The sequence below is a fragment of the Hordeum vulgare genome, chromosome 5H, assembly GCF_904849725.1.
Source record: "Hordeum vulgare subsp. vulgare chromosome 5H, MorexV3_pseudomolecules_assembly, whole genome shotgun sequence".
NCBI lineage: Eukaryota > Viridiplantae > Streptophyta > Magnoliopsida > Poales > Poaceae > Hordeum > Hordeum vulgare.
In genome coordinates this window covers 453545707-453617627 of record NC_058522.1, presented here as the reverse complement: position 1 = coordinate 453617627, position 71921 = coordinate 453545707, and the positions used below count along the sequence as shown (strand labels likewise).

General features: G+C 47.1%; 4 protein-coding genes across 4 annotated transcripts; 3 read left to right on the top strand and 1 right to left on the bottom strand.

Moving 5' to 3' along the window:
* Positions 1-28230: 28230 nt before the first annotated feature.
* On the bottom strand, positions 28231-28879 carry LOC123397868. The gene has a single exon (XM_045092390.1). The coding sequence runs from the start codon at positions 28840-28842 to the stop codon at positions 28567-28569; it is 276 nt and encodes a 91-aa protein (XP_044948325.1). The 5' UTR covers positions 28843-28879; the 3' UTR covers positions 28231-28566.
* Positions 28880-33420: 4541 nt separating this feature from the next.
* On the top strand, positions 33421-34282 carry LOC123395626 (superoxide dismutase [Cu-Zn] 4A-like). Its single transcript, XM_045090655.1, has 5 exons — positions 33421-33505; positions 33589-33690; positions 33771-33866; positions 34000-34031; positions 34139-34282. Exons 1-5 carry the CDS (start codon positions 33430-33432, stop codon positions 34265-34267), a joined length of 435 nt encoding a protein of 144 aa, XP_044946590.1. The 5' UTR covers positions 33421-33429; the 3' UTR covers positions 34268-34282.
* A 6451-nt stretch (positions 34283-40733) lies between these two features.
* Positions 40734-41392, top strand: LOC123397794. The gene has a single exon (XM_045092325.1). The coding sequence runs from the start codon at positions 40981-40983 to the stop codon at positions 41251-41253; it is 273 nt and encodes a 90-aa protein (XP_044948260.1). The 5' UTR covers positions 40734-40980; the 3' UTR covers positions 41254-41392.
* A 27152-nt stretch (positions 41393-68544) lies between these two features.
* LOC123400192 lies at positions 68545-68917 on the top strand. Its single transcript, XM_045094617.1, has one exon. The coding sequence runs from the start codon at positions 68644-68646 to the stop codon at positions 68914-68916; it is 273 nt and encodes a 90-aa protein (XP_044950552.1). The 5' UTR covers positions 68545-68643; the 3' UTR covers position 68917.
* The last annotated feature ends 3004 nt before the right edge of the window (positions 68918-71921 follow it).

Below are 71921 nucleotides of genomic sequence, written 5' to 3'. Positions count from 1 at the left end.
GATAAGAATCCCGAAGATCTTAAAGTGCTTGGTGTGACTCCCATTGAATCTTTGTTTTCTTGTGTCAAACCTAATCATGATGGAGCTGGATATGAATCCACTTTGGTTGAAAAACGCCCCAATGATTCGGAGTCCATCTATCTTGATGTTAAAAGCATTGAAAGTGGAGTAGAAGACATTAAAACTTTGAGTATTAATGAAATTACTACTTTGGATTTCAAGGAGTTCAATTATTATAGTTTCTCCTTGATTGAATGCATTTCCTTGATGCAATCCATGCTAAACTCTCCACACGCTTATAGCCAAAACAAGGCCTTTACCGATCATATCGTCGAAGCTATGATAAAATATCTTGAAGAGAAACTTGAATTGGAAGCTCTATCCCTAGAAATCTTCATGATGAGTGGGAACCTACTATCAAAATCAAAATCAAAAACTATGAATGCAATGCTTTGAGTGATTTGGGTGCTAGTGTTTCCGCGATTCCAAAGTCTTTATGTGATGTTCTGGGTTTTAATGAGATTGAAGAGTGTTCTCTTAATTTGCATCTTGCAGATTCTACTGTGAAGAAACCCATGGGAAGGATCAATGATGTTCTTATTATTGCAAATAGGAACCATGTACCCGTGGATTTCTTTGTGCTTCACATTGGTTGCAATCCGACATGCCCTATTATTCTTGGTAAACCTTTCCTCGGGACTATCGGTGCTATCATCGATATGAAGGAAGAGAATATTAGATTTCAATTTCCTTTAAAGAAGGGCATGGATCACTTTCCTAAAAAGAAAATAAGATTGCCTTATGAATCCATGATGAGGGCTACTTATGGTTTGAGCACCAAAGACGGCGATACGTGATTCTAGCGCATTATGCCTAGCTAAGGGCGTTAAACAATAGCGCTTGTTGGGAGGCAACCCAATGAATTTATTTCTTTTTCTTCCTGTTTTGTTGCATCCACACTATCATAATTCTATTATGATTGTGTCTTTTGTGTTTCTTTTTGTGTTTGAGCCAAGCAAAACCTTTATGACTAGTGTTGGTGATGGTTATTTGATCCTGCTGGAAAAAGACAGAAACTTTTCGCTCACGAGATGATTTTTCATTTTTATTCAGAAAGAGCTTTTGCGTTTATTATTTTTGATGCTGGTTTATATGCCTTTTTCCCAGGCATTCGTAATTTTTCAGAATTTTTGAGGTACCAGAAGTATACGAAGTATACAGATTGCTACATACTTGTCTGCTTTTGACATATTCTGTTTTTGTTGAATTGGTTGCTTGTTTTGATGAAACTATGGATAGTATCAGGGGGTACTAGCCATGGAAAAGTGATAATGCAGTATCCTAACACCAATATAAATAGAAATCAAGATTGCTACAGTACCTAAAGAGGTGGTAGTTTGTTTTCTTGTGCTAATGATATCACGAGTTTCTGTTTAAGTTTTGTGTTGTGAAGTTCTCAAGTTTTGGGTGATGTTCTCATGGACAAAGAGATAAGGAGTGGAAAGATCTCAAGCTTGGGGATGCCCAAGGCATCCCAAGCCAAATTCAAGGACACCAAAAAGCATAAGCTTGGGGATGCCCCGGGAAGGCATCCCCTCTTTCGTCTTCAATCCATCGGTAACATTACTTGGAGCTATATTTTTAGTCAGCACATGATATGTGTTTTGCTTGGAACGTCTTGTATCGTAGAAGTATTTTCTTTTTGTTGTGTGACAATCATCCTTGCTGCACACCTTTAGAGAGAGACATGCACTCATCTTGATTTTGCTAGAATGCTCATGATGCTTCACTTATATATTTTGAGCTAGATAATTTTGCTCTATGTGCTTCACTTAGATCTTTTAGAGCACGGCGGTGCGTGACTTGGTAGTTGTCTTATGCTATGAACGTAGTCCGAAAGGTGATAGGTACCCAAAGAGGATACAAAAACCTCCATCTTCATGTGCATTGAGTAGAAAGAGAAGTCTTGATTCCTCTGAATTAGTTTTGAGGCGTAGATTTGGTAATATTAAGAGTTATGTTAGTAGGGTGTTGTGAATCTTGAAATACTTGTGTTGAAGTTAGTGATTCTTGTAGCATGCACATAGGGTGAACCGGTATGTTAGGAAGTCGGAGCATAATTGATCTATTGATTGTCATCCTTTGTGTTGAGGTCGGGATCGCGCGATGGTTAACACCTACCAACCCTTCCCCTAGGAGTATGCGTTTAGCACTTTCTGTCGATTACTAATAAAAACTTTCGCAACAATTATGTGAGTTCTTCATGACTAATGTGAGTCCATGGTATAGATGCACTTTCACCTTCCACCATTGCTAGCCTCTCTAGTGTCGCGCAATTTTCGCCGGTACACAAACCCACCATATGCCTTCCTCAAAACAGCCACCATACCTACCTACTATGGCACTTTCATAGCCATTCCGAAATATATTGCCATGCAACTCACACCGTTTCGTATCATGACTTGTGCCGTCACTCTCATATTTCCATTGCATGATCGTAAGATAGTTAGCGAGATGTTTCAACGTCATACGCCAAGCTAGATCGTTGCACATCCTGGTACACTGCCGGAGGCATTTCCCATAGAGTCATCATCATTCTAAGCTTTGAGCTGTGAGTAAATAAAAGTGTGATGATCATCATTATTAGAGCATTGACCCATGTGAGAAAAAAATAGGCCAAAGAGCCCAAAAAAAGAGGCCCAAGTGCCCAAAAAAAGAGAAGAGAGAAAAAGAGAGAGGGGACAATGCTACTATCTTTTTCCACACTTGTGCTTCATAATAGCACCATGTTCTTCATGATTGAGAGCCTCTCGTTTTGTCACCACCATATGCTAGTGGGAATCTTTATTATATAACTTGGCTTGTATATTCCAATGATGGGCTTCCTCCAAATTGCCCTAGGTCTTCGTGAGCAAGCAAGTTGGATGCACACCCACTAGTTCTCCTTTTGAGCTTTCACATACTTATAGCTCTAGTGCATCCTTTGTATGACAATCCCTACTCATTCACATTGATATCTATTAATGGGCATCTCCATAGCCCTTTGATACGCCGAGTCAATGTGACCATCTCCTCCTTTTTGTCTCACAACCACCACCACACTCTATTGCACCTATAGTGCTATATCCATGGCTCACGCTCATGTATTGCGTGATAGTTATAAAAGGTTTGAGAAAGTAAGAGTGTGAAAACAATTACTTGGCCAATACCGGGGTTGTGCATGATTTACATTAGTATTTGAGGATGATGGAGCATAGCCAAACTATACGATTTTGTAGGGATAACTTTCCTTGGCCTTGTTATTTTGAAAGTTCATGATTGCCTTGCTAGTTTGCTTGAAGTATTATTGTTTTCATGTCAATAGCAAACTATTGTTTTGAATCTTACGGATCTGAACATTCATGTCACATGAAAAAAGTTACAAAGGACAACTATGCTAGGTAGCATTCCACATCAAAAATTCAGTCTTTATCACTTCCCTACTCGAGGACGAGCAGGAGTTAAGCTTGGGCATGCTTGATACGTCTCCAACGTATCTATAATTTTTGATGGTTTCATGCTACTATCTTGTCAAACTTTGGATGTTTTGTATGCCTTTTATATCTTTTTTGGGACTAACTTATTAACTCAGTGCCAAGTGGCAGTTCCTGTTTTTTCCGTGTTTTTGACCCTTTTCAGAGGAGGATTTTAAAGGGAGTCCAAACGGTATGAAACTTCCAAAAATATTTTTTCCAAAATAGAAGAAGATCGGGGAACCTGAGAACCAGGGCAGGGGGGCACAAGGGACCCCACAAGCCCCCTAGCCGTGGCCAGGGGGCCGCGCCTCCCAAGCTTGTGGGCTCCCTGGGACACCTCTGCCCTACGTCTTTCGCCTATATATTCCCAAAAATTCCAGAAAAAATCAGGAGATCATCGAAAGTACTTTTCTGCCGCTGCAAGCTTCTGTCTCCGCAAGATCCCGTCTCGGGCACGTTCTGGTGCCCTGTCGGAGGGGGATTCGGATACGGAGGGCTTCTTCATCAACACCATGACCTCTCTGATGATGCGTGAGTAGTTCACCATAGACCTACGGGTCCATAGCTAGTAGCTAGATGGCTTCTTCTCTCTCTTGGATCTTCAATACAAAGTTCTCCATGATCTTCATGGAGATATATCCGATGTAATCTTCTTTTGCGGTGTGTTTGTCGAGATCCGATGAATTGTGCATTTATGATCAGATTATCTATGAATCTTATTTGAGTTTCTTCTGATCTCTTATATGCATGATTTCATATCCTTGTAATTCTCTTCGAGTTGTGGGTTTTGTTTGGCCAGCTTGATCTATGATTCTTGCAATGGGAGAAGTGCTTGGCTTTGGGTTCATATCGTGCGGTCACCTCACCCAGTGACAGAAGGGGTAGCGAGGCACGCATCGTGTTGTTGCCATCAAGGGTAAAAAGATGGGGTTTTCATCATTGGTTTGAGTTTATCCCTCTACATCATGTCATCTTGCTTAAGGCGTTACTCTGTTCGTCATGAACTCAATATACTAGATGCATGCTGGATAGCGGTCGATGTGTGGAGTAATAGTAGTAGATGCAGAAAGTATCGGTCTACTTGTCTCGGACGTGATGCCTATATGTATGATCATTGCCTTAGATATTGTCATGACTTTGCGCGGTTATATTAATTGCTCGACAATAATTTGTTCACCCACCGTAATATTTGCTATTTTGAGAGAAGCCTCTAGTGAACACTATGGCCCCCGGGTCTACTTCACACCATATTTTCAGTCTTGCTCTTTTACTTCGTTGCACTTTCCGCCTTCAGATCTCACTTTGCAATCAATCTTGAAGGGATTGACAACCCCTTTATAGCGTTGGGTGCAAGCTCTTTGTGTTTGTGTAGTTACTGTGGACTTTACGAGATTCTCCTACTGGATTGATACCTTGGTTCTCAAACTAAGGGAAATACTTACTGCTCCTCTACTGCATCACCCTTTCCTCTTCAAGGGAAAAACCAACGCAAGCTCAAGAGACGACAGAAGGTTTCTGTCGACGTAGCAGAAGGATTTCTGGCGCCGTTGCGAGGGAAGGATTTTTGTTGCCGTAGCACACAATGCCGTGGAGGCCCCTCAAAGCAGCCTGTAGATTGCGGTCGGGCGGATTCATCATCCCCGCACGGGACACCTCTTCCTCACCGACCGCCGCCGCTACCTCCGCCGCAACCCTGATCTTCTTGGCGTCGAAGGAACCCAAACTCTTGGTTCTCGTTGTCGGTGCGATACATGGCGAGCATCCTAATTATATGCACAAAACCGCGGACAAAACATGTCAGCAAAGCACACGACAACGCGAAGAATTAGGAGCGGCGAACTTTTGACCATACCTGACCCTCGACGTTGGCGTCGTTTTTCGGGCGAGCAGCAACCTCCTCGACAATGGCATGCCACTTGTTGCATGCCGTTTGGATCGTCGACCAGCGGTTTGCCATGGCCTTCTCGCCGCGGTCCATGTGGATGTTGGCGAAGTTGGGGTCAACCAGCTTGTGTTCGTTGAGCACCGTTTTGATTCTCCCCGAGTATGTGTCGGTGTTTTGATTCGTGTCGGTGTACTGATTCGTGCCGGTGATCGGGTCGATGCTGACAGTCTTCCACGCTTCGACATGGTACTCGTCTTCCTTGGACATTCACTTGATGCGGGGTTCGGCTGGCTTGGCGTTCGTCGCCCGCTTTCTCTTCCTTCCCTTCTTATGTGGCACTAGCTCCGGTTCCACCTCTGTCGCCTCTTCCTCCCCATCCTCCTCCTCGCGTCATTGAGCTCGTCGTCAATGTCGCTGGTGGTGTCCATTGTTTCATCGTGCACGCCGAACTCCGGGTGTGACGCGGCAACGACGAAGCCGCTCGTCATGATCTCGTGCATGTCAGCATCGGCGTAATTAAATTGCAGCGACGGAGTGGGCGCGAGTGGAAGGACAACACGATGCAGTGACGGTGCAGGTGAGGCTGCTGACGAGTACACCGACGACAAGTAGTTGTACTGGGTATTGAGGCCGACGCTAAACGTGGGCGAGGGAGTACGCGGGTCGTGGCTGAAACCGATGGGGGAGGAACATTCCTGCGCGCCATGCGGGAAGGTGGTGTTGGGGTTGAAGCCGCCTTGTGCGTCGCCGTCATAGTAGCCACGCGAGGGCACATACCCCTTGGGCGGCATCGTCGGCGAGAGGGTGGCCGGCGCAACACCCTGGAGGCCCGTCAATGCGGCCTGCGGCCTGCGGCCACGCGGATTCATCATCCCCGCGCGGGACACCTCTTCCTCATTGACCGCCGCCGCATCCTTGATCTTCTTGGCGTTGAGCCTTCTCCGCCGGTCTGTTGTGACCGACTCTCGACGTTGGACCTCTGCCTTCCACTCGGCGTCCGAAATGCCCGCGGGCCTAGGCATCGGCTTCCTCTGCTTCGCCTGGCTGGAATCGACAGCGCTGGCGGGGCGAGGGAAGGTGTACTCCTTCTTCGGCAGCATGGCGACCGGAAGGGGGGAGGGGCGGGAAAATGAAGGGGAAGGAAGGAGAGAGGGGGAGAAAACGGCGGGAGGGGCGGGAAAATGGAGGGAAAGGAAGGAGAAAGGGGGATAAACAGCGGTGATGGGGTTATAGTCCCAGGATAGGGTCATAGGCCTGCCCCATAGGTCCTAGCAAAGGACTACCCTTCATAGAGGACGAGGCCCTTGGACAGTTCCGACTGAACTAAGGACTCCCCCATCATCGAGTCGGTGACGAGCACTCGGAGCATATTTAACGTACCGACTGGATTCCACTCTGTACATCGTAACCTCCTAGGAGGGCAACGGTTATACGTTTTCATACACCATTATTAACATTTAAGGCTTACGTTACCTGTAACGTAGGCATTTGTTCGCCACTATTCCACCCCTCTCCACCGGGCCATTATGAAGGGCAGGGCACTCTATATAAGCGGCCCTTCCCCACTTGTGCGGGGGTTGGCTTTTACTGTAATCCTATATTCCACTCGACACTAAGCTCCCAAGAGCACTGAGACGTAGGGCTTTTACCTCCACCGTAGAGGGGCCTGAACTCATACATCCTCGCCGTAGCTAAGGCTCTGCCCATCCTTTCGTACCCTACACTTCTATTGTCAGACTTATACCCACGACAGTTGGCTCCCACCGTGGGGCGGGCGTCTAAGCGACTTCCGGCGAGTTTGCAATTTCAACTTTTCATCATGTCGTCCGGCGGAGATCTGTGCATGGGTCACGAGATCCTCTTTGCCGCACTCTCCTTCATCGTCGACGATTCGGCATGGCTTCGGGATGCGCCCCTCGACGTCGAGGCGCTCCCCAGTCGCGGGGCTACGCACTTTCGTGCCGGTTCCCGCGGCATCCTTCTTCTCCAGCCATCGGCCCCGGTATCGATCCTCGCCCCCGTCACGCGTCGCAACAAGCGATCCCGTCGCCCCTAGCTCCAGCGTTGGGTGCGACACGCCCAGGCGCGACAGAGCGCGTCCTCTCAAGTGGCGGTGCTCGAATCGGTTGTGGTCGCGCCACCATCCCAGTGCTTGGACTCAGTTCCGACTGAGCTACCTTCCGAGTACCTGGGTCGCGGGCCTGCAGCCGAAGTTCTCATGGTCGATTCCCATGAAAGTCCCCACCGGACTGGTCGGAACGAGCATGAGGTCGGAGAATCATCCGGCGCTCGTCGTCAACACCGTCGTTCTGTCAGTCGACGCACTCGCCAGAGCGACGTCGAGGTGTTCCGCACACCCGTCCTCAACCTGGCTGCGACTGCCAGGATAGCCGATTCTCTCCAGCCGACTGATTTGGAGGCTGGCAAAGGGATCGAGCAGATCCGTGCCCTATTGCATACGGCGCAGCAGCAAAATTCGGCGGTCTCCCAGTCGCACAACAGGATCCACAACAGTTCTGTTCATGCGAACACACATCGGTCGGTTTTCAGCCCCGACTCTCATCAGCGATGCAGAGGGGGCAGCCTTTCCAGGAATCCCGAAGATCGTCGCCGTTCACACACCCCTCCACAAGGTGGGCCCTACGGACCTCGGCATCACGATGATCGTCGTTCAGTCGGCGACGCGCATGATCCAAGGCCCGACGCAAGAGGGTACATCGCCCAGAAGAAGGTCGGCAGGAGTCGAGCCCATCGTGATGGTCATGATAGAGACCGTCCGAGTGGAAGCAAGACCGTCGTCTCGGGCCCCGAGTGCTTCAATCGGGCCATCCGTTCAGCTGACATCCCTCCCAACTTCCGATTGGCGACGGGAATCAGCAAGTTCACGGGAGAGTCCAAGCCAGAAACGTGGTTGGACGACTACAGAGTGGCGGTCCAGATCGGTGGCGGAGATGACCAGGTCGCCATGAAACGCCCTGCTGGTCTCGTGGAGCTCCAGCACTGTGTCCAAAAGCAGAACGAGCCCTTGCGCGATTTCATCCAGCGCTGGACGACCCTCTACCACAAGGTGGAGAACGTCACAGAGCATCAAGCAGTCTGCGCCTTCAAGGCAGGCGTGCAGTACAGGGATCTGTACCTGAAATTCGGTCGGACAGGCGACATCTCCATGAGATAGATGATGGAGATAGCCGCACGCTATGCAAATGGCGAAGAGGAGGACCGCATACGTAGCGGCAAGGATAAGTCAGTCGCCGATGGAGATGGGAACAACAGTTGGAAGCAGAAGCAGAAGGCTCAATCCACTCCGCAGGCAGAGGCAGCGGCCGTTACAAATGCCAAGTTCAAAGGCAAGGGGAAGGCTCAGTACACCCCCAAGAAGAGGCAGTCAGGAAATTCCATCCTGGATCAGCCGTGTCCAATCCACACAAAGATGGACGAGGAAGGCAACGCCATATTCCCGAAGCATACCACTCGGCAGTGTCGTCTCCTGATCCAACGATTCGGTGAAGGGCAACCGAGTGAAAAGGACACCGAGCAGGATGATGAGGACAAGGAGGATCCGTTCCCCCAAGTCCATGCAACATTGATGATTTTTGCTCATGTGGAAAGCAAAAGTCGACTGAAGCTGGTGAATAGGGAGGTGAACATGGCAACCCCAGCCACCCCCACGTTCCTCAAATGGTCACAGACTGCGATCACCTTTGATCAGTCGGACCATCCAGCACACGTGCCCACCCCAGGGAGGCAAGCTCTGGTCATCGACCCGGTGGTGGAAGGAGTCCGACTGCGCAAGGTCCTCATGGACGGTGGCAGCGGTTTGAACATCATGTACGCCGACACTCTGAAGGGAATGGGCATTCCGATGTCCAAGCTTAGCGAGAGCAGTATGCAGTTCCACGGAGTCGTCCCAGGACGAAAGGCCAAGTCACTCGGCCAGATCACGTTGGATGTCGTCTTCGGTTCTGACAAGAACTTCTGCAAGGAGAAGCTGACATTCCAGGTGGTGGATTTCCAGAGTGCATACCATGCGATTCTGGGCCGTCCGGCGTATGCGTGTTTCATGGTCCGTCCATGTTACGTGTATTTGAAGCTGAAGATGCGAGGCCCCAAAGGTGTGATCACGGTTACACGCAATCGGCAGCGAGCCGAGGAGTGTTTGCAGCAGGGGTCGAGGATTGCCGATCAGCAGATGGCTATTCTCGAGCTGGATGAGTACAAGAAGACCGCCGACCCCGCTGACCTGATGTGGTCAAAGAAGCCAGCTTCCGAGTCCGCGTTCCAGTCGGCGGGCGACACGAAGAAAGTCAGCATCCACCCGACAGACAACACCACCGCCCCGACGAACATCTCCACCACCCTTGATCCAAAATAGGAAGCCGAGCTCATCCAATTCCTCCGTGAGAACTAGGACATTTTCGCATGGACGCCCGCTGACATGCCAAGTGTACCCAGGGAGTTGGCTGAGCACCGACTGCATGTGGATCCTGCTGCTCGGCCCGTCCGAGAACGCCTGCGTCAGTCCTCCGCGCACAAGAGGAAGGCAATCGGAGAGGAGGTGGCTAAACTTTTGGCAGCCAACTTCATTCGCGAGGTGCACCACTCCGAGTGGCTCGCTAATGTGGTCATGGTGCCCAAGAAGGACAAGTCTCTCCCTATGTGCATCGATTTCAAGCATCTCAATAAGGTATGTCCGAAAGATCACTTCCCGCTCCCCCGCATCGATCAAATTGTCGATTCGACTGCGGGTTGCGAGCGTTTATCCTTCCTTGATGCCTATTTGGGCGATCATCAGATCCGTCTGTATGGTCCGGATGAATTAAAAACAGCCTTCATCACCCCATTCGGGTGTTTCTGCTACATCACTATGCCATTCGGTTTGAAGAATGCAGGAGCAACTTTTATGTGCATGATCCAAAAATGCCTCCTTGACCAGATCGGTCGAAATGTGGAGGCATATATGGACGATATCATAGTCAAGTCACGCAAAGGTTCAGACCTGCTGACTGACTTGGCAGAAACATTCGCCAACCTATGTAGGTACGATATCAAGCTCAACCCAGCCAAGTGTTCATTCGGTGTTCCCAGCGGGAAGTTACTCGGTTTCTTCGTTTCCGAACGAGGAATCGATGTCAACCCCGAAAAGATCGGGACTATCGTCCGAATGGAACGGCCGGTAAGAATACATGATATTCAAAGGCTCACAGGTTGCCTAGCGGCTCTGAGCAGGTTTATCGCTCGACTCGGCGAGAAGGCGTTACCTCTGTACCGACTCAGGAAGAAATCATATACCTTCGAGTGGACAGACGAAGCCCAAATTGCATTCGACGACCTCAAAGCCCTACTTTCCACCCAGCCGGTTCTTACTGCCCCTCTTAGTAAAGAACCCCTTCTTCTGTACATCGTGGCTACAAATCAAGTCGTCAGCACCGTTCTGATAGTCGAACGCGAAGAAGAAGGCAAAGCGTACAAGGTTCAGCGGCCAGTATATTATGTCTCCGAAGTCCTGACTCCTTCCAAGCAGAGGTATCCCCATTATCAGAAGCTTATTTATGGGATCTACATGACTGCAAACAAGGTGGCTCATTACTTCCAAGACCACTCGGTGTCTGTCATATCTGATGCTCCGTTGTCGGAAATTCTCCACAATCGGGATGCATCGGGCCGAGTGGCAAAGTGGGCAATGGAGATGCTATACTGCGACATCAAGTTCGAAGCCAAGAAAGCTATAAAGTCTCAAGCTCTGGATGACTTCATTGCAGAATGGGTAGAACAACAGCAACCGACTCACATCTACTCGGCTCATTGGACTATATTCTTCGATGGGTCCAAGATGTTGAATGGCTCCGGCGCTGGCGTAGTGATCATATCCCCAAAGGGTGATAAACTCAAGTATGTGTTGCAGATACATTTCGATTCCTCCAACAACGAAGCAGAGTACGAAGCTCTCCTTTACGGGTTGCGCATGGCCATCACACTCGGCGTCCGTCGCCTGATGATCTTTGGCGAATCAGATCTCGTGGTTAATCAAGTAATGAAGGAGTGGGATGTAAGGAACCCCACCATGAATGCATACTGCAACGCAGTAAGGAAGCTCGAGAAGAAGTTTGAAGGTCTGGAACTTCACCATGTTCCCCGACTGAAAAACCAAGCAGCAGATGAATTGGCAAAACTTGGATCCACTCGGAGACCAGTCCCGAGTGATGTCGGCCTCGAGCACCTACATCTCCCCTTGGTGAAGGAAGATCCCTTTACAGAGGAGCCAGTACAACCAAAGAGCTCGACAGATCCGACTGAAGTCGAGGTCCCCGCTGTGGTTGATTTGATCATGGAGATTCTTGTTGTCATCCCCGAGTGGAATGTGCCGTTCATTGCGTACATCATGAGGGAAGAGTTACCAGAAGACGAAGTCCAAGCTAGGCAGATCGTCCGTAGGTCGAAGTCCTTCACCGTCATTGATGGCCAGTTGTACAGAGAAAGTGTTTCGGGCGTCCTTCAACGGTGTATCTCCCCTGAGGAGGGACAGTTAATCTTGGAAGAAATTCACTGGGGAACCTGCGGTCATCATGCCTCCTCAAGGGCAATCGTCGCCAAAGCATTCAGAGCTGGTTTCTTCTGGTTGCAGGCGAATGAAATGGCGAAAGATATGGTCGACCATTGCGAAGGCTGCCAGTTCTATTCCAACAAGTCCCACAAGCCAACGTCTGTGCTGAAGACAATTCCTCTTGTTTGGCCATTCGCCGTGTGGGGATTAGATACAGTCGGACCATTCAGAACAGGCCAAGGAGTATTCACTCATCTGCTGGTAGCAGTCGACAAGTTTACCAAGTGGATCGAAGCCAAGCCCATCAAGAAGCTCGAGGCCCTTACAGCCATCAAGTTTATGAGAGACATCCTCGCCAGATTCGGGGTTCCGCATAGCATAATCACCGACAATGGCACGAACTTTGACTCAGACAGATTCAAAGGTTTTTGCAAAGGCCAAGGTATCCGAGAGGATTTTGCATCTGTGGCGCACCCCCAAACAAACGGGCAAGCAGAGCGGGCGAATGGACTTATTCTTCAAGGGTTGAAGCCTCGACTCCTGCGAGAAGTTGGACATGCCGCCGGCGCGTGGGTTACCGAGCTGCCTTCGGTGCTGTGGGGTCTCCGCACAACTCCGAATAGATCTACAGGGCGATCCCCGTTCTTCCTCGTTTATGGACCAGAGGCAGTCCTTCCGAGTGATTTGCTTCACAACTCTCCACGAGTCGAACTCTTCTCCGAAGCCGAAGCAGAGCAAGCCAGGCAAGACGGAGTGGATCTTCTAGAAAAAGAGCGCGAGATGGCACTGACTCGCTCAACAATTTATCAACAAGATCTACGGTGGTTTCACGCGCGGCACGTCCGGAGTCGCACATTCCAAGCAGGCGACTTGGTGCTCCGAGTCGATCAGCAGTGACCACACAAGTTGGCTCCTACCTGGGAAGGACCCTTCATCGTCTCTAAGGTGCTGAACAACGGAGCATATCGACTCTACAACCTCGACAGGGAAACGGACGAGCCGCGAGCATGGAATGGAGATCTCCTGAAGCGCTTCTACACATAACCGCCGACGGGAGCAATGTAAAGAGCAAGTATCATTGAAGTAATACAAAGCAGATTGATTTCTTGCCGATTCAAAATTCTTCCGCATTTGCAGACTTCGGTCTAAATTTTTTTCACTCCGAGTGTGCACTAAAAGTCGCACTCGGGGACTTAGCTGCGACCCAGAATCGCCTAAGTACAAACTCGCTCCGAGTGCACACTAAAAGTCGCACTCGGGGACTTAGCTCCGACCCAGAATCGCCTAAGTAAAAAACTCGCTCCGAGTGTGCACTAAAAGTCGCACTCGGGGACTTAGCTGCGACCCAGAATCGCCTAAGTACAAACTCGCTCCGAGTGTGCACTAAAAGTCGCACTCGGGGACTTAGCTGCGACCCGGAATCGCCTAAGTACAAACTCGCTCTGAGAGTGCACTAAAAGTCGCACTCAGGGACTTAGCTGCGACACAGAATCGCCTAAGTACAAACTCACTCTGAGTGTGCACTAAAAGTCGCACTCGAAGACTTAGCTGCGACCCAGAGTCTCCTAAGTACAAACTCGCTCCGAGTATGCACTAAAAGTCGCACTGGAGGACTTAGCTGCGACCCCAGAATCGCCTAAGTACAAACTCGCTCCGAGTGCACACTAAAAGTCGCACTCGGGGACTTAGCTGCGACCCAGAATCGCCTAAGTACAAACTCGCTCCGAGTGTGCACTAAAAGTCGCACTCGGGGACTTAGTTGCGACCTAGAGTCGCCTAAGTACAAAATCGCTCCGAGTGCGCGCTAAAAGACATGCTCGGAGACTTAGCCACGATCCAGAGTCGCCTAAGTAAAAAAGGTTCCTCCAAGTGTATACTCGAGATCCACTTGGAGGCTTAGCAGACCCTCATTGAGGCTCATGTGGATGTGAAGACAACTAACAACTACATGAGTAACAACTCACTCCGAGTGCGCACGAAAAGTCACACTCGGGTACTTAGCCGCGACTCAGAGTCGCCTAAGTAAAAAGCTTCCTCATGTTTTCCATTGGCTTCACCAAGAAACGCCAAACAAAAACCACGACCCAAAATCGTGTCAAAAAATTTTTTGGCGAAAGATGAGCAAAATATTCGATTCGAATTCAGAGCTGGATTTACGATCAGTCGGCTCGGTGTGAATCAAGCTTATCCACACCGAACCACAAATGTGACGGCCAACAACAGTGGCCAAAGTTTGATACAGATACCACTCGGCATACTGAGGTAAATGTGCGTTCACCATCAAGTTTTTTTCAAGCGTCATCGGGACTGACAGGCTCCACAAAGGTGTCAATGTCGATTCCGTCTGCAATGCGAGTAGCTGTGTCCAGGAAGGTCTCCATGAAATCTTCGAATCGAAGCTTCTTGGTGTTGGCAACCTGCAACGTCTTCAGCTTTTCTTCGCGAGCTTCCTTGCAGTGCACTCGGACCAGAGATAGCGCCACGTCCGCACCACAACGAGCGGCAGACTTCTTCCATGCCTGCACTCTGCTCGGGACGTCCTCTAGCCGAGTCATCAACCCATCTATTTCTTGCCGAGAATCGTCTTTAGGCCACAACTCCTTGTCGATCCGGCCGATGACTTCTCTCAGGCGGCCAATGAAAGGTCCCACCCTGCTAAGGCGAATATGCGCTCGGAGCAAGTCCCGGTTGGCTTCGTCGTCGAGTGGAACTTTCGGAACGACCGACCATTCAATGTCGGCTGCTTCAGCCTCAACGTCCAGACAGAAGTCTGCAAAGGACAAGCAGAAAGTAAGCGCGGAGTGGACTCCAAAGTCAAGAAGCGCTCGGCAAAAACTTACCACCAAGCAGTGCAACCATCTTCCTTGCCCAGTCGCTGACGTACTTCTCCTGCACCATGCACCGAGTGTTCATCAACTTCAGCTGGCCCATCCATTCGGATCTTTGACTCTTCAATTTTTCAACTTCGGCTAGCAATGCCTTGTTGGTCTCCCGAGACTCCTCCAAAGACTTCTCTCGGTCAGCAAGAGCCCCCTTCACACCAGCCAGGTCATTCACAGCCGCCTCCAAGTCCGCAGCAAGCTGAATCTTCTCAGCCTTCAGAGCGTTGTATGCACACCCCATTTCACAAGTCTTCTGCCAAATAAGCATAAAGGGAAGATCAGACACATTCAACAAGGAAAACAATGAAAGGTCAAAGTTCTTCAGACCCCTGCCGATGCAAGAAATCGACAGCGGTCTCGGGGATTACACCCAGTGGGTTCACTAAGAGTGACCCCACTTGCATGAAGCTCGAACAGGTCGGCCCTATTGAGCTACATGACAAACAGACAAATCTATGAGACTACTATTACCCGACCTGAGTAACACTACTCTCGGAGACTACATCCAGTGGGTGCACTCAGAGTGCCCCCACTGGTACCATTCGGGCAGATCAGCTCTGATCTGTTCAGGTCACGGAAAATACATATAAAGAAAACTGCCGGTGCAAGCACTCGACAGAAGTCTCGGGGACTACACCCACTGGGTTCACTCGGAGTGAAACCACTCCAAAATCATCCTACTGTATCCGAGTATATCACTGAAACCCCCAGTGGGTGACAAGAGAAAAGTAAACGCTTACTAGCGCACTTACTCGGATATCGTCCCAGAGCTCCAAGCTTTTCTTGTACAAAGACGTGATGGAGTCATACGCCCCCTTGGCATCACCCACCATCAGCTCCACCTGCACCATGGCGTCCTTGGCGACCCCCACCTGGTCTTCCGGGAGATGTCAGGCGTCATATTGAACGGTTGACGGACCCGGCGCAACAGAAGACTCCCTAGGCATCCCGAGCTCAGCTCCAGTCGGTCCTGCCTTGAGGGGCACCGTCTCAGTCGGCGCCACCGTCTCGGTCGGCGGCACGGTCATGGTTGGAGCAGCAGTACATGGGACAACCTCAAGGACAGGCGCCAAAGCTGGCTCCGACCCCCTTTGGTCGTCGTCCTCCAAATGGATCACCTCCGAAGGAAGCTCGACTGAACAAAATGAAATTACGGAAAAAGGTCAAGATCAAAGACAGCTCTCGCGAATCAATAATACAAACTCTCGGAGTCGTGACAACGTACCTTGCTGGGACGTGGCGGCGTTATCCGTGTCCATGGGGTCATCATCCTGGCGCGGCAGAGAGGTGGCGGAGGTAGCAGCTCTGTTGAGTGAAATCCACTCGACAAGTAAGCATGAGTTCAATCAGATACTGAAGGAAGATAGAAGAACAAGACACTTACGCTGAGGCGACTGGAACAGCGATCCTCATCCGAGGCAAAGCTTTCCGAGGCTTAGGCCCACTGGGTTTGGCCACCTTAGACGGCTGGTCCGTGGGCTCGGCAGCCACGTCCCTGGTCCTCTTCACACTCTGAGCACTCGGAGCCACGGGAGGGGCTGGCGGAGCACTCGGGGCCACCGGAGGAGCCGGCGGAGCAGCAGGATCGTGACGACGCTTAGTTCGGTGCTCTGGTGGTGGAGGTGGCGAGCTCTGCTCCCCTTCCTCCTCCTCCTCCTCCTCCTCTTCCGACTCCTCCTCCGTCTCCCCACTGTCGGAGACGTACTCGGCGCTATCCGCGCTGCCCTCCTCGCTGCCCTCCTCTTCCTCGGTTGGATTCCCGTTCGAGACAGCAGAATACTAGTTACTCCACTCCTGCACAAAACACAGTCGGCAACGTCAGTTAGCAGGACAAGAAAAGTAATAAATCTAAGAAGATTAAAAGCACTGGACAAGATGCGCTTACCTCATTCGGAGGAGGATTGTCGGCGCGGAAGGGCTTCACCCACCGGGCTCCTTCGGGATTATCACACGCGCCTGTGATGCTGCGGACCCACGCCCTCACAGTCTCCCCGGTCACGCACTCTGGATGAGACCGAGTGGAGTCCGAAGGCCCCGCGTAGTGCCACATGGCGTGGTGTCGGGCCTGCAGCGGCTGGATGCGCTGACCCAGAAAAGTCTCCAGCAGGTCCGTGCCGGTGACTCCCTTGTAGACAACGGCTATCAGCGCGTCGACCAAAGGCTGGATCTGGATCCTTTCCCCCTTAGAGAGCGCAAGCTTCCTGGGAGGGCCCGGACGGTCTAGGCTAAAAGGTGGCAACCCGCTCGAGGTATTCGGACAAGCAATGTCCTGGCAATAGAACCAGGTCGATTGCCAGTTCCTAACTGACTCGGACAACTGGAGGGGGAGTAGCTACTCTTTGTTTTCTTCTGGAAACCTAAACCCCCGCATAGCTGGAGGAGATGGGTCTTATCGTCCGACTGGCCAAGACGTACTTAAAGAGCCCCCAGTGAGGGGGACATCCAATAAAGCACTCGCAAAGGGTGACAAATGCAGCAAGGTGGGCTATTGCGTTTGGAGGAAAATGATGGAGCTGCGCCCCGAAGTAGGTCATGATACCTCGGAAGAAGGGGTGGGGAGGCAAGGAGAAGCCCCTGAACACATGGCTGAGCAGCAGAACGCGCTCCCCCTCCTTCGGCGCCGGCTCCGTCTCGCCTTCCGGCAGCCGCCAGGACTTGTTGACGATCATGCCATGCTCCACCAACTCCAGCAAGTCGTCCTCCGTCACCGAGGAGGGGAGGAATTCCCCCTGGATCCAATCCGCCGGCAGCGCCCGCTGCCGCCGCTGGGTAGGAGCCGCCCCCTTCTTCTTCTTCTTCTTCTTCTTCTGCGACTCAAGTTTGCTGGTCTGCCCCTTCGTCATGGCGAAGGCGATGGATCCGCGGAGGAGGAGGGGAAGGAGGAAGCTTGGGGCGCGCAGAGAGCTGCGGGAGAAGTGGGATTAATGCCAGGAAGATGAGCAGCGCAACACAGAATCCCGCCGGAGAGGCTTAAATAAGCTTCCGACTGGGTCACTAACAGGTGGACCCGAAATCTTATCCCCCCAACCGGCTGCTGCGATGTTAGTGGAGAAGATAAAGGAACGGTAATCGAGGCGGCGAAACCTACTCGATGGCAATGTCGTCATCCCCGCTAAGCGCGCGGCAACCGAAATTTGAGGATCCCGAAAAATCCGGCGTTGCCAGTTTGACCAGTCACGTCGAAAGATTCCGCGGAAGCACTCGGTCTCTGACGGTTCGTTTCACCGATACCTTCACTCGGATCACTGGTTGAAAGGACAAAATGGATCGAGGCAAACAACGCCACAGTCACCTCCATACCAGTTGGATCCATACTCCGGACATCACTTCATCGTTCCAACCCCAATCCATTCGGGGACTAATGATGGGGTTATAGTCCGAGGATAGGGTCATAGGCCTGCCCTATATGTTGGAATTATGCCCTAGAGGCAATAATCAATATATTTATTATTATAATTCCTCTATCAAGATAATCATTTATTATCCATGCTATAATTGTATTGAATGAAGACTTATATACATGTGTGGATACAGAGACAAAACACTGTCCCTAGCAAGCCTCTAGTTGGCTAGCCAGTTGATCAAAGATAGTCAGTGTGTTCTGATTATGAACAAGGTGTTGTTGCTTGATAACTGGATCACGTCATTAGGAGAATCACGTGATGGACTAGACCCAAACTAATAGACGTAGCATGTTGATCGTGTCATTTTGTTGTTACTGTTTTCTGCGTGTCAAGTATTTGTTCCTATGACCATGAGATCATATAACTCACTGACACCGGAGGAATACTTTGTGTGTATCAAACGTCGCAACGTAACTGGGTGACTATAAAGATGCTCTACAGGTATCTCCGAAGGTGTTCGTTGAGTTAGTATGGATCGAGACTGGGATTTGTCACTCCATGTGACGGAGAGGTATCTCGGGGCCCACTCGGTAATACAACATCACACACAAGCCTTGCAAGCAATGTGACTTAGTGTAAGTTGCGGGATCTTGTATTACGGAACGAGTAAAGAGACTTGCCGGTAAACGAGATTGAAATAGGTATGCGGATACTGACGATCGAATCTCGGGCAAGTAACATACCGAAGGACAAAGGGAATGACATACGGGATTATATGAATCCTTGGCACTGAGGTTCAAACGATAAGGTCTTCGTAGAATATGTAGGATCCAATATGGGCATCCAGGTACCGCTATTGGATATTGACCGAGGAGTCTCTCGGGTCATGTCTACATAGTTCTCGAACCCGCAGGGTCTGCACAATTAAGGTTAGACGTTGTTTTATGCGTATTTGAGTTATATGGTTGGTTACCGAATGTTGTTCGGAGTCCCGGATGAGATCACGGATGTCACGAGGGTTTCCGGAATGGTCCGGAAACGAAGATTGATATATAGGATGGCCTCATTTGATTACCGGAAGGTTTTCGGAGTTACTGGGAATGACGAATGGGTTCCGGGTGTTCACCGGGGGGGGGGGGGGGGCAACCCACCCCGGGGAAGCCCATAGGCCTTGGGGGTGGCGCACCAGCCCTTGGTGGGCTGGTGGGACAGCCCAAGAAGGCCCTATGCGCCATAGGAAGAAAATCAAAGAGAGAAAAAAAAGGGGAGGTGGGAAAAGGGGGAAGGACTCCTCCTTCCAAACCTAGTTGGACTCGGTTTGGAAGGGGAGGGTTGCCCCCCTTGGCTCGGCCGAAGTCCTTGGGGGTCCTTGGACCCCAAGGCAAGGCTCCCCCTCTTCCCCCTATATATACGGAGGTTTTAGGGCTGATTTGACACAACTTTTTCCACGGCAGCCCGACCACATATCTCCACGGTTTTACCTCTAGATCGTATTTCTGCGGAGCTCGGGCGGAGCCCTGCTGAGATAAGATCACCACCAACCTCCGGAGCACCGTCACGCTGCCGGAGAACTCATCTACCTCTCTGTCTCTCTTGCTGGATCAAGAAGGCCGAGATCATCGTCGAGTTGTACGTGTGCTGAACGCGGAGGTGCCGTCCGTTCGGCACTAGATCGTGGGACTGATCGCGGGACGGTTCGCGGGGCGGATCGAGGGACCTGAGGACGTTCCACTACATCAACTGCGTTTCTTAACGCTTCTGCGGTGCGGTCTACAAGGGTACGTAGATCGAACATCCCCTCTCGTAGATGGACATCACCATGATAGGTCTTCGTGCGCGTAGGAAATTTTTTGTTTCCCATGCGACGTTCCCCAACAGTGGCATCATGAGCTAGGTTCATGCGTAGATGTCTTCTCGAGTAGAACACAAAAGTTTTTGTGGGCGGTGATGTGCGTTTTGCTGCCCTCCTTAGTCTTTTCTTGATTCCGCGGTATTGTTGGATTGAAGCGGCTTGGACCGACATTACTCGTACGCTTACGAGAGACTGGTTTCATCGCTACGAGTAACCCCGTTGCTCAAAGATGACTGGCAAGTGTCAGTTTCTCCAACTTTAGTTGAATCGGATTTGACCGAGGAGGTCCTTGGATGAGGTTAAATAGCAATTCATATATCTCCGTTGTGGTGTTTGCGTAAGTAAGATGCGATCCTACCAGATACCCATGGTCACCACGTAAAACATGCAACAACAAAATTAGAGGACGTCTAACTTGTTTTTGCAGGGTATGCTTGTGATGTGTTATGGCCAACGATGTGATGTGATATATTGGATGTATGAGATGATCATGTTGTAATAGATAATATCGACTTGCACGTCGATGGTACGGCAACCGGCAGGAGCCATAGGGTTGTCTTTAAACTAACGTTTGTGCTTCCAGATGCGTTTACTATTTTGCTAGGATATAGCTTTAGTAGTAATAGCATGAGTAGCATGACAACCCCGATGGCGACACGTTGATGGAGATCATGGTGTGGCGCCGGTGACAAGAAGATCGTGTCGGTGCTTTGGTGATGGAGATCAAGGAGCACGAGATGATGGCCATATCATGTCACTTATGAATTGCATGTGATGTTAATCCTTTTATGCACCTTATTTTGCTTAGAACGACGGTAGCATTATGAGGTGATCTCTCACTAAAATTTCAAGACGAAATTGTGTTCTCCCCGACTGTGCATCGTTGCTACAGTTCGTCGATTCGAGACACCACGTGATGATCGGTTGTGATAGACTCAACGTTCACATACAACGGGTGCAAAACAGTTGCGCACGCGGAACACTCGGGTTAAGCTTGACGAGCCTAGCATGTGCAGACATGGCCTCGGAACACATGAGACCGAAAGGTCGATCATGAATCATATAGATGATATGATTAGCATAGGGATGCTTACCACTGAAACTATACTCAACTCACGTGATGATCGGACTTGAGCTAGTGTAACTGGATCATGAACCACTCAAATGACTAGAGAGATGTACTTTTTGAGTGGGAGTTTAGCGAGTAATTTGATTAAGTTAAACTCTAATTATCTTGAACATAGTCTAAGTCCACTTTGAATATATTTGTATTGTAGATCATGGCTCACGAGACAATCACCCTAAATTTTAATACGTTCCTAGAGAAAGCTAAGTTGAAAGATGATGGAAGCAACTTTGTAGACTGGGCTCGTAATCTTAAGCTAATCTTACAAGCTGGGAAGAAGGATTATGTCCTTAATGCTGCGCTAGGAGATGAACCACCCGCTACGGCTGACCAGGATGTTAAGAACGCTTGGTTAGCACGTAAGGAGGACTACTCAGTAGTTCAATGTGCAGTCTTGTATGGCTTAGAACCGGGACTTCAACGTCGCTTTGAGCGTCATGGAGCATTTGAGATGTTCCAGGAGTTGAAGTTTATCTTTCAGAAGAACGCCCGGATCGAGGGTATGAGACCTCCGATAAATTCTATGCTTGCAAGATGGAGGAGAACTCGTCTTTCAGTGAACATGTGCTCAAAATGTCTGGGTACTCAAACCGTCTAGCTGAGCTGGGGATTGAACTCCCGCAAGAGGCTATCACTGACAGAATCCTTCAATCACTGCCGCCAAGCTATAAAGGCTTTGTGTTGACCTACAACATGCAAGGGATGAACAAGTCACCCGGCGAGTTGTTTGCGATGCTGAAAGTCGCAGAGTCTGAACTCCGTAAAGAACATCAAGTGTTGATGGTGAATAAGACCACTAGTTTCAAGAGAAACGGCAAAGGCGAGAAGGGTAATTCAAAGAAGAGCGGCAAGCCTGTTGCCAATCCGACGAAGAAACCCAAAGCTGGACCTAAGCCTGAAACGGAGTGTTACTATTGCAAGGGTATGGGTCACTGGAAGCACAATTGCCCCAAGTATCTGGCTGATAAGAAGGCGGCCAACGAAAAATCAGGTATATTTGATATGCATGTTATTGATGTGTACTTAACCGGCTCTCGTAGTAGTGCCTGGGTATTCGATACCGGTTCTGTTGCTCATATTTGCAACTCGAAACAGGAACTGCGGAATAGACGAAGGCTGGCGAAAGATGAAGTGACGATGCGCGTAGGAAATGGTTCCAAGGTTGATGCAATCGCCGTCGGCACAGTCTCACTTCAGTTACCATCAGGATTAGTTATGAACTTGAATCATTGTTATTTAGTGCCTGCGTTGAGCATGAACATTATATCTGGATCTTGTTTATTGCGAGACGGTTACTCTTTTAAGTTAGAGAATAATGGTTGTTATATTTCTATGAGTAACATCTTTTATGGTAATGCACCCAATGTGAGAGGATTGTTCATATTGAATCTTGATAGTGATACACACATACATACCATTGAGACCAAAAGAGTTAGAGTTAACAATGATAGCGCCATATTTTTGTGGCACTGCCGCTTAGGTCATATTGGTGTAAAGCGCATGAAGAAACTCCATGCCGATGGACTTTTGGAGTCACTTGACTTTGATTCACTTGACACGTGCGAACCATGCCTCATGGGCAAGATGACTAAAACTCCGTTCTCCGAAACAATGGAGCGTGCATGTGACTTGTTGGAAATCATACATACCGATGTGTGTGGTCCGATGAGCGTAGAGGCACGCGGCGGATATCGTTATTTTCTCACCTTCACTAACGATTTGAGTAGATATGGTTATGTCTACTTAATTAAGCACAAGTCTGAAACATTTGAAAAGTTCAAGCAATTTCAGAGTGAAGTTGAAAATCATCGTAACAAGAAGATCAAGTTCCTACGGTCTGATCGTGGGGGTGAATATCTGAGTTTCGAATTTGGTGCTCACTTAAGACAATGTGGAATTCTTTCACAGTTGACACCGCCTGGAACACCACAGCGTAATGGTGTGTCCGAACGTCGTAATTGTACTTTACTAGAGATGGTGTGATCTATGATGTCTCTTACCGATTTGCCGTTATCGTTTTGGGGTTATGCATTAGAAACAGCTGCATTCACTTTAAATAGGGCACCATCAAAATCCGTTGAGACGACACCATACGAACTGTGGTATGGCAAAAGGCCAAAGTTGTCGTTTCTTAACGTTTGGGGATGTGATGCTTATGTCAAAAAGCTTCAGCCTGAAAAGCTGGAACCCAAAGCGGAAAAGTGCATCTTCATAGGTTACCCAAAAGAGACAGTTGGGTACACCTTCTATCTCAAATCCGAGGGCAAAGTGTTTGTTGCTAAAAACGGATCTTTTCTCGAGAAGGAGTTTCTCTCTAGAGAATTGAGTGGGAGGAAGGTAGAACTTGATGAGGTTGTCGAACCTCTCATCCCTCTAGATGGTGGCGCAGGGCAAGGGGAAACCTCTATCTTGCGACGCCGGTTGAGGAGGAAGTTAATGATGATGATCATGAAACTCCGGTTCAAGTTTCTGTCGAACCACGCAGGTCGACGAGACCACGTGCTGCTCCATAGTGGTACGGTAATCCCGTCTTGTCAATCATGTTGTTAGACAACAATGAACCTGCAAATTATGAAGAAGCAATGGTGGGCCCAGATTCCAACAAATGGCTAGAAGCCATGAAGTCCGAGATAGGATCCATGTATGAGAACAAAGTGTGGACTTTGGAAGTACTACCTGAGGGACGCAAGGCTATTCAGAACAAATGGATCTTTAAGAGGAAGACGGACGCTGACGGCAATGTGACCGTTTATAAAGCTCGACTTGTGGCAAAAGGTTTTTCACAAGTTCAAGGAGTTTACTACGATCAGACATTCTCACCCGTAGCGATGCTTAAGTCCGTCAGAATCATGTTAGCAATAGCTGCGTTTTTCGATTATGAAATCTGGCAGATGGATGTCAAAACGGCGTTCCTTAACGGTTTCCTTAAGGAAGAGTTGTATATGATGCAACCCGAAGGTTTTGTCGATCCTAAGAATGCTAACAAGGTGTGTAAGCTCCAGCGATCCATTTATGGACTGGTGCAAGCATCTCGGAGTTGGAACAAACGCTTTGATGAGGTGATCAAAGCATTTGGGTTTATACAAGTGGTTGGAGAATCTTGTATTTACAAGAAAGTGAGTGGGAGCTCTGTGGCGTTTCTAATATTATATGTGGATGACATATTGCTGATTGGAAACAACGTAGAGTTTTTGGAGAGCATAAAGGATTACTTGAATAAAAGTTTCTCTATGAAGGACCTAGGAGAAGCTGCTTACATTCTAGGCATTAAGATCTACAGGGATAGATCAAAACGCCTGATAGGACTTTCACAAAGCACATACCTTGATAAAGTTTTGAAGAGGTTCAAAATGGAACAGTCCAAGAAAGGGCTCTTGCCAGTTTTACAAGGTACGAGATTGAGTAAGACTCAGTGCCCAGCAACTGATGAGGATAGAGAGCATATGAGCACCGTCCCCTATGCTTCAGCCATAGGTTCTATCATGTATGCAATCCTGTGCACTAGACCAGACGTTAGCCTGGCCATAAGTATGGCAGGTAGGTTCGAGAGTAATCTAGGAGTGGATCACTGGACGGCGGTCAAGAATATCCTAAAGTACCTGAAAAGGACTAAGGAGATGTTTCTCGTGTATGGAGGTGACGAAGAGCTCGCCGTAAAAGGTTACGTCGATGCAAGCTTTGACACAGATCCGGACGACTCTAAGTCGCAGACCGGATACGTATTTATTCTTAATGGGGGTGTGGTAAACTCGTGCAGTTCCAAGCAGAGCGTCCTAGCAGATTCTACATGTGAAGCGGAGTACATGGCTGCCTCGGAGGCGGCTAAGGAGGGTGTCTGGATGAAGCAGTTCATGACGGATCTTGGAGTGGTGCCAAGCGCACTGAATCCAATAACCTTGTTCTGTGACAACACGGGTTCCATTTCCCTAGCAAAGGAACCACGGTTTCACAAGAAGTCCACACACATCAAACGACGCTTCAACCTCATCCGCGACTACGTCGAAGGGGAGGACGTAAATATATGCAAAGTGCACACGGATCTAAATGTAGCAGACCCGCTGACTAAACTCTTCCACGGGCAAAGCATGATCAACACCAGAACTATATGGGTGTTAGATTTATTACAATGTAATTCGCATGATGATGTGAGGGCTAGATTATTGACTCTAGTGCAAGTGGGAGACTGCTGGAATTATGCCCTAGAGGCAATAATAAATATAGTTATTATTATAGTTCCTGTATCAAGATAATCGTTTATTATCCATGCTATAATTGTATTGAATGAAGACTTATATACATGTGTGGATACATAGACAAAACACTGTCCCTAGCAAGCCTCTAGTTGGCTAGCCAGTTGATCAAAGATAGTCAGTGTCTTCTGATTATGAACAAGGTGTTGTTGCTTGATAACTGGATCACGTCATTAGGAGAATCACGTGATGGACTAGACCCAAACTAATAGACGTAGCATGTTGATCGTGTCATTTTGTTGCTACTGTTTTCTGCGTGTCAAGTATTTGTTCCTATGACCATGAGATCATATAACTCACTGACACCGGAGGAATACTTTGTGTGTATCAAACATCGCAACGTAACTGGGTGACTACAAAGATGCTCTACAGGTATCTCCGAAGGTGTTCGTTGAGTTAGTGTGGATCGAGACTGGGATTTGTCACTCCGTGTGACGGAGAGGTATCTCGGGACCCACTCGGTAATACAACATCACACACAAGCCTTGCAAGCAATGTGACTTAGTGTAAGTTGCGGGATCTTGTATTACGGAACGAGTAAAGAGACTTGCGGGTAAACGAGATTGAAATAGGTATGCGGATACTGACGATCGAATCTCGGGCAAGTAACATACCGAAGGACAAAGGGAATGACATACATGATTATATGAATCCTTGGCACTGAGGTTCAAACGATAAGATCTTCGTAGAATATGTAGGATCCAATATGGGCATCCAGGTACCGCTATTGGATATTGACCGAGGAGTCCCTCGCGTCATGTCTACATAGTTCTCGAACCCGCAGGGTCTGCACACTTAAGGTTAGACGTTGTTTTATGCGTATTTGAGTTATATGGTTGGTTACCGAATGTTGTTCGGAGTCCCGGATGAGATCATGGACGTCACGAGGGTTTCCGGAATGGTCCGGAAACGAAGATTGATATATAGGATGGCCTCATTTGATTATCGGAAGGTTTTCGGAGTTACCGGGAATGACGAATGGGTTCCGGGTGTTCACCGGGGGGGGGGGGGGGCAACCCACCCCGGGGAAGCCCATAGGCCTTGGGGGTGGCGCACCAGCCCTTGGTGGGCTGGTGGGACAGCCCAAGAAGGCCCTATGCCCCATAGGAAGAAAATCAAAGAGAAAAGAAAAAAAGGGGAGGTGGGAAAAGGGGGAAGGACTCCTCCTTCAAACCTAGTTGGACTCGGTTTGGAAGGGGAGGGTTGCCCCCCTTGGCTCGGCCGAAGTCCTTGGGGGTCCTTGGACCCCAAGGCAAGGCTCCCCCTCTTCCCCCTATATATACGGAGGTTTTAGGGCTGATTTGACACAACTTTTGCCACGGCAGCCCGACCACATATCTCCACGGTTTTACCTCTAGATCGTGTTTCTGCGGAGCTCGGGCGGAGCCCTGCTGAGATAAGATCACCACCAACCTCCGGAGCGCCGTCACGCTGCCGGAGAACTCATCTACCTCTCCGTCTCTCTTGCTGGATCAAGAAGGCCGAGATCATCGTCGAGTTGTACATGTGCTGAACGCGGAGGTGCCGTCCGTTCGGCACTAGATCGTGGGACTGATCGCGGGACGGTTCGCGGGGCGGATCGAGGGACGTGAGGACGTTCCACTACATCAACCACGTTTCTTAACGCTTCTGCTGTGCGGTCTACAAGGGTACGTAGATCAAACATCCCCTCTCGTAGATGGACATCACCATCATAGGTCTTCGTGCTCGTAGGAAATTTTTTGTTTCCCATGTGACGTTCCCCAACACTATAGGTCCTACCCAAGGACTACCCTTCATAGAGGACGAGGCCCTTGGACAGTTCCGACTGAACTAAGGACTCCCCCATCATCTAGTCGGTGACGAGCACTCGGAGCATATTTAACGTACCGACTGGATTCCACTCTGTACATCGTAACCTCCCAGGAGGGCAACGGTTATACGTTTTCATACACCATTATTAACATTTAAGGCTTACGTTACCTATAACGTAGGCATTTGTTCGCCACTATTCCACCCCTGTCCACCGGGCCATTATGAAGGGCAGCGCACTCTATATAAGCGGCCCTTCCCCACTGGCGCGGGGGTTGGCTTTTACTGTAATCCTATATTCCACTCGACACATCCTCGCCGTAGCTAAGGTCGTGCTCATCCTTTCGTATCCTACACTTCTACTGTCAGACTTATACCCACGACAGGCGGAATAGCTTAGGTGCGGCCGACAAAGTGGGCCCGCTTAGCTTTTTTGCTTCGCCCGACGCTTCCACACCCCCTCTCCCCCGGGGAGCTGGGTTTGGCTCGGGTTCGCCGGTTGTTATTTTGGCCCAAACCGGCGCTAAACGAGGAGTTGTTGGTGCGAGTGAGCCGATTTTGCATCGTCGGCGCTAAAAAGGGCGCCTAGGGGGAGGGGGATGTTGGGGGAGTGGAGATGCTCTTAGCTCGGCATGCAATCATATTAATTAGATGTAGGGTGTCGGCTCTGGTTGCTTAAGCAGCAAGGCAGGCGGCTCACCTGGTGTGCGGCCTCGGGGTCAATGTGGATGCCGGAGCGGCGGCTTCGGTTTGTGGCTGTAGGGTGTCGGTTACGGGTTGCTCGAGTGACGGAGCCGGCGGCTCGTTGGATGCGCGGCCCCGAGGGTCGGTGTGTTGATGGTGCCCCAACGGTTTTCGTACGGGTTTTCGTTAATTAACTGGACAACTCTCTTCTACTTTATTAATGGATCGGACACTAAAAGACTACGTTTCAAAAAAATATTAATTAGCAAATAAACATTGAGTTCTTTCGTTTTCCTCTTTGCCTTGATGGCATGGCACAACGTAAAATAACTTATAGAGCTGTATGGAGGGAGTAAGACATTATCAATCAACCAATCTTCTTCCATGAATTCTTCGTGTTATGTGATCTTCATGTGTGAGTGTTATGTTCGTCACAAGCTCTTATCAAAACGTTGCACTGTTAACCGAAACACAATCTTAGATGGTGGTTTTTACAACCCAAGACGGCGTGCAGTTTACATATGAAATCTCAAAGAAGAAACCAACCAATCAAAGGACCACCAAACAATGGCGCGAATAGCTAACGAACTCCTACGGCGGGCACCAACTGCTACCTCGGCAGACATATGCTCGCTCGATAGCTGCCTCCTCCAGCTCGATCCATGCCCACGCTGCGAATCATCGTGGTTCGGTTCACTAATCCTTCTTCTGGTGGGCGTGCGCGGCCAGGGCCACGGGCGACGACGGCTCCACGAAGCCGGCGCGGGGCTCGCCGTCGAGCGGCAGGTCGGCGAGCAGCGCGACCATGCGGCGGGCGCCGAGGGAGTGCGCCGTGGGGAGGCCGAGGTTCTTGGTGGTGGAGAAGACGGAGGAGGACTGGGCGAGGATGAGGTACACCAGCGCCTGCACCAGCACGAACAGCCCCACCTTCAGCAGCGCCCCGTGCTGGCTCGCCATCATCTCCAACTCCATTCCAGCTGACTAATTAACCCCCGATCGAGCTCTTGATCACACGGCACCAGCGAGTTCACCGAATTCTCCCCTGAGACGCCGAGACTGAGAATCTGTCGAGAATGCTTGATGTGTTTGTGAGGTGTGGAGGTGTGGGCTGCGCGCTTATATAACGGCGAGACGGCGGCTTGACCGCTGCCGGGGTGAAGGTGCAATGCAAAGATGCTTCGTCGATCGGTGGCCAACTTGGGGTGTGGAGTTTTCGGGTGGTTCGGCGAAAGGCAACGCCAGTTCCACGGGGTTGGATGGAAATCGCTCGACCTGCTCCGTGCTCTGCTCACCGCTCACGTGTGCAGAGATTATAATAGTATTATTTTACTTGAGTCGCTCTCACTTGACTGTTTTTCTTTTGAGTGGTCACTTAAGTGCTCTCAAGAAATACAATAGTACTACTTCTAAGTTTTTGGATATACGTAGGTCATGTTACTAGATGAGGGTCAACGTACTGATCATTGAGGCGATGTTGATTAGTGAAGCAATAATCCTACGTCTACATAAAGCTCCGAAATGTTTTATGTAAACTTCCAAAATAATTAAACCCCCATGTTATTTATTTAAACACGGCATGCATCTATGTTGTCGTTTATCCTCCTCCGACCTCGTTGACGGTGGCCTCAGTACGCACACAATCACAAAGCATCCGAATATGATCAATCCTAAAGCGTCTTTCTCTCCGTACAAAATGAGAAATCTGTTTTTTCTTTTCTCGTGCGTCCATGCGTTGTTAAAAATGATTTATTTGGTATCCAACCTAATTTTACTAAGATGTTCATTTTCAATCTGAATGTACACCGATGCAAAAAGAGGCACGTCGTGCACAACTGATTAAGGTAGCATCCTAAATAACATTTATAAAATGATTAACACATGCAATAACATCATATTTAGATTCTACGAGCTTTTAATCAAATATTATATATAATAAATTAAGATCAATGTTTAAAATCGAAGTTACAATTAAAAAAGTATGACTATTTAAAAAAGTGTATGATATGTACTATGGGTTAATTAAACCAAATGTTAGGGTGTTTTCCGCAAACAGAGAATAGTTTTTTTGAGTCACTTAAACCCGGACTACAAGTTGATTTGAGAAAATTATAGACGGTTTTCCGCAAATAGTAAAACATTATCTGTGGAATCACTTAAACCGGGACTGTGGTTTGATTTAAGAAAGAACGAGGAGGAAGGGGTGGGGTGTACAAAAAGATGCGACAGTGAACGTGCAGAAACGTTTCTACTTTATCTTTCCCTAATAATAAAGCAGTTACATCTTCTGTCGTACATCATAAAGTTTGTCCTTAAAGTTCGCATGAATTACCCCCTATGCCACCGACAAGTGGAAAAACCGATTCGTCTTTTTTCCTTTATAAGTCGGCCGTTCTACTGATTCAAAAGGAGGTGATCCACTGCATTGTCGCATCTCTGCCCCCATCCCGGCTGGTTGGAGCTTTATGCTTCGAACATGCAGACCCAGGTTCGATTCCTCACCATCCCTTTTATTCTATCCATTTTCCTCTATAGCCACGTGCCCGACTGGGCCGGCCCAGTGTGGCTTGAGCACTTATTTTTTTGACTTTGTTTGGATATACTTTGAATATTTTAATTATAAAAATCATCTATATGCAAACTTTGATAAAATGTTAATCATGCATTCAAAGGAATGCTAAACTTGAATAAAAAAGGATTTCATTATATACAAAAAATGTACAATGCGTATGGAAAAATAACAATATTATTTTTAATTCTTTTTTGAATTTTCTGATCGGGCATTTTAAAAATATGAAATGTGCATAAGAAAATGTTTCCAATGTATAAGAAAAATGTACACACAAAAATACAATATCTACGGAACAAATCAGACATAACAAATTAATATGAAAAAAATGATACTCATGTATTTAGAAAATGTTAAACGTACATAAAAAAAGTCTTGATTTATACCAAAAATGTGGAATGTGTATAAAAAGTAGAAATCAAAAATAAATATGTTTTGAAAAATGTTGACCATGAATTTGAAAAAGAGACCTAAAAACACTTAGAAATAGCGGCCCAAAAATGTGTGATTCATAAAAATATGCTTTGAAAAATGTTGACCCTGAATTTGAAAAAGAGACCTAAAAACACTTAGAAATAGCGGCCCAAAAATGTGTGATTCATAAAAATATGCTTTGAAAAATGTTGACCCTGAATTTGAAAAAGAGACCTAAAAACACTTAGAAATAGCGGCCCAAAAATGTGTGATTCATAAAAATATGCTTTGAAAAATGTTGACCCTGAATTTGAAAAAAAGACCTAAAAACACTTAGAAATAGCAGCCCAAAAATGTGTGATTCATAAAAATATGTTTTGTTTTGGTTCTATTTTGTTTTTAGGTCTGTATGTAAATTTTCTTACGACTGATGCTATTTGCAGCACCACTAGCAGATTTCCTAAAACTAAAGAAAAATGTGATGGAAACCCAAACCGACCAAGGAGGAGAGAGCACGCCTCCCTATATATATGGCTAATTAACCTTCTATATGGTGGGATAACTGAACTGATATCTAAGACATGCATGCAAAATTAAAGAAGAAACATACTCTCTTTGTTTCTAAATATTTGTTTTTTTAAAGATTTCACTATGGATTGCATACGGATGTATATAGACATATTTTAGAGTGTAAGTTCATTCATTTTGCTTCGTATGTAGTCCATAGTTGAATCTTTGTAGAAAGACAAATATTTAGGAAAGGAGGGAGTACATAAAATGCAAGGGTGTGATGAATTTTTCTCCCGTTGCAACGCACGGGTCGTTTTTCTAGTTAGTGCATAAGGTATAGATGATTTTCAACCTAAAACACTTAGGTTCCTTTGTAATTCCCCACAAATCAAATGAGAAAAAAAATCTCGTGTAATTTGTCAACCAGCATTAGCTGAATTGAACATGCGTGAAAAACCGACAAACACAAAGTTAAAGGGACATTGGGGATGAAACCAACCCTCCTTCTCCGTCACCACAAAAAGCCTCGCTTTCTTGTGATACATTTAAAAAGGATGTGATTTGGTGACACAATCTAAACTACAAAGCAAACGTTTACCTTCGATGTACCTTTCCTTTTTTAAAACTCACTCACTCAAAGTTAATCTTTTTCGTAAGAGTTGCTAAAGAAAAACCTTGACTTTCATCGACATTTTCATGGCTTGGTAAATCGGGTGATGGCCTGTTGTAACCCTCCCCTGGTAGCTTCGTCTGTACTATTAAAAGCACGAAAGGCAGATCTAACTACAGATCTGGACCGTCTGATTACACCATCAAGGGTCTAAAAACGTCGTTAACGAAACTAGACAGTTTTCGTTAGCGCTAATTGCCCACCCCCACGCCGTCTCGCGCTCAATCGCCCCGCTCGCCCGCCCCCGCCCGCATCGCTCGCTCGCCCCATCCTCGCGTAGCCGCCCGCCCCCGCACCGCCCACAGCCACCCTCCCCCGCACCGCCGCATCAGCCCGCCGTCGGTTCTGCTGCCGCACCCCCCGCTCGGCGCGTCGCTGCTCTCCCCGCCGGTCTCCACGCCCCGCACCCCTCTCCCTCCCCGTCGGGGCTCCTCTCCCTCCCCGTTGGGGCTCCTCTCCCTCCCCGTCGGCCACCCATGAAAAAATGCTAGCTAAAACCCTAGCCCTGCTCAAGGTTTTGGCCGTGTCGGAGCCTCGCCGCTGGCCGTGCGTGCGGCCAGGGACTCGGACGGGTTCAGGCCTCTGGTCTCTGAGAAGCCTGAGTGGCCGGCGCCGGCACCGGCGAAGCGGGAGGGCCTGGATGGTTTCGGCCGGGAGGCGAGCAACGGGGAGGAAGACGGGCAGGTGGAGGGCGAGCTGGCTCCGTGGAGCGTTCTCAACCAGCTCGACGTCGAGGTGAGCGCGTGCACCCGCCTTGTATTTGTCGATTTGTATGCAAGTAGTCTGTCTTGCTCAAGGTTTTAGTCTGTTTGTTTAGCATATACTCCCTCCGTTCCTAAATATAAGTCTTTTAAGCGATTTCACTAAGGGTCTACATACGGAGCAAAATGATTGAATCTATACTCTAAAGTATGTCTATATACATCCGTATATAGTCCACTAGTGAAATCTCTACAAAGACTTATATTTAGGAACGGAAGGAGTAGATTGGGGGCAGATTGCTTCAGTGTTCAGATCAGTTTCGGCTTTCCAGCATGTACCTGATTTGTTGCATATTCGGAAAACAAGCAAGTCGCCATTGCCACCTGTGGGTTATAGTGATGCTTGTGCTGGAGTTTGATATTGAGTTACGGTAGTTTAAACTGATTTGGTAGAGCACAGTTAACTGAAATCACCCGAATTTTAGATAATTTTCAGCCCTCGATCTGCACAGCGATTTGTGCGATTCTTCGTCCCGTCTGGTGGCGCATGTACTTGCCGGAGATGCAAGATGGAGCTGATATGGAGGCCGAGGAGAGAATGGGTGACCTTGCTGACGAGGTTGTTAGAATTGTGATGTCCTGTTGCCTCGCTTGAATGATTATTCGCTTCTGGGCTTTGATTGCAGATCACAGACACAATGGTGAAGGATGTAGATGTGCTTACCGGCAGCGAGGGTGTCAAGGGCACCATCTTCTTCACCCAGGAGGGAGATGGTAATCATACAAACATGCTCTGCGAGCCTCTGTATTCTATCCCTTTATTTTCCTTGGATGTAAATTGGTCGGTTCTTATTTAGGCCCGACCACTGTGACGGAAAGTGTCACCGGACTCAAGGAAGGGCTCCATGGCTTCCATGTGCACGCTCTTGGTGACACCACCAACGGCTGCATGTCAACTGGTACCAACATTTCTGTTCCCCTTCCAGCACAGATGAAATGGACTGTGTGTGCTTATTGGTGTGGTCGATTTCCTTTGTAGGACCGCACTTCAACCCCGCTGGTCATGTGCATGGGGCACCCGAAGATGAAATCCGCCATGCTGGTGACCTCGGAAATGTGACAGCTGGAGCGGATGGTACTTCGTTTATACCCTTCTTGCCTCACCTAGATTCCTTCTTGTTGGAGATACATTTTTTGCTTTGTTTCAAACTTAGGTAGCATCGTGTGTAATGCATAGCCTCACTGGCAGTTTACTTCTTGGCTCCCAGGTGTTGCTAACATCAATGTTACTGACTGCCATGTAAGCAATATTTCTTTTCTCTCTATAGACATATAACATTGTCATCTTGCCGTTTTGTTGTGTTTTAGCACATTTTGTTTGACATTGATAACAATTTTGAATGGCAGATCCCCCTTGCCGGACCACATTCAATCATTGGCCATGATGTTGTCGTCCATGGTGATGCTGATGATCTTGGCAAGGGTAATACTTTGGAAACACTTGAATCATACATTTTTGTGCCTCCCTGTGCATGATTGTTTGTCAAACTTGAATGAAGTTGTTTTTGCAGGATTCCTAGAATAGTTATGTGCTTGTATACTTTATATATTTATAATGGATCATAATAGTGAATTCATGTTGTATGAATAAGTTTGAAGAACCTGGGAACTTAAGTCTACTTTTGGATAAACGTGTTGCTTTCGTAACTAGAGGTTAAAATCAAAGGAGTACTTCGTGACTAACTGTCCTTATGGAATATTTAGCCAGGGGTGTTTTTTCTTGCTTTACTCCAATTTCCACATATATATCTTAAAATCTGGTAATCAAACAAATACTCCCTCCATCCCAAAATAACTACCTTAACTTTGTACTGACTTTAGTACAAAATTGTATTAAGCTTGAGACACTTATTTTGGCACAGAGGAGTATTTAATTCTAGCTTTAGTGTCTTATATGATAGTTCTCCCCAACTACTATTATTTAGGTACAAGGAGAACATGAATTTATACTCTTATCACATGTCTATAGAAAAGAATGCACGACACAAGTGTTTTAGGCATTTGGCATGCAGGGTACAGTAGATGTTATGATTTAGGATACACTTGGTATAACCTGAGCATTTGCTTGGCGTAATCGATGCTTGTGTTGCTTTGGCGTAATCGATGCTTGTGTTGCTTTGGCGTATGCTTATAAGATGAGTACTTCCACCCGAATGTCCAGATTAGTTTGATTGGACACATCCTAATTGTATTGTCTAACCATTGTGAAACTGGTCCAATCTATGATGCGATGCTGCAGTAATATGACAGTACTGTTTTGCTTCATGTTTTATAACTCAAAAACATAGTGTGTTACTTCACTTTTTCTTGCGGGGTATTAGCATCATTACTTTTAGTTATTCTAATTGCAATTTAGAAAAGGTATTTCTATTTTCTCACATGGCCTTGTTCGGTTCCTTGAGATTTGAAGGGGTTTGGAGGGGATTGAGAGTGATTAAACCCCCTACAAGTCAAAATCCGCCTAAGGAACATGTGGTAAATAATCCTTTGGCTCAAAATCCACCTAAGGAACAGGTGGTAAATAATGCTTTGGCTCAACTCCATCCCCAGTTGACCAAGTAATATGCTCTAGCTACACAAAGCAATCAATCATAATTAGCATACATAATTATAGAGAACAATTAGGGAAGAAGGAGGAGGTCTTGTGGCTTGGTTGATGCCTAAGCACCAGTGGTAAATAATGCTTTGGCTCAACTCCAGCCCCAGTTGTACGTGCAGTTCTTTATAAGAAAAGTTTGATTCCAGGAATCTGGTCTGTTTCTTTGATTACTGACTGATTTACTGCTAAATTTGGTAGGTTGGCACACTTGCTTTATTTGCAAGCAGCCGTCATCCTATCAATGCTTCTGTTGTCCAGATGTATCTGTGTGTGTCTCTTGCCTGACCAAAGCACAATTTGCAAGCTTGACGGAAACAAAGGGATTCCGCATCAACTGTCTAAGGAAGGATAATGGTCACAATAGAGAGAAATAATGATTTTAATTCATCAAGAATATTTTGTTTTGGCAATTGCACTGATTTATTTTCAAGTATGGTACTAAATAATTTTGAGTCAAGGTAACATCTCACTCATTTTCTGATAGTATTTAATAGTTATTCTTTGGCTATGGCATTTGGCCCCTCGAGTTTCTTTCCTTTTTTACTCAATTCTTACTTCTCAGTATAGATATTATCTATTTTCTAGGAGAAGGTGGATTTTGAAAAACTAAGTTATGAATATTTTTTCAAGCGTTACTCGAAGGCACTTAATAGAAAATAGTGCCTAAAATTGGATGAACTTGAAAAGGCTTACAATTATTTGAATAGTAGCACAAAATTTACTGAAGTGTCAGATTTGAAGAATTCTGAGGATGACAGTAATTTATTCTTGAAAGAATAAACTCGAACCATGAACTCCAAGTCCAGTACTTTCAAAAGGAGTTCTGACGGAAACAGGGAATCGTTTGCTGCTCTTGTTCCTGCTAACATTAATTTGATCTATTTGAGGAGATCTTTAGCTAAGAAGGTGCTAAATCGGCCAGAGACATTTGAAAGTAAAGTTGTTGGTTGTTTTGTTCGAATGAAATTAAAGTATCAAGTCGATCAAGGAGAATGGCGCATGCTTGGAAGAGTGACTGGTAATGTTCTACTTTAAGTATTCCCTTGTTTTAGTTCTTTTCAGACCTATACCGTCTTCTACTAAGTAAATAAGTAAGTAACAAGAACAAATTCCATACACACATCAAGCTAATATTTGCTGATGATAACAGGCATTGGGAAATCCTCCGAAGAATATAGCATCACGTATAGTGTCCTACTTCGCAGAACCGTAGTGTCTCTTTGTCAATTACTTATATGACATATAATTGATTCTTTTCTCATGGACTGTCTGCTACTTTATGAAGAAATTTTGTGTAGTACTAACCCTGAAGAGATTGCTGCAAGAAACAACTACATTTAGCATTTCAATAAATCAGTGGGCTATCATGATCATTCTGAGAGCATGGTAAATTGTCATGAATAACTGGTAGCTTCCTCTCCTTTTGGAAAATGTGAATACTATATCAACATCCAACTATCTTTATGAGCAATGTCACTACAATGTTTATCAGGCACATCCATGAGTCACCAAACCAAAGTTGGTGTCTTCATTTGTATTTCTCCGATTTTAGATATATAGTAGCGAGTCTTTTCTCTTATCTCTATGATTTACTGAGTGGTTAATTTATTGTATTAGATGTAGATATTTATACAACATCTGATTCAATGACTACAAATTGAAGAATCTGGACTGATTTGTTGATTCTTCACTGTCAATGAATATCATATGTCATCCTTGCATTCAATTAGTAAATTTTGTTGTCAGATTTTTTTTGTAGATCAATATTCATAAAAAGCATATGGTGTGGCATTACCTTTTGTGAGTCTTCATAGTTGCTCAAGATAGTTACCATTGAAGTTTGACAATGGCATCTTCTCATTTTTCTGGATGATACTTGATTTTTTAATAGTTCTTCACTTAATTTTGTTGATACGGAAACAATTCTTATGTGAATGCTACTTTGTTTATATGTGTATGCAGAATTGACATGTACCTTTTAAATGGTCCATTATCCCACTAGGGGAATCTAATTTCTGACTAGATTATATTGGAATACTAATATAATTAAAAAATCAAATGGTTGTATATTTGACCCGACTTTCATTGTTCGAAGCCAGCCTCGAGAGTTTGCTCACATACTGAAATTTATTTACAAGGCATTATAATTGTTTGGGCACTATGCATTGGGAAAGTATGCATTTCGATAAGAGATTATATAATTGATGCAAAGATGTGTGATATTTGTTTTAAAAGGAATGTTTATTTATGAAGAGTGATGTTTCAAATTATTTGCACGAGGAAAAAATTAGATACTATGCACGTACTTCGTGTGAAAGTTCAAGAAATTAATGATATAGTTGGCTAGAATTTGTTAGGTTTTATATAAGATGTGTTAATAAGACGTGCGTTGCACGTACACTTTACTAGTATGTATAAGGGGTTGGTAGAGAATTTAACCGATTTTTCTAAGGCTCGGATAATCTTATCCTTCCGATGGATGAATGTTGTTGTTGGACCATACTTATCATTTCTCTCCACTATTCCATAGGAGATCCAACTAAGATGTTCTAAAGTTCAATATCCACTCTCAATCGCACCACACCAAACTTCTCACACAGATAACTTTTTTTATCGCGTGTATCATAGAGCTCGTTGAAAGTGTGATGTAAAGGAGTGTCTCCTATAGCTAATCTTTCCAAAACATAACCCCTCCCCCCCCCCCCCCTGGTTGTCTTAAATCTGACTTGATCACCAGTTCAACTCTTTCTACAAATTGAAAAATAAATATCCCTTCTTTCTTGAGCGATCATCTACTTTATTAATATTATGGTTGTGTATCTAAAGAGAAGCCTAGGTTGAGAATTAGGTGGTGTTTCTTTGCACAGAGACTAGACTAAAAAGTCCCTTTTAGTTTCTAGGTAAAGAAACATGAGGAACTTTTTCTTAGGGGACTAAAAAAGATTCTATTGGAGGGACTTTTTTCTTTAGTCCTTGAGACTAAAAAAAATCTAGTCCCTGAGAAAGAAACACCACCTTATAACCTTCCTTTTTGAAAACCAAAACACATGTTCCCAACTAACCATGTGATACCCCGCAAAAAGAACTAATCATGTGATACGTATAATCATTTTAGGCACCCTCCTAAAAAACCTACACGACACAAAGTTCATTTACTCATGCACCTCATCTTACAAGAGATGAATCCCGTCATATCCCTTTCACATATATGAACGGCTAAGCAGGTAACCGCGTATCGCTTACTGTCCAGGGTAGTTTATTTTTCCCACGGTTATTACGCAACACAGGATGTGCTCCCAATCTCCCATGATGCATCACAGATGCGCTCCCGCAATGGAGCACAGATGTGCGCCGCCACAAAGTGTAGGTATACTTCAGGCTGAAACACATGTGTGCTCCCTGCGTATACTACATGCAAACCTAAAAAAGGAACAAAAAAAGATAAAGAAAATGTGTGCTTCATGGCTAGCACAAATGTGCTTGGTTGTGAATGCAGTGGAGAACGTGCAAACCAGAAAAGGTGAAAATAACATGTGTTTCATAAGAGCAATTCCAACGGGACCATCCATTTCGTCTGTCTTCGTTCGTTTGGGTCCGTGCGAACAAATGTGATGGCCCAACACACGGATTCATTGTCAAAACGCGTCCGTGCCGACCCATTTCCGGCCCAAATTTGAGACTGAAATGCGTCGACATGTACGCGAAGCGGACAAGCGCGCTCTCGATGTCCGCCCCGTCCACATTGGTCGGTCGTGCAACTACCCGCGGTCAACTTAATTTATGACGGCCACTTTCCACGGGCCCACGCGTCAGTGACCGCGGTCGGCCTTTTTAATCCAAGGTGGGGTTCCGCCTCATCTGCTTCCAGACCCCTGTCCTCATCTCGCCACCTCTCTGCTCCCTCGTCGGCGACCACACCCAAGCCAGCTGCCATGGCCGGCTCCGCCCAAAACAAGGGCAAGTCCCCGTCAACTATCCCCGCGTGCTGCGTCTGGAGGAGGCCGCCTACCTCCAGCATAGGAGGGCGCTGCACCAGGCGGAGGAGCGCTCCCGTGCTGCGCTACCACCGCCACCGCCGCCACCAGCACTGCCCGCGCCGGCATAGCCCGCCCCCTGGACCGACGTCGTTGTTGAGATCGACCTCACCGGCCTCGACGCCAACGACGAAGACGGCTAGGGTAGCGCGTAGTTTATTTTTTAATGTTTAGTTAATGTAATGAGGACGCGTGGACTCTCGTTGGCCTTCGTGGTCAGCTTTAATATCTAGTTTATGCTAGTTTTTATTTTTGAAATTTTTTGCAATTTTTTTACGCGTCGTCAAAATGGGTCGAGCCAGCGTTGGACGCATGTGCCGATCCAAACAAGAAAGCAGACGTTTGGTCCGTCGGACCGATCCAAACAAACAAAAAGCGGACAAAAGCACCGTCCGTTTGGATCGACCGGTTGGAGTTGCTCCAGGCAGGGACGAAGCCAACATGCAAGCATAGGGGGGGCAAGTTTATTCATGGAGAGTGAAAAGTTCATATGAAGTAAAAAAAAATTAGCTACAACAACCATTATTATAGTAAAAAAAATCAATTTGTTAGGAGGGTCTAGCCGCCGCCCCCCCCCCCCCCCCCCCTAGAATCGTCCGTGGCTCCAGGGAGCACAAATGTGCTTCACCGTAAACTATATACAACCAATCCACCACATATCAATGTTTGGTTTATAGGAATTAGAAACCAAACACCAAAATTGACAGAACCCTTATGTTTACCAATTCTCTAATTTGCCCATCCATTCCTAGTGACACACATGTGTTTTTTCTGCTGCCACGTTTTTAGAACTTTGCACACCAAAGGAGCCCTGAATAGCTTTGTCACTGCTTTGTCAGCTTGTGGATAAGACCGAGCTGACTCGACGGGAGTCGGAAAGCTCTTTCGCTTAGGCGATTAGCTGCGTTCTTCAGGTCGAAGACCTTGGGTAAAAGGGCAGCCTGGCGCATCCGCCTTCCTAGACCCCGTAACCTTGCACCGGAGAAGAGCTGCGAAATCCTTCTTTTATGCACGTGCGAGTGCGAGGTATCCTCAAACCCATCGGCAGAAGCTGCAAATCTCTCGTAAACATGCGCTACTACTTGCTCACTTGGACTTCGAGAGGCAAGACCGGTTCTGACTGTTGGGTTTGACCGGCGGCGACATCCAGTAGTAGTTTACGGCTTTAACGCAGCCATCGTGAGAGCAACCCAAGCAATATTATAATCGTTGCACACGTGAGCGGTGAGCGGAGCACGGAGCAGGTCCAGCGGCATCTATCCAGTTCCATTCCAACCCCGTGGGAATTGCGTCGCCCTTCGCCGAACCACCCGAAGCGACCAAGCATCTTTGCGTTGCACCCTCGCACTACCCTACCCTGCCCCTGGCCGGCAGCGGTCAGGCCGGCGTCTCGCCGTTATATAAGCGCGCACCACGCACCTACAGACCACACAAACACGTCAAGCAAGCAGCGCATTCTCGAGGGATTCTGATCAGTCTCGGCCTCTCAGTCTCAGGGAAGGAAGAAACTCGGTGTCGTGTGACCAAGAGCTCGGGGGTTAATTAGTTTAGTCGGCATGGAGTTCGAGACGATGGCGAGCCAGCACGGGGCGCTGCTGAAGGTGGGGCTGTTCGTGCTGGTGCAGGCGCTGGTGTACCTCATCCTCGCCCAGTCCTCCTCCGTCTTCTCCACCACCAAGACCCTCGGCCTCCCCCCGGCGCGCTCCCTCAGCGCCCGCCGCATGGTCGCGCTGCTCTCCGACCTGCCGCTCGGCGGCGAGCCCTCGCCCCGCGCCGGCCCCGTGGAGCCGTCGTCGCCCGTGGCCCTCGCTCACCAGAAGAAGGATTAGTTCATATTAGCTATTCAAACCATTCTTTGATTGATTGATTGATTGATTGGTTGGTTCTTTGGGACTGGATATGTAAACTGAGCTACACGCCCTTTGGGTTTGTACAATTAAGTGACCACACGAGTTTATGTTCTGGTTACAATGCAATCGTACGTGCTTGTCTTTTGAGGAGAAACTTCTGACGAATGCAACAGTTGTTCGTATCATGAACTCTCCGAATGGTTCTGTTTTCGTATTTGTATCAGTGCATTTTAATGCTCACGATGTCCTTGGATAAGCTTTGTAAGGATAAGACGGAAAAATCACGCTCCGAGCTGCATTTCTCTCCTCTCGCATTGGTCGTCTTCTAGTTCCACCGTCCACTAGGGTGCGCAGGCGTCTCAGCCTAGCGCTCCCCGCTCCCAGCTCGAGAGAGCACACGCTCCCACCCCGCGCCGCTGGCCACTCCGGTCGTGGTGGCCACCCTCCAAACACTTATGACCGGCCGGGGCGGGCATACCCCCGGCGGCCCGCCGGCTCTTCCGGCCTCTCCAGGCGCCGGTCCGCGCGACGCCACACCGCCCCGTGGTCCGTCGCCTCCACCGCCTGCGTCGTTCCGGGTTCTTCGTCGTCTCCTGTCGGATTCGGTTCCCACACCGAGGCTGCTGCTCCGAGGAGAGTGCTCCTACGCTGCAACCGACGGTCCGCCCCGTGCCTCCTCCCCGGCGCCGATGGAGGGCATGGGACAGGATCCGCGGGATCTGCCTCCATCACCTGTTCCAGAGGAGTCCGGGCGCATTCAAGCCCCGCGCGTCAAGTCCATCATCGTCGACTCCTCGGGGACCGAGGTTGCCATTTCGGGGCCGGATCCGGGCTGGACTGAGGTGACCCGGCGGGGAAGGCGCCTGACACCAGCGGAGCCCTCGGTCCCTCGGTCTCTCCAAGGTACGCACCAGACGGACCGCCGCGGCGTCTCCTCTATTGGTGGCCCGCAAGCTGCGCCGCACCTTTTAAACCCGTTCGCCGGCCGCTGTTTTCGCTGTCTTAGCAAGCGTCATCGCCTAGCTGCCTGCCGCGACCCAGTTCACTGCCTCAGCTGTAGACGAGCAGGGCACATCGCCTCTCGTTGCCCCCAAAATCGTAAGGCAAATAGCTCGCTTAGGGATAGGTTGGGTCCGGCACCTCGCGCGTTTCAGTTGTCTGACCGCCTCCGGTTCCCTCCTCCACCCCCTACGGCCATGGCTCCGTCGGCTCCATCCATGCTCCGCCACCTCGACCCATCTCGGCGCCCCAGGGAGAGTCGCTCCACCACGGTGCTCTCCCCTGCTCTGGATCAGGCTGTGTTCTTCCTCCGCAGTCATGCCGTGACGCTTTCCGCAGCTGATGGGGTCAACGTCTCCTCGCCGATGGCTGTGGGAAAGGCTCTGGAGGCCCAGCTCTCCGTGCCAGTGCACTCCTTGCGGGTCACGGCTCACCACCCCGAGCATTTCTTCGTCACCTTCACACAGCCAGCCCACCAGGTGAACGCCGTGCGCCGGGGCTCCATCCATGTCGACGGCGCCTGCTTCAACATCAGCCCGTGGCACGAGCACGACCTCGCCACGTTCGACTCCCTTCTGCTCCACGTCCGCGTCGTCATCGAGAAGGTTCCCATGCACTTTTGGTCGGTGGAGGGGGCGGAAGAGATCCTCGGCAGGCGGGTGCGCGTCGACCGTCTCGACAGCCGGACCCTAGAGCGGGGTCACACCAAGACCTTTGCCTGTTGGGTCTGGGCCAGGGACATAGCTGACATTCCGACGTCGCACACTCTGGGGGTCCTTCCTCGCGGAGCTGGGAGGGTGGAGGAGACGGAGGGATTCTCCCCACCAGACAGGAGAGTTGCGCCGCCGCCGGCGTCGGCGGAGTACACCATGCTCATCCACGTCGACAGGGTGGAGGACTGGACGCAGCCCTCTCCGCGCTCATCCCACTCCGCCCAGAGCGGTCTGCCGTCGTCCGGCTCCGACGACGATGACACTCCTTTCCCGTTGGTGGCCCCTACGTCTTGGACGTTGGGGGTGGAAGATGGCCAGGGGGGCGACCGCTTGCAGCGCCTGGCTCGTGCCCCCGTTACCATCCTAGGGTGTCGGGGTGGACCTAGAGACGGCCGTCCGAGGGACCGTGATGACGAGGGAGGACCGGGTGCAGGCGGTCACATGTCCTGGAAGGACGTCCTCCTTCGCCGCGGCGCCTCGTGTGCCCCTCGCGCTCCGCCTTCGCAGCGCCGTCGTACCAGATCCCCGCCGGCCAGACGCGGATCGAGGGAGTCCTCGGACCGTCGCTCGGGGCTAGGAGGAACACTGCGCCAGCTAGGCGCCAGTCGAGGCCCTCACGTGAGAGAGCCAATCCGGCAGGGGTTGCCAAGACCGCGGGCTCCGCCGCTGCGGCCACCCAGCCCACACCAGTCGCGAAGACCAGTGCGAGCGGCAAGGACCCGGCCGAGGAGTTCTTCAGGACCGCAAAGAAGCCCACCTTGGCCTCCGTCGTCGTCGACGGCCTGGCGACGGACGTCCACATCGCCGCGGAGGCGGTAGTGGCAGCCCCTCTCGAGTTCGTTGACGCCACCCTGCTCCAGGCCTCGGGCGAGTCAGTGCAGCTGGACGCCTTCAGTCCAACGCTGTCGGCCGCGGCCTCCGAGCTGGGACAGTTCCACAAGGCCACCCCATCAGCAGCTAGCATGATGGAGGTCCAGCTCGGGGCGGTTACTGGACGCGTCAGGGAGCTGGAGATCGGAGGAGCAGTTGCCGGGCCGGAGTCGCGGGGCCTCTTCCGGACATCCAAGCAGCAGCCTCTCATTGCCACTGCACCCGCGCGCCGTCCCGCGGCGCCGCCGAAGACTAGGGCCACCTCTACCCCGACTCGCTCTAGCGCGCGGCAAGCTGCCATCGGGTCGTCAGTGCCAGTGGCACAGCGCGCTTCCTTGCGCATCGTGAAGGAGCTCGGCCTGCTCGGCCCTCGAGACAGGCTGACGGCAGAAGTCGCGAAGGCGCTCCGACAATGTTTCGAAGAGCCCCTCTCCGACAGTGACATCTCGGTCATCGCCAGGTTGACCCACCCGGATAGCGAGGCACTGCGGGTCATGGCTCGCATGAACGGCCCCGACGGAGCTCCCGATGAGGCCACCGTGTAATCATGTTAGTCGTCCATAGTTTCTATCTCCGATGGCGACCGATCCCCGACCGGTTCAATCTAGTTTGGTTCCCAGTTCATATGGGCAGTAGGATAGATCATCAGCGCCGGCGCATCTTGGGTTCTGCTGGTGGGCGCCGGCCCCAGATTTGTATGATGGTGGTGTCATTTTTAGGCCTATGGCCGTCTAGTTTTAGTCATCGGAGCTCCTTTCGTGTTTTAGATGTATGACAAGATCCACCCCATCATGTGCTGGAATGTTCGTGGCTTGAACAACCCAGGCAAGAGGGCAGCAGTCGGGGAGTTGGCGGCCGCCCACCGCATAGCCATTCTCTGCATCGAGGAGACCAAAATCGCCGCCTGGTCACCGGAGTTAGTCCGCGAGATAGGGGCGCTAAGCTCACAGGATGTATCGCTCTACCGGCAATAGGCACTAGCGGAGGTGCGGCGATCCTTTGGGACAGGGAGCTAGCCACAGTCTCATCGCATGCGATAGGGATCTTTGCTATTACAGCTAAAGGGACCTTCCTCGGACAGGCCCGGAATTTCTGGTTATCGACGGTCTACGGTTCGGCGGACGACGCGAGAAAGGAAGACTTCCTTAGGGAACTTTCACTCTCGGCGCCACCACCCAACGATCCTTGGCTTATCAACGGGGATTTCAACCTCATATACGAGGCGCGAGACAAGAACAACGCCAATCTCAACCGTAGGCTGATGGGTAGGTTCAGATCAGCCATCGACGCGAAGGGCTTAAAGGAAATTAAATGTAAGAACCGTAGATACACGTGGAGCAACGAGCGTCAAGATCCTACCCTAGTGAGCATCGATAAGTTCTTCTGCAATACTTCCTCGGAATGCATCTTCCCATCGGTGTCACTCATCGCAGCGTCGACAGCAACATCGGACCACTGCCCGTTGATTCTAGTTGACACATCTGCCTCCCCCCGGACAGCCCTCTTCAGATTTGAGAGCTTCTGGCCGAGTTTCCCCCGCTTCCATACCACGGTGGAACGGGCGTGGAACAGGCTGGCGCAGTCCTCGTTTCCTTTCCAACATCTCGCCACGAAGATGGTTAGGACTGCCTGGGATCTGAAAAGTTGGAGCAAGAGTTTTTTTAGCCAAGCCAAGATGCAATTCCACATGGCGGCAGAAATAGTGCTCCGCCTGGATGTCGCGCAGGAGAGACGTCGCCTCTCAGACGCGGAGTTTACCCTCCGTAAGCTGCTCAAGCTCCGTCTGCTGGGACTCGCGGCACTAGAACGTGCTCGCAGACGACAGGCCTCACGGCTCACCTGGCTTCGGCTCGGAGATGCGGGCACAAAGTTCTTTCATGCCAAGGCGACAACCAGGAAGCGGAAAAAATTTATCCACTGCCTCCGAGTAGGCGATGACGTACTTACGGCTCACGAACACAAGGAGGAGGCCATTCACAACCATTTCAATCTCTCCATGGGTAGCAGGGCAGCGCGACCACTACAAGTAGACTGGTCGATCTTCGACCTACCTTTTGTCCGCAATAGAGGTTTAGACAACCCTTTCTCTGTGGAAGAGGTTTGGGAGGCGATCAAAACATCACCGGCGGAGAAGGCCCCAGGGCCGGACGGATTCTCTGGGATCTTCTATAGATCCTGCTGGCACATTATCGAAGAGGACATCATGGCAGTATTCACTAATTTCTACAACGTGACTAGAGGGGATTTCGGCAAGTTAAACACAGCTGTGGTAATACTGTTACCAAAGAAGGACGGTGCAAATTCGATCCAGGATTTCAGACCTATTAGTCTAATTCACTCGGTGGCCAAGCTCATCACCAAAGTCCTCTCCAGGCGCCTATCCACGGTGATCAGTAGCATAATCTCCCCGGCGCAATCAGCATTCCTTCGCTCCAAATCAACGCAAGATTGTTTCCTCTACGTGCAGAATATAGTGCGATCTCTGCATAGGAAGAAGCAACCAGCCCTACGGCTTAAGCTAGACATCGCAAAAGCTTTTGATAGCGTCTCATGGGAGTACCTTCTAGAGGTACTGCAACAACTTGGATTCCCGGCATGCTGGCGGGACTGGGTTTCCCTGCTCCTCTGCACGGCCTCTTCGGCCGTCATGTTAAACGGCACTATGGGCAAATACTTCATGCATCAACGAGGCCTACGGCAAGGAGACTCTCTCTCCCCACTACTTTTCATCATCGCCATCGACACCCTCCACCGTCTCCTGGAGAAGGCAATGGAGTTGCACGAAATTGCACCGCTGCCAGGCAGGGGCATCCCCCTCAGAGTGAGCCTCTATGCAGACGACGCCGTCATCTTCGCCAATCCGGCGAGAGAAGAAATCGAAGTTCTGATAGCTATCCTACGTGACTTTGGACGAGCATCGGGGCTGCACATCAATCCGTCAAAATCCACAGCTGCTCCCATTAGATGTGACAACACCGACCTGCAACACACCCTAGCTAGCTTCGGAGGGAAAGTGGTCGCTTTCCCGCTCACTTACCTAGGGCTTCCGATCACTTTGTCGAGGCTTAGGCTAGTCCACATTCAGTTCATCTTAGACAGGATCAGAGCTAGACTAGCTGGATGGAAGGGCAAACTGCTAAATGTTGCCGGCAGGCGAATCCTGGTCCGTAACGTCCTCTCAGCCCTATCCACCTTCGCACTCTCTGTGCTAAGGGCGCCAAGGAAGTTTTTTGACGAGGTAGACAAAGCTAGACGACATTTTCTGTGGGCACAAGACGACGGCGAGCTCGGTGGAGGCAAGAGTAAAGTAAATTGGCCTATAGTCTGCTCCCCTATGGAGAATGGGGGTTTGGGCATCCTTTACCTAAACCGCTTCAGTCGAGCCCTCAGGCTAAGATGGCTTTGGCTTGAATGGACGAGCACTGACAGGGCCTGGCGGGGCATGAATCTGCCTTGTGACGAAGCGGACAGAGACCTGTTCAACGCATCAACAACTGTGATCCTAGGCAATGGCGCAACGACATCCTTCTGGCATTGCTCATGGACGGGAACAGACACCCTCAAGACAACGTTCCCGTCACTTTTTAAGTACTCCAGGAGGAAACACAGAACGGTGCAGGAGGCACTTAGGAACAACACCTGGTTAGCAGACTTAGCGCATGGTAGCAATGCGCACCTTTGGGAGGAGGCAATTAGGCTACATACATGGCTACAAGATAGGAATCTTCCACTCCAGGAAGAAACTGCTGACACTATCACATGGAACCTGGAGGCCTCACAAAAGTATACGGCAAGATCGGCGTACAAGGCACAATTCCAAGGAATGATGAAGTCCGATTTCAAGAAGATAATCTGGAAGACTTGGGCACCCCCTAGGCTCAAGATCTTTGCCTGGCTCCTCCTGCGCGACAGGCTATGGTGCAATGACCGGCTGCAACGACAAGGGTGGCCAAACGGCTATTTCTGTCAGCTATGCCTGCGGAACCTAGAGACATCAACTCATTTGTTCTGGGAATGCCCCATGGCGCTGCAAATCTGGGCACACGCCGCCTCGAGGGCCGGATGCACCTCTTTGTACCCTCCCACATGGGCAACAAAGAGGGGGTCAGCCGAAAAATAGCCACAATGATAGAAACGGCTCAACCAGTACACCGCAAGGCTACCAGGACGATGATCGTCCTGATCCTATCAGAGATTTGGAAGCACAGAAACGATTGCACCTTCACAAACAAGCAGGCGCATATGCAAGATATAAAGAACGCAATCACGAGAACCATCGAGCTCTGGAGACAAGCGGGAGCATCATTCTTAGAGCACCCTTTCTGGGAACCACCGTGAAGGATCGTGACTGTTTTTTCTCTCCCATTCTTTTTCTTTCTCTGCAATTTTTTCCTTGATCCTTCGATCGTATCCCCCGACCCCTTTGTAACCGCATTTCTACCTGCTATGTCTTAATATATGCCAGCATTCTAGCTGGATCTTTCAAAAAAAAATCACGCTCCTGATGCCACCGAAATAGATGCCGAGATGAAGAGACTACGCTGTCACCACTCACCTGTTGAGAGAACATGTTCTTCATATACACTGGAAAATGTAAATGAGTTCCCGCATGAACTTGCAAGGCCTGGTCGACCCAAGGTGTCGTTGAACGCCTAAATGTATTCACTTCTATCATTTTGATTAACTGGCATGTGAAATTGTGTTTTAGTTATGGGGATGTCACTCAACTAAAATCATGGTTTTCACTTTCGGTTTGATTTTGACCAAATTCACTGAATTTTAGTACACACCTAAAATATTTACCCTTCGGTCAAAACATATCAGCAGTTTCAGCAGTGCATAGAAATTCAAATATGTTTAAAATATTAAAAAAAGTTGGTTGAATTCAAGTGAATATTTCGATCCTTTTGCCATAATGCAAACCAGAATCACTGAAATTTGGTGATTTCGGTTGCTGAAATACTTGTGAAACTGAAACTGTAAACCGTGGATACAATACGTTGATTACTCATTTTTGCTGCAATGAAATTCGAAACATGGTTGACTTGCAATTTCTCTATTTTAGATCTATATGTCTCCTTCAAAGATTGTACGAACGAACAAACATGAATTATTATAGAGCAACAGAAAAGAACAGCCTCTTCCATGTTCCACTTTTCATGTAGAGCCAATCAACAAGCATCACAAAAATCTATTAATTCAGTGCCAACACCAGGAATGTCAAGGAAATAGATTATTATTGCAATGCTTCATGGTTAACACATTTTACCACAAATTATGAAGTTACTACCATAACGGTCGTGCGTTGCTAAGGAACAATAAAAAATGATAGCACTTGTATTGGATCAGTATACCTAGATATATAGAAATAAAATATGGTTCGGAGTCACTTGTTCTACCTACCTTTATTCTACAAACCTATAAACTTGCATGTTTTGTGTGATTTGAAGCTAAGCCAATACATGCCACTTCAATTCACAAGTGATCCATGGAATTCAACTGCTAATTGCAGTAAGAAACCAGAGCATTAAAATTACTTTGAATTTTATGCCATCGTCCCTATGAAATTAAATGCATGTTTTATATGATTTAAACCTAATCCAATACGTGCCACTTTAATTTAAAAGAGATTTGTGGTGAGGCTGCTACGAGTCCATCAATTTACTATGAAATTACTTGTATGTAGTCTATGATAAATACATGCTCTGTTACGAGAAGGTTGGTGCTGTCGCATACTTTTTAGTCCCTATTAAATTACTAAATTTAACTTGATGGTATATATGTAATGCACTCAAAATTAATAAGCATTGAAATTAATAAATGTATTTATCAGAACAGTCATGTCAAAAACTAATGAGAACTTCACTTGATGAGTCCAATTTACTCTCGATTTATGAAATGCAAAAAAGCTAGAAAACTTTCATATATATTTTTTCTTATAATCCATATCATTTATTTTTCCCTAAGACCCCCACAATTTACTTAGAAGAATTTGACCCCGCCTCTACTCCCCCCTAAACATTTTTCCTGAGAGGTATAACACCCCCACCCCTTATATCTGTGCCCTTTGTTCGATTTTGTGTGATGAAAATGTGTTTCACTTGGCTCTTCTTCATTGTAATGTTGGTTCTCGTCTTCGTAAAGAAATCATTTTATTACATCATAACCATCCATCTCTTCCATCTGATAATGAGGGGTGCACACTACTAGTGACCCCATGTTTGTTGTTCCTACTATTACTAACAATCCGCTGGTCACAATGTTTGAGGCATCCAATGATACAGTTACAGAAGAAACCAGTGAAGGAAATACAAGAAATAATCAAGCAATCTCGGGAATTGACCAAGAGTTGGGTGCATCTTGCAATATTTAGCTTTGAGACGTTCCCCATGCTGATTCTGCTTAGGATTATTTCGATGGTTAGGAGGACCACTTCTATGTTCGTTGAACAGATAGACGATTGGTCCAGTTTATAAAGAAAACCGGACCCAAAAATCATACAAGTGATGTAAATCGGCTTACAACGCACAACCACATATACAACAACAAGGGCAAGCCTTGCCTAAACCCTGCCAAGATGGCGAAAGGTAAGGACACAGAGCCACAAGACCGCTTCACAACTGAAGCAAACAACTCGAAGCATAGCCCAAACCCCACGCAAGCGCGTGCCAACATAAAGTCGACCCATGACACCGAAAAGAGAGTGGTGAATGGACAACAGGACCCGACTGGACCCGAGGAAAGCATCGTTGAACAGATGACACATCAGTGTACATTTCGCCCTAGGGGCCCACGCTCTAAGTGAAGGCCAACTCTAGCACCAAGCACTCTCGTAGGACTCCAGCGATTCTGCCTAGGATTATGCCTCGAATCAGGAGAAAACATTCTCCCTGCAGCACACTGACGTGTCTAGTGATGCCGCGCCGCGTCACCCGGCATCTAGTGGGCCGACCCCGTCTCGCTCGCCCATGTGACCCTCTCCGTGAATCGAGCGCCTCCATGTCGGCCAATTTTTCTGTTCTAACCTAAAGCCCAAAAAATTGCAGATCCGACCCGAGTTTGAAAATAAGCTCAAATATAACCTCTTTGTGTGATGCCATTAATCGTGGCGTTTGGGTTTCCAAGGAGACGCCGCGCACCCTGGCGTCTGGCACGGGCCCGCTCCATTCCCCCCTTCTGTTGACCGGCTGACGTGGCAAAGGAGCCAGACGCCAGGGGCCATGGCGTGTGGACCCCGACCAAACCCAAACGTCGCGCACCCTCGCGTCTGGCCCCGATAACTACCGCGTGCCCACCCCCTTCTTCCTCCTCACCCCTCCCTCTCTCTGTTCTGTTCTCTATCTCTCTCTCACCCCCACCTTCCTCCTCACCCCCCTTGATATACTCCCTCCTCCACCAAAACTAACAGATCGGACCCCCAAAGCTTCAATTAGGTAATCTCCCCCAAACTGAGCCGTCATCTCCTCCCTCCTCCAGTTGATCACCGGAGCCGTCATCTCCTCCCTCCTCCATTCGATCGGTGTCGTTGAGATACGACAGGTGATATCATCATCACCTCCATCGCATATTATATCCCCCAACAACTCTTCTTTTTCTAAGTCTTTGTCCATATTTCTGTAAATATTACAACATGTCAATTAATATACAACATGAGAGGTGGTTAGTGGCAAGCATAGACCTAATCACAACAAAGGAATCAAATTCATATCTGATGTGCATATGCCTCCAAAAACCCAAGTATAGTAGCACTTGCATGGCCAAAACCGAGTAAACCTCATAAAACCTGTTAAACTTGAGCATTTTTATGAATGAGAAAATAGATCGTGTTGAACTTGAGCATTTCTCAAATTTTGAAATGCTCCTGTTGAACTAATACTATTTCAAATGAACTTGGCAAAAATGGGTTAATAGCAATCATCATCATCTAATAATCATCATCATATAACGAAATCATCATCGTCGTCATCGTCATCATCATCATCATCATCATCTAACAAAACAACTAAACAACCAAAACAACTAAAATAACTAAATCATCATTGTCATCATCATCATCTGACAAAATCATCATCATATCTAAAACAACTAAATCATCATCATCATCATCTAACTAAATCATCATCATCATCCACTAGTGGGGACGGGGCCTTTAGCCCCGGCCCGTAAGGGGCTTTAGTCCCGGTTCACCAACCGGGACTAAAGGGGCGGGACTAAAGGCCTAACCTTTAGTCCTGGCCCTGTTCCAAGCCGGGACTAAAGGTGCTCCACGTGTGCGCCTCGTAGCGCCCCAGGGGCAGGCCCTTTAGTCCCGGTTCGTTACACGGACCGGGACTAAAGAGTTTCAGATTTTGTTTATTTTTGGGTTTTTTTTGAATGAAATTATTTTTGGGTTTTAGGGTTTAGGTGTTCGGGAGATTAACGTGATGCCTTGTTTGGTGTTCGGGAATTAGTTTTCATATAATTTAAATAGAAATAATTATGCGTATATATATATAAGATTAACTTATCTTACAAGCGAGCATATATATACAATTATATGGAGATCTGAATTATCGGGACTAGAGCCCGTCTATTCGATTACATGGACGAACATCAGTAATGGCCCCTAGCTACACTAAATTGTCCTTTGTCATCTATAGCTTCCGTCCTCAGAAAGGTCGCAAGCTCCTCTGCAACAGCAATCGCGCGTTGCTGTGGTAGGACCTTCGTCCTCATGGCCGTGTACTATATAAGAAGAGGAGATGAATATGAATATCAATCATGATAACAAAGAATGACGGGTAAAAATAGAGGTGTGAATGTTCATTGCTTACGTCGAATCTGTGATCCTTGTGCTCAGAGGTAAACGTGCGAATGGTCTCGCAAACATAGTATCCGCATAGATGCGTTCCCCGTGGCTGCTGGTCGCACTTTACGAGAATAGAATATATATAATCAAAATAATAATCTAGAATCATAAATGTATTGAAAATTACCTGAGCCGCTCTAAAGGTCAGCTTCTCAGGCTCGATACCGGGAGTCACGCACTTGAACCGCTTCCAAACCCTGCCCGACAAGGATAATGATTTGCTAAGTTTTTCATTAATTGATATATCAGAAAATCATCGAAAGAGACCGATAGAGCGCAAGAATGATTGAAATTACCCTTGGAGCATGTCCTGCAGGCTTTGGAACTGTTCCAAGGGTCTCGATAATGGGTCGAAGGCATCAACTCTTCCGTTATCAATTTGAATGTCCAACAGAATCCAATGGAAGCTGCACATGTGTATATATATGTGTGTGTGTGTGTGTCAGTAACTTATCAATTACACTTATAAGTGAATGGACACAACAGAGTAAAGACCCTCACCTGAAGTTGTATGGAAACAGTATGTGGTCACAGAAATTTTGATCTGTTAGAAACCTTAGAAGGTTTTCCTCTGTCTCCTTGGGTTTATCAGTTAGCGTCGCTATATGTATTTTATCTGGGTCAATAAACCCAATATTTAGGATGTTCTTACTTTTACAATCCAGAATCTTCATTCTGCATAATAGATTACAAGTTATATATAGACAATGAATTGAAATAACTAAACAAGTTATATGTAGACAACGAATTGAAAAACTTACAGACAATAGCAACTCATAAGCGATTTGTCGAGGGCGTCGCCATTGTACATCTGGAAGAGTTCATCAAAGTCGATATGGATTTCTTCGGGGCGGCCGTAATACTCCCGTGGGACACTCACCACGATCATCGTTCTCCCATTCTTTGATTCACTTAAGTACCATGTATGCAAGTAACGCATATTTGTTGGAAGATCATCTTTGCTGACCAAAGGCGCTCCCATGACAAACTGTGGCTTAGGGGCTACCACAGCCTTGGGTAACCTGTCGTCTTGGGAAGCCAGAATGTCTTCAACCGAGATACCCCATTCAGCCGCCCACTTCTTTGATAATTCCAAATCTTGCCCCTGCATCGGAGGGGGGACATTCTCGGTTAACACCTTGAGGGGTTGGATCGACTGTTTGGCTTGTTGTCCAAGCTGAGGAACGTCTGATTTTTTTCTTGCTTGTAGTTGAACTTGATTTGCTCCCACTTTCTCCAGTGAGATCCCCGAAGAACCTGCCAGGTATGCTCGAACCTGCCCTCCAACGCAACCATGTAGCGACGGACGTGCTCATCCTCCTCGCTGACACGGTGACGTACCACCTCCGCGGTGTCCAGAAGCCTCGGCACCCTCACTGGCCCACGCGACCGCCACCAAACAAGGATCGGGTCAACGACGGGCTGGCTCCTCACAAACCTACGCCCCCCGGAAGGTAGCACCTCCCAATACCAGCCGGGCGGAGCCCAGTCCCGGACAGGGCCCCTGTGATCAAGCAGGTGTCCTCCGCCGAGTCGACGACGAGGATGCGGGATAGGCATCGTAAAATGAACTAAAAAAATAAACTAGTTCTATTAATTTTCTTGCTAAAAATAAACTATTAACACTTAAGCATATACAATAGCAAAATGAAACCATCAACACTTAAGCATATACAATAGAAAAATTAAGCAATAATCTAAGAAACACTATTAACACTTAAGCATATACACTATACAATAGCAAAACTAAATGACAAAAAAAATATTTCTTCTTCTTGTAACCCTAAACTAATTTTTCCTCTTCTTCTATTTCTCCTTTTCTTCTACTTATTCTTCTACTTCTACTTCTCCTCTTCTTCTACTACTTCTCCTCTTCTCTTCTTCTACTTCTCCTCTCCTCCTCTTCTAATTTTTTCTCTTCTTCTACTTCTCCTCTTCTTCTCCTCTCCTCCTCTTCTTATTCTCCTTTTTCTTCTTTTCTTCTCCTCCTCTTCTTATTTTCCTTTTTCCTAATCTTATTTTCTTATTTTTGTTCATATTTCTTCTTCTTGTAACCCTAACCTAATTCTAAATATTACTAACCCTAATAATCTAGCACAAACCTAATAACAATAGGAATTAAATGACAAATTTTTTTTTTCGTTTTCTTCTTTTCTTCCCTTTTTCTTCTTTTCTTCTCCTTTTTCTTCTTTTCTTCTCCTTTTTCTTCCTTTCTTCTCCTTTTTCTTCCTTTCTTCCCTTTTTCTTATTTTCTTCTCCTTTTTCTTCTTTTCTTCTCCTTTTTCTTCTTTTCTTCTCATTTTTCTTCTTTTCTTCTCCTTTTGTTCTTTTCTTCTCCTTCCCTTTTTCTTCTTTTCTTCTCCTTTTTCTTCCTTTCTTCTCCCTTTTCTTCCTTTCTTCTCCTTTTTCTTCCTTTCTTATCCTTTTTCTTCCTTTCTTCTCCTTTTTCTTCTTTTCTTCTACTGGCCGGAGTGTTGGGGAGGAGGGGGCGGGGGGCTTACCGGCAGGAGGTGTTGACGGCGCGCGGCGAGGAGGACGGCGGCGCGCGGCGAGGAGGGCGGCGCGCGGCGAGGAGGACGGCGACGGCAAGGAGGACGGCAGGCAGCCTGACGGCGTCGTCGAGGTCGTCAGTGTGCCGCGCCGGGCAGGAGAACGAGAGGAAGAAGAAGAGAAATGGACGATTTGGGTTGGAATTTTTCTAAGTCCCGCTTATATAGGTGGATCTTTAGTCCCGGTGCGTGGCTCCAACCGGGACTAAAGACCCCCTTTAGTCTCGGGTGGAGCCACGACCCGGGACTAAAGGCCCTTTTTCGGGCAGACCAGAAGGCGGGAAGCACGGGCCTTTAGTCCCGGTTGGAGCCATGCACCGGGACCAAAGCCCCTCCTCGGCAAGCGGCAGGCGAGGGGCTTTAGTCCCGGGTCGTGGCTCCACCCGGGACTAAAGCCCCTCCTTGCCTCCACGATAAGTTTAGTCCCACCTCGCCCAGCGAGGGGGACTAACACTTGTTTATAAGCCCCGTCGCAGCTACTCCATCGAGCTCCTCTCTAAAGCAGGCTTACGGGCCTAAACTGACTTAAAAAGTTTAAACTATATTTGAAATTGTGGAGAAACTTAAACCTGAATTCAAAGTGAGCTCACTTTGAATTTAGGTTTAAGTTTCTTTACAAATTCTCATATAGTTTCAATTTTTTTCTATTTTCAATTAAAAACTATGTTTTATTAAAATTCTTTTTGCATATTTGAGAATTTGACAAAACTATGATAATGAAAAGTGTTTGAAATTGAATAAATAATTCAAAACTATTTTCTATTTTCAAAAGTAATTATTTGACTATCCAAACTATTAACTATTTTCTTATTTTCAATTAAAAACTATGTTTATTAAAATTCTTTTTTCATATTTGAGAATTTGACAAAACTATGATAATGAAAAGTGTTTGAAATTTAATAAATAATGCAAAACTATTTTCTATTTTCAAAAGTAATTATTTTGACTATCCAAACTATTAACTTATTTTTTTTGAGCTAGTTGACCCTGAAATTGAAAAGCACTACAAATGAACTCTGAAAATGTTGATAGTTGGCATGCTATCATCATTTCACCCATATAGCATGTGTTAAAAAGTTGAGAGGGCTACGACAAAAACTGGATGCACTTCGTGTACAAAACGGACAATCTCTCTCGAAGTATCATGGTTTCGAACGAGAACTCATCTCTTACAAAGGGATTTCATTTTTTTGAACTTATTTGAACTCCATATTTTTTGTGTGTTCAAAATGCACCATTCAAAGGCACATCACAAAATTTCAACAATTTCTCACTTCATTTGGTATTCTTCGTGCATTTACTTATTTTTTTGAGCTAGTTGACCCTGAAATTGAAAAGCACTACAAATGAACTCTGAAAATGTTGAAAGTTGGCATGCTATCATCATTTCACCCACATAGCATGTGTTAAAAAGTTGAGAGGGCTACGACAAAAACTAGATGCACTTCGTGTACAAAACGGACAATCTCTCTCGAAGTATCAGGGTTTCGAACAAGAACTCATCGCTTACAAAGGGATTTCATTTTTTTGAACTTATTTGAACTCCATACTTTTTGTGTGTTCAAAATGCACCATGCAAAGGCACATCACAAAATTTCAACAATTTCTGACTTCATTTGGTATTCTTCGTGCATTTACTTATTTTTTTTGAGCTAGTTGACCCTGAAATTGAAAAGCACTACAAATGAACTTTGAAAATGTTGAAAGTTGGCATGCTATCATCATTTCACCCACATAGCATGTGTAAAAAATTTGAGAGGGCTACGACAAAAACTGGATGCACTTCGTGTACAAAACGGACAATCTCTCTCGAAGTATCAGGGTTTCGAACGAGAACTCATCTCTTACATAGGGATTTCATTTTTTTAACTTATTTGAACTCCATACTTTTTGTGTGTTCAAAATGCACCATTCAAAGGCACATCACAAAATTTCAATAATTTCTGACTTCATTTGGTATTCTTCGTGCATTTACTTATTTTTTTTGAGCTAGTTGACCCTGAAATTGGAAAGCACTACAAAATGAACTCTGAAAATGTTGAAAGTTGGCATGCTATCATCATTTCACCCACATAGCATGTGTTAAAAAGTTGAGAGGGCTACGACAAAAACTAGATGCACTTCGTGTACAAAACGGACAATCTCTCTCGAAGTATCAGGGTTTCGAACGAGAACTCATCTCTTACAAAGGTTTATTAAAATTCTTTTTGCGTATTTGAGAATTTGACAAAACTATGAAAATGAAAAGTGTTTGAAATTTAGTACATTCCATACATGCATTACATAAAAGGTTTAATACATTATTACATTATTGCACCAATATTCCTATCTATTATTTCTGTTTTCTTCTGGGTCGTAGCCATGGAGAATCTTCATCATTCAGTAGGATGCTTGGGTCAGTTTTCACTTTGAAGGGCGGAATTTCATGAAACTTATTATAATCTTCTGACATGTCTGTCTTGTCATCTACTCCCACGATGTTTCTTTTCCCTAAAAGAACTATGTGGCGTTTTGGCTCATCGGACGATATCTTCTTTTGCTGATTTCTTTTTCTCGTTTTTGTAGACATGTCCTTCACATAGAAAACCTGAGCGACATCATTGGTTAGGACAAATGGTTCGTCCATGTACGCAAGATTGTTGACATCCACTGTTGTCATGTCGTACTTTTGGTCTACAACTACCCCGCCTCCTGTCAGCTTCACCCATTTGCACCGAAACAAAGGGTTCTTAAAAGTAGGTCCATAGTCAAGTTCCCATATCTCCTCTATGTACCCGTAATATGTTTCCAAACAGTGCCCATTCTCGTCTGTTGCATCAAAGCGGACACCATTATGTTGGTTGGTGCTCTTTTTATCTTGGGCAACCGTTTAAAATGTATTCCCATTTATCTCATACCCTTGGAAAGTACATATAGTCGAAGATGGTGGCCTGGCCAAACAGTACAGCTGATCTCCAACGGTGTCGTCATTCATGAGATGTGTCTGCAACCAACTGCCGAAAGTCTTCTCGTGTTCCCCTTTAATCCAAGAGTCAGCCTTCCCCGGGTTTAGGAGCGTAGAATATTCTTGTGTCTCACGATATACGGAGCCACCACGGCGGAATTGTGTAGAACTGTGTAGTGTGCTTGAGAGAAAGAATGCCCGTCCATACATACTTTTGCTTTCCTTCCTAGTGTGCCTTTTCCTGTCAGCCTACCCTCATACCGAGATTCAGGAACACCAATCGGCTTAAGGTCAGGAAGAAAGTCCACACAAAACTCAATGACCTCCTCTGTTCCATAGCCCTTGGAGATGCTTCCTTCTGGCCTAGCACGGTTACGAACATATTTCTTTAAGACTCCCATGAACCTCTCGAAGGGGAACATATTGTGTAGAAACACAGGACCGAGAATTCTAATCTCTTCGACTAGGTGAACTAGGAGGTGTGTCATTATATTGAAGAAGGATGGCAGGAACAACAACTCAAAGCTGACCAGACATTGGACCACATCAATCTGTAACCCTGATAGACTTTCTCGATCGATTACCTTCTGAGAAATTGCATTGAGGAATGCACATACCTTCACAATTGCCAGGCGAACATTTTCCGGTAGAATTCCCCTCAATGCAACCGGAAGCAATTGCGTCATAAGCACGTGGCAGTCATGAGACTTAGGTTTTGGAATTTTTTGTCTTTCATATTTACGATTCCCTTTATATTCGACGAGAAGCCACTCGGGACCTTGATACTAAAAAGGACTTCAAAGAAGATTTCCTTCTCTTCCTTAGTAAGAGTGTAGCTCGCACGCCCTTGAAACTGCCCTGGATGCATGCCATCTCTTCCTTTATGACGTTCCTGGTCCTCCCGTGCTTCCGGTGTATCTTTTGACTTCCCATACAAGCCCAGGAAGCCTAGAATATTCACGCAGAGATTCTTCGTCAGGTGCATCACGTCGATTGCCGAGCGGACCTCATGGACTTCCCAGTAGGGTAGCTCCCAAAATATAGATTTCTTCTTCGACATGGGTACGCGCTTATCAGGGCCGTTAGGAACAGGTTGGCTGCCAGGACCCTTTCCAAAGATTACTTTTAAATCTTTGACTATATCAAATACTTCAGCATCAGTACGGATGACAGGCTTCCCCCGGGGTTCTGCCTTGCCATTGAAATGCTTGCCTTTTTTCTTTAAGGGATGCTTGGGCGGAAGAAAACGACGATTGTACGGGTACACATTCTTCCTACATTTGTCCAGATATATACTTTCTGTCTGATCCAAACAGTGCGTGCATGCATTGTATCCCTTGTTTGACTGTCCTGAAATGTTACTAAGAGCAGACCAATCATTGATGGTTACGAAAAGCAACGCTCGAAGGTCAAATTCCTCTTGTTTGTGCTCGAGCCACACACGTACACCTGGTTCGGCCCACAGCTGTAAAAGTTCATCAACTAATGGCCTTAGGTACACATCAATATCGTTGCCGGGTTGCTTTGGACCTTGGATAAGCACTGGCATCATAATGAACTTCCGCTTCATGCACAACCAAGGAGGAAGGTTGTAGATACATAGAGTAATGGACCACGTGCTGTGAGTGCAACTCTGCTCCCCAAAAGGATTCATGCCATCTGTACTCAGACCTAACCATAAGTTCCTTGCGTCAGCTGCAAATCTCGAGAACTCTCTCTCGATTTTTCTCCACTGCCGACCATCAGCGGTGTGCCTCAACTTATCGTCTTTCATACGATCTTCCATGTGCCATCGCAACAATTTTGCAATTTCTTTATTTCTGAACAGACGTTTCAACCGTGGTATTATAGGAGCATACCACATCACCTTGGCAGGAACCCTCTTCCTGGGTGGCTCGCCCTCAATATCACCAGGGTCATCTTTTCTGATCTTATACCGCAATGCAGTGCATACCGGGCATTTATCCATATTCTCGTACTTCTCACCGCGGTAGAGGATGCAGTCATTAGGGCATGCATGTATCTTCTGCACGTATAATCCTAGAGGGCAGACAAGCTTCTTTGCTTCGTATGTGCTGGCGGGCAATTCGTTCCTTCTTGGAAACATCTTCTTCATCAGTACCAGCAACTTTTCGAATGACGAGTCAGTCACACCGGTCTCTGCCTTCCACTTTAGCAATTCCAGTGTGCTACCCAACTTCTTCTGGCCATCTTCACAAGTTGGGTACAACAATTTGTTGTGGTCCTGTAACATCTGCTCGAACTGCAACCTCTCCTTTTCTGTGTCGCAACCTCGTCGTGCATCAGAAATGACCCGACCAAGATCATCAGCGGGCTCATCTGGTTCCCGTTCTTCATCCTGATCTTCTTCTTCATTGTCTTCCATTGCGGTATCAGCATACTCAGGGAACATAGATCGGTAGTTTTCATCATCGTTCTCTTCTTCTTCATCGTCGTCTTCCATCATAACCCCTCTTTCTCCGTGCTTGGTCCAAACATTATAGCCCGACATAAAACCGGACCGAAGCAGGTGGCTCTGAATGATTCTTGAGGAAGTGTAATCCTTCTCATTCCGACATTCAACACATGGACAAAACATAAAGCCACCACCATGCTTGTTCGCATCGGCTGCATCTCGAAAAGAATGCACGCCTTCTCTGTAAGCAGCTGTGTGTCGATCACCGTACATCCATGGATTGCTCATCTGTGTTATACGACAGTATATCAAATACAATCACGATCCTAAAAATTAGTACCGCACGGTCTAAACGAGGAAATATAGTTGCTAACCTTTTAGAATAAGTAGAAATAAAGAGGAAAAGGTTTAAGCGTGGCTCAGGCATCTCATATCGTAGTTGTGTTCGGTGAACTGAAGCGGCATCGCTCTAACACACATTTCAACAAACACCTCTAGTGCATCAAAAAAAAGTGGAGAGCTGGCAGACACCCACAATCCTCCATCCAAGAAAAATGCAAGGAAGAGGGGAGAGGGGGGCTGTGCTATATATAGGTAGAGGACTTTAGTCCCGGTTTGAGACACAAACCGGGACTAAAGGTGGCGCACATGCGGGCTGCCCAGCGCGTAGCCCTTTAGTCCCGGTTTGGGACACGAACCGGGACTAAAGGCTCCTTACGGGCCGGGACTAAAGCCTCGAGGGAGGCATTGAGAATTGGGGCGACGTGGCCGGGCCTTTAGTCCCGGCCCAGAGGCAGGCCGGGACTAAATGGTCCCGGCAAAAGGCCCGTTTTCCACTAGTGATCATCATCATCTAACAAAAAACAAAAAAAGAAGAAAAAAAAAAGTAGGTGGCCGGGGTCTCACCCGCGGGCGGAGCAAGTCACGAGGGCAGCGTCGGGGCTCCTGGAGGAGGCGCGAGCGGCTTCCGACATCGGGGGGAAGCGACGGCGTCGACGAGGACGGGTAGAGCGAGAGGAGGCATCCGGGCGACGTCGAGGGCGGCGATGACGTCGATGAGGACGGACAGAGGCACGCGGGCGGCCGGCTTCAGGGGCGGTGACGACGACGATGGATTCGGGGGCAGTGGTGAGCTGCGGCAGCCTGGCGACGTCGGGGCAGGGCAGCAACATCGGGGGGGGGGGGATGGGAGAGGTTGGGGGAAGAATTGGCTAAGTCCTCTTTATGTACAAAGGCATTTAGTCCCGGTTGGAGCCACCAATCGGGACTAAAGGCTTGGGCTCCGGCCCTTCCGGCTGGCATTATTTCGCCTTAGTCCCGGTTGGTGGCTCCAACCGGGACTAAAGGGTGCTGCTCGCACGGTCGAGGTGGGATGGAAGTTTAGCCCCACCTCATCAAACGAAGGCAGCTCACATCGGTTTATAAGCACCGCCGCGGCTACCACCTTGAGCTTCTCTCTAATCCAGACAGTAAGTGCCTAATCTTTAGCATTGCCGAGTTGGGCCTACTTGCCCTACGGGCGTGCATCGTGGCCCATGTTTCGTTGGATTTCTAGTCGTATGCACGTCGATTTGGCTTCTAGGCGTTTTTTTTAAATTGTATGTTATTTTTATTTTGATCATAAATAGTGGTTTATAAAATCTTTTTAGTTGATTCTTTTTGCTATTGTAGAATATAATAGTTTTGTTTTAGTTGATCATAAGAAAATATTTTAATTGATCATTTTTGCTATTAGAGTTTTATAAAAAAATTAGTTGATTATTTTAATGAGTTTTTTGAGCTAAATAACCATGAAATTGAAAATCACTACAAATGAAGAATATTATAAAATACTTTTTGTTAACCTAATAATGTTATATTTTCTTTTCTCTTAAGTAATTAGTTTAACCAAATACTTTTTGTTAACCTAATTAATTATCATGCATTTAATCATTTTTTGAGCTAAATGATCCTGAACTAGAAAGCACTACAAATGAACTCTGAAAAAGTTGAAACTTGGCATGGTATCATAATTTCACCCACATAGCATGTGCTAAAAAGTTAGAGGCTTATGGCAAAAATTTGATGCACTTCGCATACAAACTCGACAATCTCTTTCGAAGTATTAGGGTTTCGGCCGAAAACTCATCTATTACAAAGGGATATCATTTTATTTGAACACAGTGTAACTCCAGACTATTTATGAGATCAATATGCACCATTAAAATCCACATCATCAATTTTCAACCCTTTCCTCACTTCATTTGCTATTTTTCATGCATTTAATCATTTTTTGAGCTAAATGGCCCTGAAATTGAAAAACACTACAAATGAACTCTGAAAAGGTTGAAACTTGGCATGGTATCATAATTTCACCCACATAGCATATGCTAAAAAGTTAAGAGGCTTATGGCAAAATTTGGAGGCACTTCGTGTACAAACTGGACAATCTCTTTCGAAGTATCAAGGTTTCGGACGAAAACTCATCTATTACAAAGGTATTTCATTTTTTGAACATAGTTTAACTCGAGACTATTTTGAGGTCAATATGCACCATTCAAAACCACATTATCAATTTTCAACCCTTTCTTGACTTCATTTGCTATTTTTCATGCATTTAATCATTTTTTGAGCTAAATGACCCTGAAATGAAAAGGCACTACAAATGAACTCTAAAAAGGTTGAAACTTGCCATGGTATCATAATTTCACCCACATAGCATGTGCTAAAAAATTGAAAGGGTTATGGTAAAAACTGGATGCACTTCGTGTACAAACTAGACAATCTCTTTTGAAGTATCATGGTTTCGAACGAAAACTCATCTATTACAAAGGGATTTCATTTTTTGAACATAGTTTAACTACATACTATTTGTGAGGTCAATATGCACCATTCAAATCCACATCATCAATTTTCAACCCTTTCGTGACTTCATTTGCTATTCTCCATGCATTTAATCATTTTTTGAGCTAAATGACCATGAAATTGGAAAGAACTACAAATGAACTCTAAAATGGTTAAAACCTGGCATGGTATCATATTTTCACCCACATAGCATGTGCTAAAAAGTTTAGAAGGTTATGGCAAAAACTGGATGCACTTCCTGTACAAACTGGACAATCTCTTTCGAAGTATGATGGTTTCGGGCGAAAACTCATCTATTACAAAGGGATTTCATTTTTTGAACATAGTTTAACTCGAGACTATTTGTGCGGTCAATATGGACAATTCAAATCCACATCATCAATTTTCAACCCTTTCTAGACTTAATTTGCTATTTTTCATGCATTAATTTATTGTTTTGAGCTAAATGACCATGAAATTGAAAAGTACTACAAACGAACTTTGAAAAGGTTGAAACTTGGCATTGGATCATAATTTCACCCCCGTAGCATGTGCTAAAAAGTTGAGAGGGTTATGAAAAAAACTGGATGCACTTCGTGTACAAACTGGACAATCTCTTTTGAAGTATCACGGTTTCGGACGAAAACTCATCTATTACAAATGAATTTCAAATTTTTTTGAACATAGTTTTACTCGAGACTATTTGTGAGGTCAATATGCACCATTTAAATCCACATCATCAATTTTCAACCCTTTCGTGACTTCATCTGCTATTTTTCATGCATTTAATCATTTTAAGCTAAATGACCCTTAAATTGAGAAGCACTGCAAATGAACTGTGAAAAAGTTGAAAAGTGGTATGGTGTCATAATTTCACCCACATGGCGTGTGCTAAAAAGTTAATTTGTGGTGGCTCAGGAATTTCAGCAAACACCTCATGTGCATAGGAGGTGAGAACTAGACTAGCACACACCTCCACACGGTGACCGGCCAAAAATGATATGAGTGAGCAGGCAGCGGCGAGCATATATATAGGCAATATTTTAGTCTCGGTTGGTGTCTAGAACCGGGACTGAAGATATTCATTTAGTCCCGGTTCCAGACACAGACCGAGACTAATGGGGTTGTGCGAGGAGCCAGGCCCTTTAGCCCCGGTTTGTGGCACGAACCGAGACTAAAGGTCCTAGAAGAACCGGGACTCATGTTCTCCAAGGCACGACCCGCGTCCTGGCCGCTCGAACCGAGACTGATGCAATCTTTAGTTCCGGTTCGTAAGTCAACCTGGACTAATGCTTTTATTAGGCCAGGACCAAAGACGTGTTTTCTACTAGTGTATATACTTTTGTCTTTATATTATCCAAAGTAGATATACAGTGGTGGTGCCACGATTAGAAGCCTATGATGTTATTTCAAATATTTGTTGTCAAATACATGCAATTTTCACTAAATTTATAAAAAGAAATACATGATATCTACTGTGGTACAAAGGATTTGCCAAAACATGTGTGCTCAATTGACCAGACTCTTCTCAACGTGACTTTGTCACTCAGTAGATACATCCTTGTTTCTCTACAACAAGTGAGATATCATTATTTTTATTTTTATCTATGTGGATGATATCAATGCGACCAGCTCCTCACACCAGGGAATCGCTGCTCTACTGAAGGATTTATGCCAAGATTTTGCTCTCAAAGATTTAGGTGATATTCACTTCTTTTTGGGAATGGAAGTAAAGAGAGTTCATGGTACATTGGTCTTAACACAAGAAAAATAATTCTGCTGACTTGCTTAAAAAAGTGGGCATAGTTGTACAACATGTCCCACACCACTATCTTCTTAAGAAAAATTGTCACTTATATATGGCACACCTCTTGCTCCTGATGATACTACACACTACAGGAGTATTATTGGTGCTCTGCAATATTTAACGCTCACACAACTTGACTATTTTTCCAGTTAATAAAGTATGTCAATTTCTTCATGCACCTATAACAACTCATTTGAGAGGAGCCAAAAGAATTTTAAGATATGTTAAGGGTACCTTGTCAGTTGGCCTCACATTTCAACACATAGCAAAATCACCTGTAGAGCATCGGTCATCAAGACATACTACCCAATCTGCATCGGAGAAGGAACTAAGATGGCCAACTCACAAGGTACCCTTTCTTAGTGCCTTCTCCGATGCGAATTGGGCAGGATGTCTCGGTGATCGATGCTCTATAGGTGGTTTTGCTGTCTTGTTTGGTCCTAACCTTATTTCTTGGAGTGCTCACAAGCAAGCAAAAAAATATCGATCTAGTACTGAAGAAGAATATAAAGCTCTAATGCCACAACTGAGCTAATTTGGGTTGAGGCCTTGCCAAAGAACTTTGTTGTTCTCCTCAAAGAATGACCTTGTGTGTGGTGCGACAATCATGATGCTACACATTTGCCCATAAAATGAATATTTTATGCCCGCATCAAACACATCAAGATTGACTTTCACTTTATCCGTGAGAGGGTTGCCAACATATTGCTAGATATTCGTTTTATCTCTAACAAAGATTAAATTGCAGATGGTTTTGGCGCATCAGTCTTTCTAGTTTCCATAATCTTGCACCTGAGAGGAGATGTGAGATTCATGTTTATGCACGTGCGAGGTATCCACAATCCCATCCGCATAAACTCCAATCTCCTAAACATACACTATTTGCTCACTTGTACTTCCTCCATCAAGAAATATAAAGGCATTTAGAGCAACTCTAACCACGCGATCCAAATAGACGCACGCTTTGTCCGTGTTTTATCCGTTTGAATCGGCTCGTCCGTCCTCTTTCGCAAATGGATTGACCATCCGTCCAACGCTGCGACCCATTTTTCGTCCGCGCGGCAAGATTGCGTTCATTTTTTATCGCTTTGATAAATATCACATAAAATAAAATTTATTTATAGATTAATAAATGTTCAATACAAAACATTGCATAGTTCGAGAGCTATAAAAACATCTCATAGCTTAAAATTAAATTGTCTCAGATACATTTAAAAGAAAAGGTTGCTGATACATCTATCGACTGCCGACGTGAATCCACATATGCTCAATCAAATCATTTTGCAGTTGTATGTGAGTATCCTAATCACGTATCTTATGATGAAACTCCAATGAACTGTGCAAATGTTGCCTTTCCTTCATGCTCACGCACAATATTGTCACTCTGAAACTCAAACCCTTGATCACAGAGACGTTGTGGACGTTCATCCTCTACGATTATGTTGTGCATGATCACACAAGATGTCATCATCTCCCACAACTTTTTCGTGCTCCAAGTTCTAGTAGGATAACTAACGATGCCCCATCGAGCTTGAAGAACACCAAAAGCACGCTCTACATCCTTTATAACACTCTCTTACTCTTAGGCAAATCTCTTTCTCTTCTCTCCTATAGAGTTGGAGATTGTTTTCATAAGAGTAGACCAATATGGATAGATACCGTCAGCTAGATAGTATCCATTGGTGTAATGGTGTCCATTGATCTCAATATTGACCTCCAGGCAATTGCCTTCTGCCATCCTTGCAAACACCGGGGAACGCTGGAGCACATTGATATCGTTGTCAGATCCAGCCATGCCGAAGAAAGCGTGCCAAATAGAGAGATTTTGGGAAGCCACGGCCTCAAGTATGACAGTGCAAGCTCGGACATGGCCCTCCTACTGCCCTTGCCAAGCAGAAAGGCGGTTTTTCCACTTCCACTGCATACAATCTATGCTACCAAGCATCCCTGGGAACCCCCTACTAGCATTCATTGACAACAACCACATTGTATCGACAACTATTGGCTCTCACAAGTAGTCCGGCCAAACACAACTATGACAGTCCTGCAGAATCTTAATATCGACTCAAGGCATGTGGACTCACTCATCTGGACATACTCATCAATGAGATCGCCGGGGACTCCATATGCAAGCATCCGGATGGCACGAGTGCATTTCTGATATGAGCAGAAGCCAATCTTTCCAAGGGCATCCGTCTTGCACTCGAAATAGTTATCGTACTAAACCACCCCCTCTCGAATACGGTTGAAAACATGTCTAGCCATCCGAAAACGACAACGAAACAACTAATGTTTGAAGAGTGGATTTCGGGTCTCGAAGTAGTCTTTCCAGGGTAGGAAATGCCCACTCTCTCGGTTGCAATCAGTGCCGACGTGTGCCCCTGCATGGAGCCCTTAAACTATGGCCCCTCCATACTTACGTGATCATGGACGACCAACGCAACCGCGATCATCTCCTCATCATCACATGAAGAATCATCCGTATCCAAAAGAACATTGTAGGAAAAATACTCATCATCGGAGTCCATTTGTACCTTGGGCAAAGCGTCGAACACCTTACGGGTGTTGTGGAAGACTCCGGTCGGAGAGGAACCTCAGGTCCGACCGAGATAAAGTGGCGGAGCTCGGCGGCGGCGGCGGGAGACGTGGCCACCGGGAGGGTGAGTCTGTGGGGAGGATGACTGGTGACGATGACAGAAATGGGCGGCTGGGGACGGGCGGGTGAGTTGGAGGCGAAGGATGAAGAGAAGATTGACGTACGTGTCACCGACTCACGGGCCAGGGGAAAGAGAAGGACGGGCGTTGCAGGCGTCTGCTTCGTGTCCGTGGCGACGTAAATGCCGCCTAAATTTGAATCTAGAATGGATTGTGAACGGATAAAAAACGAACACGCGTCCGTTTAAATCAATGCGTTAGATCGACTTTTGTGTTCACGATGATTTAAATGGACACTCACAAACAAAATGGATCATCGGGTTGGATTTGAGACCAGTTCTAACTGTTGGGTTTGACGGGCGGGGACACCCAGCAGCCATCCGTAAGATCAACCCAATCAATATTATACTGTATTATATTCTGTGCACACGTGAGCGGTGAGCGGTGAGCGGAGCACGGAGCAGGTCGGGCGGCATTCATCCAATCCAATTCCAACCACGTGAAATTTGCTTCGCCTTTCGCCGAAGCACCCGAAACGACTGATCCGCGAAGCATCTTTGCGTCGGCCGGCAGCGGTCAAACTGGCGTCTCGCCGTTACATAAGCCCTAAAGTCTCCAGACCTCACAGTCACAAACACATCAAGCATTCTCGACAGATTCTCAGTCTCGGCCTCTCAAGGAAGGGTTTGGTGAGTTCGCTGGTGCAGTGTGATCAAGAGCTCGGGGATCAATTAGTTTAGTCGGCATGGAGTTCGAGACGATGGCGAGCCAGCACGGGGCGCTGCTGAAGGTGGGGCTGTTCGTGCTGGTGCAGGCCCTGGTGTACCTCATCCTCGCCCAGTCCTCCTCCGTCTTCTCCACCACCAAGACGCTCGGCCTCCCCCCGGCGCGCTCCCTCAGCGCCCGCCGCATGGTTGCGCTGCTCTCCGACCTGCCGCTCGGCGGCGAGCCCTCGCCCCGCGCCGGCCCCGTGGAGCCGTCGTCGCCCGTGGCCCTCGCTCACCAGAAGAAGGATTAGTTCGTGTTAGCTATTCAAACCATTCTTTAATTGATTGATTGATTGGTTCGTTCTTTGGGAATTGGGATTGGGATATGTAAACTGAGCTACACGCCGTTTGGATTTGTACAATTAAGTGGTGTTCTGGTCAAAATGCAATCGTACGTGCTTGTGTTTTGAGGAGAAACTTCTGACGAATGGAACAATTGGTCATATTCCCCGTCAGCTTCCCCTGTCCTCAACGGCTCTGCTCACTCCTCCAGGATGATTTCGAGGGTGTGGTGGCGGGAGGGTAGGGAAGGGGGAAACCCCTGGTCAACCCCGCGTCGACCTCATCGTCGACGGTGACGCTCGTGCGCCGTCTTCCCTCCTCCCCGCCACCACCTCCTCCCCCAACTCCCCGGGTGAAAGCCTTGGCCGTGCTGGCCGGGCGTCAACGACGCTGTGGCGTCATGTACCTTCGTCGAGGCGAGGCCTTTGGGTGGGTGGGGGTTGTGGGCCTGTTCTGCGGAGCCTTCGTCGGTGGCGGATGTGGGTATACTTCGGAATCGCCGGTGGCGTGGGTGGTGAAGGCGTCTGTCTGCTATCTGTTGTGGCTCCCTTCTCGGTCACTCTGCGGGCTGCCGACCGGCGACGCGGTGTCCTTGGGCGATGGGAGATAGTGGTCTCCCTCCGGCAGCCGGTGTGGTGAGTTGTGGTCTCTCCCCCGACCGCGCCTAGTTTTCGTTGCTCACTCTGCGGCGGCGTGTTCGTTGCTTCTCTCCGTCCAGTGCTTCCGCGACGGCTTCTTCAGATGCCAATCCGGTCTACGAGGAGTCTTTAGTTTGATCACGATGATTTATTTGTTAGCGGGTGTGACACTGTTCCCTCTGCTATGTGTAATAGTTGTGCCTCGTTGCTCCTGGTTGCAAAGTTTCAGCTTGCTCTCAAGCTTGTTCCTTTTATTGACAATATCATTGTATCCTTCCTAGCTGGTTAATGGCTTCATCAATTTGAAGTCATGTTGATGGCCTTTTCTCTAAAAAAAACAGTTGTTCATATCATCAAGTCTTCAAATGGTTCTGTTTTCGTATTCTTTTTCTTTGTGCAATGTACGTTATCTTCAACGTTGACCCCCAAATTTACTTGGTGTCAGAAGGTATCCTAGCTTCTACTACGAATCCCCGAATAAGGCCAACCACGCATCACACAACAACTAATTCTTCATGGTCGAGTACCCCGTCATCTTTCTTACTAAAAAAAACGACACAATGTTTGAAATTAAGCTCAATGGCATTTGAGAGAACACTTGTCGGGCGTGGTGGCCGCTATGGAGGTGGTCGGCAGGGTGACACGTTGTACTTGAGTAGAAACAGCTCCAGGATGGACATCACCGTCGTAAAAGGCGAGCGGGCACGTCAATACTGGTTGCGAACGTCTGACAATGCATGTAGCGGCGAGAGAGTACATTTGTGGCCGCGAAGGTGAGGGGTGTGGATACAAAACTAGGGGGCAAAGTGGAAGAAAATGGATCGGGTTGGCAGATTTTGTGGGCCTAGAGCAGCGAAGTCCAATATGGCCATTGTCCAGACTCCCGCGAACCCCCTCCCCCCTCCCAATTTGTATCCACCTTGCAGGAGAAAATGTGTCCTGACCGTCGAACAGATCGATACAAAATCATATTAGATGGAAAAACATGTCTGGACCGTGCATTCCGAACGTATGCTGACGTTGGAGATGCCCTTCAGTAGTAGAAAATGGCCCATTGTCCCGGTTTCAAAGGCCCATTAGCCCCGGTTCTGGAAACGAGACTAAAGGGTCGAGACTAAACCCCAAACCTTTAGTCCCGGTTCCCTTACCAACCGGGACAGACGGGCCTCCACGTGGCCTCTGCGGGGAGCCCAGGCAGGAGGGCCTTTAGTCCCGGTTGGTCACACCAACCGGGACCAAACGGCATCCACGCATCAGCATCTGATAGGAGCTGGGGTTTTTGGTTTTTTTGAATGGGGGGTGTGTGTGTGGGGGGGGGGGGGGGTTGGAGGGTTAATTTAGGGGTTTCATATTGTGTTAGCTAGCTAATAAAGAGAAGTGTCCTCTCTTTCTCCGTGCTTGGTCGAACAACAAGTTTTTGTATATCTATCCGACGCTATTACATATATACAATATAACATCTTTTACAATTAATCCCCAAAATCATCTACCTAAGATCCAATGACAAGTCCACATGGTATGCTCCGTCTTTAGGTATGGCGTGGTCAAGAAAGAATCCCGCCAATTCCTCTTGAATTGCTCGTATGCGATCATGTGGTAGGAGTTCATCCCGCATCTGTGAGATATAATTTAAAGAAGAGGGTCAATACATGCATATATATGAATAAAACTCAACACAATTGATGGTAATATATAAAATAAAATTGTGAATATTATTTACGTACTTGAAATTATTTCTCAGAGAAGCCCCGCTCAGAGGTTGAGAGGCGAATTAACTCGCATACGTAGCATGCACATAAAACAATCCCACCTTGTTGGTACATGCACTTTACGAGAATAGAGTTCAGTCAAACTGATAAGCAAGCATGGTAATGATATATTGATGAAAATTTGAATCAATTAGAGATGCGCGGAACTAGCTAGTACTACTTACTTTGGGGTGCGTAAATCGCAACTCTTTGTTTAGATGAAAATCTGACGCGCCGGAGGAGCCGGAGCGACAGCGTTTGTCTTTCGACGTTGTCGACGAGGCGAAGGAGGAGGCGGACTACTCCGACGCACCAGAGTAGGCGAAGTGATCTCACGCGTCGGAGAAGCCAGAGAAGGAGGCGGAGTGCCCTGATCACTCGCCGGAGCAGGAGGAGGGGGAGGAGGCGGAGTGCCCTGACTGGCCGGAGGAGGAGGAGGAGGAGGCGAAGGCGTCCAGTTTGGAAGCTTGATGAACTCCTTCTGCAAAAGACATGTACTCCTCAGAGCACGAACCAGCTGATTCTCCACTTCACCTATAGGGTGGTCAAGATCGAGCTCCTCAAATCCCTTCATTACTTGATCCACCA

Bases quoted from the DNA above. Each gene is read 5' to 3' on its own strand.
- LOC123397868 (XM_045092390.1), bottom strand. From the start codon at position 28,842: ATGGAGTTGGAGATGATGGCGAGCCAGCACGGGGCGCTGCTGAAGGTG.
- LOC123395626 (XM_045090655.1), top strand. From the start codon at position 33,430: ATGGTGAAGGATGTAGATGTGCTTACCGGCAGCGAGGGTGTCAAGGGC. The intron at 33,691-33,770 runs GTACCAACATTT...TTTCCTTTGTAG, and splicing joins CAACGGCTGCATGTCAACTG to GACCGCACTTCAACCCCGCT. The intron at 33,867-33,999 runs GTACTTCGTTTA...CTTGGCTCCCAG, and splicing joins TGTGACAGCTGGAGCGGATG to GTGTTGCTAACATCAATGTT.
- LOC123397794 (XM_045092325.1), top strand. From the start codon at position 40,981: ATGGAGTTCGAGACGATGGCGAGCCAGCACGGGGCGCTGCTGAAGGTG.
- LOC123400192 (XM_045094617.1), top strand. From the start codon at position 68,644: ATGGAGTTCGAGACGATGGCGAGCCAGCACGGGGCGCTGCTGAAGGTG.